The sequence below is a fragment of the Camelus bactrianus genome, chromosome 36, assembly GCF_048773025.1.
Source record: "Camelus bactrianus isolate YW-2024 breed Bactrian camel chromosome 36, ASM4877302v1, whole genome shotgun sequence".
NCBI classification, from domain to species: Eukaryota; Metazoa; Chordata; class Mammalia; order Artiodactyla; family Camelidae; genus Camelus; species Camelus bactrianus.
In genome coordinates, this window is record NC_133574.1 from 8,722,695 (window position 1) to 8,794,783 (window position 72,089).

At 34.5% G+C, this 72,089-nt stretch overlaps 2 protein-coding genes and 6 pseudogenes across 2 annotated transcripts; 3 read left to right on the top strand and 5 right to left on the bottom strand.

The window, feature by feature from the left end:
- Nucleotides 1–2,207: 2,207 nt before the first annotated feature.
- Nucleotides 2,208–3,134, bottom strand: LOC141576082 (olfactory receptor 4A47-like; annotated as a pseudogene).
- Nucleotides 3,135–9,217: 6,083 nt separating this feature from the next.
- Nucleotides 9,218–10,145, bottom strand: LOC105061716 (olfactory receptor 4A47-like; annotated as a pseudogene).
- A 9,042-nt stretch (nt 10,146–19,187) lies between these two features.
- LOC141576083 (olfactory receptor 4A15-like) lies at nt 19,188–20,161 on the bottom strand (annotated as a pseudogene).
- A 3,125-nt stretch (nt 20,162–23,286) lies between these two features.
- Nucleotides 23,287–24,191, bottom strand: LOC141576153 (olfactory receptor 4C11-like; annotated as a pseudogene).
- Nucleotides 24,192–35,764: 11,573 nt separating this feature from the next.
- LOC141576178 (olfactory receptor 5J3-like) lies at nt 35,765–36,699 on the top strand (annotated as a pseudogene).
- An 11,946-nt stretch (nt 36,700–48,645) lies between these two features.
- On the top strand, nt 48,646–50,874 carry LOC141576084 (olfactory receptor 8I2-like). The gene is given in 3 exon segments (XM_074358572.1): nt 48,646–48,660; nt 49,937–50,507; nt 50,510–50,874. Coding segments are annotated over 3 exon segments (951 nt in total).
- Nucleotides 50,875–58,314: 7,440 nt separating this feature from the next.
- Nucleotides 58,315–59,262, top strand: LOC141576176 (olfactory receptor 8H1-like). The gene has a single exon (XM_074358651.1). It carries the CDS (start codon nt 58,315–58,317, stop codon nt 59,260–59,262), a length of 948 nt encoding a protein of 315 aa, XP_074214752.1.
- Nucleotides 59,263–64,847: 5,585 nt separating this feature from the next.
- LOC141576085 (olfactory receptor 5T2-like) lies at nt 64,848–65,779 on the bottom strand (annotated as a pseudogene).
- Nucleotides 65,780–72,089: the final 6,310 nt, after the last annotated feature.

The following is a 72,089-nucleotide window of genomic DNA, read 5'->3' on the forward strand; positions in this document are numbered from 1 at the left end:
CTGGTAATTCTATTTTACTTCTAGTGCTTGTTCTGTTCAAATTATCTATATCTTCTTATTTTACTTCATTTTTTAATTGAAGTACCATCAGTTAAAATGTGTCAATTTCTATGAAAGCTCAAATAAAGACATATATCCACAAATTTGGGGACTGTGAATAATTCATGGCAGCAAAAGACGCTAAAACTTTTCTGACCAACTCACTAAAAATGTTAATCAAACCTACATCAGAGAGTCCTCTGTTTAGAAGAAAAAAAGACAAATTTTACTTAAACTCTATGGAAATGATTACAAATTTTTGAGACATTTCATAATCAGTTTTTCACAATTTATGTCTTAATTCAGAATGGGAAAACGATATTAAAACATGCCTTTTCCTCAAAACAAGTAAGTAGAGTTATGATATTATAAATATATGTTATGGGAAGTTTTCAAACTTTGAAAAACATGATATGATAAAATGCAAATATTTAGGGATGAAAAGATCGTTCTGAAGAAGTATTTAGAGGAGTAATTGGGGGAATCTATCCTTAGTAGGTATAAATGCATATTAAAAATCCTTGACAACTGAAGTACGTTAGTGGTAATATTTTGAAATGGAGCCTTTGGGAATTGATTAGATAATGGGAGCAGAACCCTAGTGAGTGAAACTAATATCCTTATAAAAAAGCAATGTTGATAAAGATTTAGAAACTTTGGACCCTTGTACACTCTTGGTTGGAATATAAATTAATGCAACCAATATGGAAAATAGTATAGGCATTGAACTAGGGAAATTCTTTCTAAGCAAGACAATATCCAAAGAAAATATGGACAGATTTAAAATTTAATTTAATTATGTAAATGCGATATTACTTCTACTTGTTCAAAAACATTCTGCACAGTATAAATATATCAAAAACAAATCGCAAGCTGGAAAAACAATAACTCCACATATATGGTAAGTGGGATAAATTCCTTAGTGTTTAATTAAATCATAAAATCAGTATGGGAAATATTAGCAATCTAATAAAACAAATGAAATTCATTAATAAGTAATTGATGAAAAAGAAATACATATCACCTTAAACACATCAATATATGTCCAAATTCTAATTATATTTATTTATTTATAATTAAAGTATACAAGTGAAATACAGTTTCTTTAATGAGATTGTAAAATACCACAAAGTTTACCAAGCACTAGTTCTTGAGAATGTTATCAAACGTGTATTTTCCAGAATGAAAGAAACAGTGAGTTTAGTACAAACTTGTGGATGGCATTTCGACAAGAACGGTGAACAACATTATAAATACATAAACCAGTTGACTCAAAAATTTCCCTTCCAGGACTCATACTTCAAAAATTTCAAAAACACTGCATAGCAGAATTATTTACCCTAGAAAAAGACAGGAAAAACCTGAAGAGGACTGGACATTTAAATTTGAGTGTATCTTTATAAGGAAATTTAAGAGTATCAGTTGTATCTGTATAGACTGGTACATAAAGATCTTCAGGAGCCTCAGTAGTAAAATGCAACATTTGTACACAGAGACATAAACACATTCATGTATGAAAAAAGTATGCTTGTATTTGCAAGGATTACTACTTGAAGAATCTCAGGAACAGAATAGTGACAGCAACAGGGAGAAATGGGAGACAATACTATGGGATGGAGATGAGTTCTGTTCCACAGTATTTCATTGTTCTTGGGTTCTATTTCTAACATTTATTATTATCCATCATAGTTTCAGGTTTTATTTTAAAAATTAAAATATTATACAAAAATGTTCATATATAAAGCAACCGAAATTGAAAGCTCTATATAGCATTAAATAACTTAACTAGTACAATAAAAAAAAGAAGAAGAAATGTAGAAATCTGATGTAAAATAAAACTAAAGATCAAGAAGTTATAAATGTAAATGTAGGAATTAATTTAAAATTAGTATAACTATAAAAATTCCATTAGTTGATTAATTACATATTATTATTTATAGATTCCTTACTGTAAATGCATCCCACCTTTCTAGGTACAGTGAGACATTAAGCAGTTTATATTGTAAAAGGAAAATTGTCATTGATAGCATGAAAATATAGTTCATTTTTAATATAATTATTGCAACTTTTTTAGAGAAAAATAAATTTGTATCAGATTTATGAAGACTTTTACATTCAGGAAGATTGGTCCTAAGGTTAAAAGAGTTTTCTCATGAATGATAATGAGCTTATTTCATACATAATCTGCTTTTTTTTCTCCAGAGTTTCTTCATAGCATTAGTCATCTCAGAATTTCTTGGACTGTAGGTTAATGGGTTCAGCATAGGGGTGATGACTGTATAAAAAACAGTCAAAGATTTGTCAAGGGGGAAGGTCTTAGCAGGTCTTGCATACATGAAAATGCAGGGGACAAAGAAGCAGACAACCACAGTGATGTGGGAAACACAGGTCTGGAGGGCTTTCTGTCTCCCTTCCTGACTCAGGTTCTTTAGAGAGTGCAAGATGACTCCATAGGAGATGAGTAAGAGCAGAAACACAGTAGTGCAGATCAGTCCTCCATTGGCCACCACTAAGATGCCAATGACATAGGTGTCACTGCTGACCAGTTTCAATAAGGGGTACATATCACACATAAAGTGATCAATGACATTGGGGCCACAGAATGGGAGCCCATAAATAGTGCCAAGTTGAATGACCGAGTGCAGAAATCCTCCAACCCAGGACACCAGCAGCAGCACAACACACACCCTTTGCCTCATGATAACCAAATAATGCAGGGGCTTACAGATGGCCACATAGCGATCATAGGCCATCACCAAGAGATGGAAGACCTCTGATCCACCAAAAATATGCTCTATAAACAGATAAGTCATGCAAGATTCAAAGGATATGGTATTTTCCTCAAAGAACAAGTCTGAAAGCAGTCGGGGAAATAGAAGAGAAATAGCCATGTCTATAAATGATAAGCTAGCAAGAAAAAAGTACATCGGTGTGTTCAGGGTTTTGCTTACTGTTATTGTCACAAAAATGAGCAGGTTTCCCAACAATGTCAAAATGTAGAAGAGCAAGAATATAACAAAAAGGACCTACTGCTCCTTTGGATTCTGTGTGAGTCCCAAGAGGATGAAATAAGTTAAATTGTTCCTTGGTTCCATCTAGTCTGTACAGGTGCTGAGGTCACATTATTAGAAACAATTTACCTACAAAACAAGTGGAAAATATTTAAATGCATTGTAAGTTTAATCTCTTTTACCCATTCAATTAAAAGAATGTGTATAGAATATCTATTCATGTCCAATGTGTCATAGACATTGTAATTACCAAGTTCAATAAGGCATCATTCCCTACCCTCATAGATATAATATATGACAGGTGTTATGATGAATGAAATATGACAGATCTATCTAATAAGTGCCACTATAAAGGTATTCACACACAGCTGAGTCACAGAGTAGGAATGTATCAGTGAAACTAAAATCAGAGAAGGCTTCCCAGAGGAAGCAATATTTTAGCTGAGTTTTAAGGGAAAAGTAAATGAATGAGATGGGAAGAGGATTTCATAAACAGGTCCATAATTTATAAAGTCACAAAAGTATAATATTGAGACTGCTTAAACTAATTTACATACACAATGTGAGGAAGTCAGAGTATAAACAGAAGTTCACTGTCCTAGGTTGTCTCAGAACTCACTGAGACTTCTTCCATGTGGCCTTTAGTTGGATATTTCTCCTTTTCCTGAACAATAAATGCTGAAGCAGTTAAATTTGAGTCTCCAGCCTTTACTTCTACACTTGTTTTCCAATTTTTGTATGCAGTGTCTCCAATTTTGGACATCCACAATTGGATATCAATTTAGTAAATATAACACAAAATTTTAAATTTTCACAATATGAAATGTATTCTCCATTTCATGAAATGGTACCAGCTTCAATCTAATTGCTCAGACAGAAAATCTCAGTGATATTTTTCCCTTATTGCTCTCATATGACTTATTGATCCTTTTTTTTAATGTTGTTGTCTTTACTTGAAAAGTATATAACAAATTTGATTATTCCCTTTCCCCCATTTCCTTCTTGGCTCACTGCAATAGCCTCCTGCCAAGTCACTCCAGTTTTATCTGGACTTTGATAATTTGTTCTCCTGAAGAAGCCCAAATGATTTTCTTTAAATCTTGTTCTGATTATATCACTCAAGTGCTCAAAACTCCCACAGTGGATTGCAAATCATTCACTCACATTTTAATATATCATATTTAATGTTTACATTAACAAGAACAGTAATTCCCATTTTTATTTGAAGAATTAAGGAAGGCTCAGAACATCTCATTAATTTCCCCAAGGTCACACATTGTTCAGTGATTAAACTAGAATTGGAATCTAAGTTTGATTTATTTCAAAAAGATTTAATTTTTATATGATAAAGAAGTGATATAATAGTCTTTCCTTGTGGAGTCTTGTTCAGTCTGGAGGATGACTTAAGTACTCACAAAAAGCTGGAATTCCTCTTTCATTCAATATGGCCTTAGAGGGGAGATAATTAGAGAGCTGTATTATTAGGATATATTTTCCTTCATTCAGCTGTCTGTTCATTTCCTATATAGTCTCCTCTGGTTATTCAGAAACTACTTTTATTTGCACTATAGATAATTTTAAAGAAATTCCACAGCATGCACAAAGAAACAAATATTCACCATGTTGGGATAATTTATTAAAAAAAGAGTAAATTCATGTTCACATAGGAAGATAGCAACTAGCCATTTCCCAGGGAAATGTATCTCAAGTAACTTCTTTCTCTACTAAATTCAAAACAGAATTATACCATTCAGTTGTTTAGTCCTCATTTGATCATTTCAGTGTGGCCAGAATAGTCAGCTTGAGATTTTTAGACATTGTGGGGCTGTTTTTATTTTATTTTATTTTATGCACTGCTTTAAGTATAACCAAGGTCATCCTGAATAATATATATTGGTTCTTAAAAGGATGTCACCTCTTTTCCTCAGTGGGGTCAGATCATTGGACATTTTCTCCCTTGTAGCCACATTTATCATTGTCTTAGAACTGGAATGTGTCCAAGACTGATTCTTGCTTAATTAAATTCACTGGGATTTCCCACTACATTTTAAAAGTACATCTATGTGTAAAGATACTACTAAACCACATCACACAATTAGGATAAAAAAGATGGAAAATGGAGAAAATAATCAGCTTGAGAATCATGTTGACACTGTTGGTAATAAAAACATAATATCAGCACAAACAGTTTGATTCAATGAAGATTAATTTATTATATATTTTGCCACTTGCCATAGCAAGTTTTTCTTTCTTTTTATTTAGTACTCAATCTATTCTGCCTTGATGTTTGCTCAAATATATAAAAATTCTATCACCAAATCAAATATAATTACTAATTATTTATACAATTATGAATTGTTTTTTATATAAAATTTAGGGTACTCATTTTTAATATACAAACTGTGCTATGGGTGGAATTAATAAGCAATGTATAGCACAGGGAAATATAGCCATATGAAAGTTCCTATCTGCATGGATTTTATATTATTATAATACAGTCAGGCAATAAAGAGAAAATTTAGTAAAACAGTTGTAGTCCACTGCCATTCTTTTAAGACAGCAAATTAAACATTGTTATAGAGAAGAGAGGAAGGAACTTACTGTGGAAAATGTAATCAGAAAATGCCTTTCTTAAAAAGTGATGTTTAAGCTGAGCACAAAAGGACAGGACGTGACTACCAGTGGAAGCACTCTTACAGATAGTAATATTAAATAAAGATTAAGCAAAATTATCTCATTTCAGAGATATCCTGGTCTACATATAGAAAACAAAAAAAATTAAAAGGAATTTTTATTACAGTACTATGTTGCAAAGGAGTGATGAGAGTCTAGTTTTGCTCCTGATTTTAATGTAAAAGCATTTGAACTTTAATGTTTAGTATGATGTGTGGATGTGTGTTGTGGTTCTCTCATGTGTGACACTAATTACATGAGGTACTTTCTTTCTATACCCAATTTAATGAAGTTTTTCATCAAGAAAGGATGTTGAATTTTTATACTATCAAAGAACAACACAAAGAGGAAATTAAGAAAACAATTCCATTTGCAAAAGCATCAAGAATAAAATACTTGAGTAAATGTAAGCAATGTGATGAAAGTCTTGAACACTGAAAGCTGCAGATGTTACTGAAAGTCATTAGAGAAGACACATGTAAATGGAAAGACATTTATGAGCTACATTTTTAATATAGTTAAGATGGCAATGATACCTCAATTGATTTACAGATTCAGTGCAACCTTTTTCAAAACACCCAAAAATTTCTTTGCAGAAAAAGAAAAATCCATCCTAAATTCATTTTTTTTCCTAGTCTGGTTGCTATAGCTAGGGTATCTAATACTATGCTGAATAGAAGTGGTGAGAGTGGGCATCCTTGTCTTGTTCCAGATTTTAGTGGGAAGGATTTCAACTTTTCACTATTGAGTATTATGCTGGTGGTGGGCTTGTCATAAATAGTTTTTATTATGTTAAGATGTGTTCTCTCTCTACCACTTTAGTAGGAGTTTGTATCATAAATGGGTATTGAATTTATCAAGTGCATTTTTCTGCATCTATTGAGATAATCATGTAATTTTTGTCCATTCATCTGTTAATGTGGTGAATCACACTGATTGATTTGCATATGTTGAGCCATCTTTGTCTCTGGGATGAATCTAACTTGATCATAGTGTACAGTCTTTTTTATGTGTTGTTGGATTCTGTTTGCTAATATTTTGGTGAGAATTTTTGCATCTAAATTTATCAAAGATAGTGGCCTATAATTTTCTTTTTTGGCAGTGTCTTTGTCTGGCTTTGATATCAGAGTGATGATGGCTTCATAGATTGACTTTGGGATTGTCCCTCCCTTTCAAGCCTTTTGGAAGAGTTTGGAAAGGTTCAGTATAAGTTCTTCTTCCTATGCTTGGTAGATTTCCTCAGTGAAGCCATCTGGTCCTGGACTTTTATTTGCAGGGAACTTTTTTATTTTTAATTCTATATCACTTCTACTGGTTGGTCTGTTCACATTATCTATTTTTACATTTGTTTATTTTATTTTTTATTTGAAGTACCATTAGTTACAATGTGTCAGTTTCTATGAGTGTTCAAATAAAGACATATTATCTGTGACTTTTGGGACTATACTATAACTCAGAATGTCAGCAAAAGACACTAAACTTTTCTTGAAATCACTAAAAATGTTAACCAAATCTACATCAGAGGGTCCTCTGTTTAAATTAAAAAAAGGCAAATTTTACTTACACTCTATGGAAATGATTACAAATTTTTTGAGACATCAATCAATTCTTCACAATATATGTCTGAATGCAGAATGAAAATGAGATATTAAAATATCATTTTCCTCTAAACAAAAATATAGAGTTATGACATTCTAAATATATTTTATGGGAAGTTTTTAAACTTTGAAAAATAACCGAAAAATTTATCATAAAATGCAAAAATTTAGAAATGGTAAGAACCTTCTGAAGAAGTATTTAGGGGAGTAATATCCTTAATAGGTATAAATGCACATTAAAATTCCTTGACCGCTGAAGTATGTTAGTGGTGATATTTCAAATGGAGCCTTTGGGAAATGATTAGATAATGGGAGCAGAACCCTAGTGAGTGAAAGTAATATCCTTATAAAAAAGCAATGTTGATAAAGATTTAGAAACTTTGGACCCTTGTACACTCTTGGTTGGAATATAAATTAATGCAACAACTATGGAAAATAGTATAGTCATTGAAATAGGAAAATTCTTTCTAAGCAAGACAAAATCCAAAGAAAATATTGAAAGATTTAATTATGTAAATGCAAAATTATTTCTACTTGTTCAAAAACATTCTGCACAGTATAAATATATCAAAAACTAATCACAAGCTGGAAAAACAATAACTCCACATATATAGTAAATGGGATAAATTCCTTAGTGTTTAATTAAATCATAAAATCAGTATGGGAAATATTAGCAATCTAATAAAACAAATGAAATTCATTAAGAAGTAATTGATGAAAAAGAAATACATATCACCTTAAACACATCAATGTATGTCCAAATTCTAATTATATTTATTTATTTATAATTAAAGTATACAAGTGAAATACAGTTTCTTTAATGAGATTGTCAAATACCACAAAGTTTACCAAGCACTGGTTTCTGAGAATCTCATCAAATGTGGAATTTCCAGAATGAAAGGAATTGTGAGTTTAGCACAGGATTGTGGATGGTATTTTGACAATAACTATGAACACCAACAATATAAATATATAAACCAGTTGACTCAAAAATTTCCCTTCCAGGACTCATACTTCAAAAATTTCAAAAACACTGCATTGTACAATTATTTATCCTAGAAAAAGATGGGAAAAACCTGAAGAGGACTGGGTATTTAAATTTGAGTGTATCTTTATAAGGAAGTTAAATAGTATGACGGAAGTTAAATAGTATGAGTTAGATCTATATAAGACCGGTCACAAAGATCTTCAGGAGCAGTAGTAGTAAAATGCAAAATTTATACACAAGGACATAAACACACTCATGTAAGAAAGTATGCTTATATTTGCAAGATTACTACTTGAAAACTCTCTAGAACAGAGTAGTGACTGCAACTGGGAGAACTAGGAGACAACGCCACGGGATGGAGAAGAGTTCTGTTCTGCAGTATTTCAGTTGCATGGGTTCTACTTCTAATATTTATTATTATCCATCATACTTCCAAGTTTATTTGAAAAATTAAAATACTATACTAAAAATTTCAAATGTAAAGCAAATGAAATTGAACAAATAGTCTATATAGCATGAAGTATTTTAAATAGAACAATAAAAAATGAAGATAAAAGGTAAGACTCTGATGTAAAATAAAACTGAAAAAGTTACAAATTAAATAAGGAATTAATTTAAAATTAGTGTAACTATAAACATTCCATTAATTAATTAATTACATATTGATTATAGATTCCCTATTGTAAATGCACCCCACCTTTCTAGGTTTTGTGATAAACCAGACATTATACAGTTTATATTCTAGCAGGAAAATTGTCATTGATCGCATGAACACACAGTTCATGTTTTAATATAATTTTTGCAATTCCTTTAGAGAAAAGGAAATTTCCACCAGATTTATGAAGACTTTTACATTCAGGAAGATTGGTCCTAAGGTTAAATGAGTTTCATCATGATTGACAAAGAACTTACTTAATACTATATCTGCTTTTTTTTCTCCAGAGTTTCTTCATAGCATTAGTCATCTCAGAATTTCTTAGACTGTAGATTAATGGATTCAGCATGGGGGTTATGATTGTATAAAACAGTCAATGATTTGTCAAGGGGGAAGGTCTTAGCAGGTCTTACATATATGAAAATACAGGGAACAAAGTAAAAGACAATTACAGTGATGTGGGAACCACAGGTCTAGAGGGCTTTCCTTCTCCCTTCCTGACTCAGGTTCTTTAGAGAGTGCAAGATGACTCCATAGAAGATGAGTAAGAGCAGAAACACAGTAGTGCAGATCAGTCCTCCATTGGCCACCACTAAGATGCCAATGACATAGGTGTCACTGCTGACCAGTTTCAATAAGGGGTACATATCACATGAAAAATGATCAATGACATTGGGGCCACAGAATGGGATCCCATAAATAGTGCCAAGTTGAATGACCGAGTGCAGAAATCCTCCAACCCAGGACACCAGCAGCAGCACAACACACATCCTTTGCCTCATGATAACCAAATAATGCAGGGGCTTACAGATGACCACATAGTGGACATAGGCCATCACCAAGAGATGGAAGACCTGTGATCCACCAAAAATATGCTCTATAAACAGAAAAGCCATGCAAGATTCAAAGGATATGGTATTTTCCTCAAAGAACAAGTCTGAAAGCAATCTTGGGGAAACAGAAGAGGAATAAGCCATGTCCATAAATGATAAGCTAGCAAGAAAAAATTACATTGGTGAGTTCAAGGTCTTATTGATAGTTATAGCCACAACAGTTAGAAGGTTGCCCCCCATGGTCAAAATGTAGAAAAGCAAAAACATAACAAAAAGGACTTTCTGCTCCTTTGGATCCTGTATGAGGCCCAAGAGGATGAAATAAGTTACATTGCTCCTAGGTTGCATCTAGTCTGTACAGGAGCTGAGTTCACATATTAGAAGCAGTTTACCTATAAAACAAGGGGGAAATTTATTAAATGCTTTTTAAACTTTGTCTTTTATTTATCCATTCAATTAAAAGTATGTGTGTAGAGAATGTATTTGGGTCCAATGCATCAATCACATTATGATTACCAAGTTGAATAGTAGTAGGTCCCTACACTCAGTGGTATGACAAATAATGAGAGATCAGAAAATTCCAGACCCATGTAGTAAGTGTCACTATAAGGATACTCACACACAGCTAAGGGTCACAGTGTAGGACTATATCAGTCAAACTGGAATCAAAGAAGTCTTCCTAGAGGAAGTAATACTTCAATTGAGTTTTAAAGGAAAAGTAAAAGAATGACAAAAGATGGGAAAGTAATTGCATGAAACAGTACAACATTTATAATTGTAAAGATATGGGGTTGGGTATAACTGAAGTGGTAGAGCACATGATTTAGAATGCATAAGGTCCTGGGTTTAATACCCAGTTCCACCTTTAAAAATAAATTAAAAAAAATAAATAGACCTAATTACCACCCCCAATAACAACAAAGAATAATCACAAAGATATAATATTGAGACCCATTTAAACTAATTTATATATTCAATGTGAGTAGATCAAAGTATCAGTAGAAGGTCACTGTCCTGGATTCTCTCAGAACTCACTGAGACTTCTTTCTTGGGGTCTTTGGTTGGATATTTCTCCCTTTCTTGAACAAAAAAAATGTTAAAGCAGTCAAATTTGTGTCTCTAGTCCCTCTCTCTACCCAAGTTTTAACATTTCTATAAGAAACACCTCTATTTTGACATTTAAAGTTGGATATCAACTTACTAAATACAACATAAATTTTAAATTTTCCACAATTAAAAAGTTGTTTCACATTTCATTAAATGACACCACCTTCAATGTATTTGCTCAGACAAAAATCTTAAAGGATTCTTCACTCTCTTTTTGCTCTCATATTATTCATTGATAACTTTATCAAATTATGTGATCTCTATTTTCAAACTATATCATAAATTTGTCCATTCCTTACCCCTCATTTCCTTCTTGGTCCACTGCAGTAGCCTCCTGTCATGTCTGTCCACTTCAATTCTGTCCTCCAACAGTTTTTTCTCCTGAATCAGCTCAAATTATACTCTTCAAATCTTGTTCTGATTATATCAATCAACTGCTCAAAACTCTCACAGTTGATCCCAATCACGCTCTCACAATTTAATACATCACAATTAGTATTTACAGGAACAAGTACTGTAATCACCATTTTACAGTTGATATAATGAGGGTCATACTATCTCATTAATTTTTCCAAATGCACACATTTTTAAGTGATAAAACTAGAATTAGTACCTACATTTGATTTATTGCAAAATGATTTATGTCTTACATAATAAAGAAAGTCACACAATTGTGACTCCTGTTTCCCACTATTTACTGTTAGTCTTACTTGTGGAAGCTTGTTTACAATCTGAAGGAAGACTTTTTAAATCACCCATAAATCCTGGAATTCTTCTTTCATCCAATATGACAAAGGAGGTGTGAAAGGCTGTACTATTACTTGAGGATAGGTTTGATTTCATTCAGCTGTCTGTTCATTTCCTCCATGGATTCTTCTGGTTATTCATAAGAATGTTTTTAATTGCACTATAGAGTGTTTTAAAAAAAATTCCACAGAGCACACAAAGACAACAGTTTACCACGTTAGAATAATTTATCAAATAGACAAGTGAATCCTGTGTTTATATATAAAGATAGCAAGTGCCATTTTCCAGGGAAAGTTGTCTTCAGTTACCTCTTTTCCCATTAACTCCAAGATAGAAAAATAACATTCAATTGTTTAGCCCTTCTCACTCTCCCATGTTGGTACAGCCAGACTACTTGACTGGAGATTTTGAGAGACTTCCTTGTGTTGCTATTGTTGTTGCCTTTTAATGCATTGTTTTAAGTCTAACAAAGAACCTCCTAAAATTTTTATATCAGTTCTTAAAAGGATATAATCTATCTTCCCAAAAGAGGTAAAGAATAATGGACATTTTATCTCTGTTAGTTATATCCATCATTAAGTCTTAGATCAGAATGTGTCCAAGATTGATTCTTGCTTAATTAAATTCACTGGGACTTTCTATTAAACTTTAAAATTACATCTGTTATATAAAGATCCTAGTAAACCACATCGCAGAATTAAGGTAAAAAAGATGTAACCTGGAGGGAAAAAAACCAGCTTTATAGTCATTTTCTGACTATTGCTAGACAAGAATAAATATCAGTCCAATCATTTTGCTTCAGTGAATATTAATTTATCATGTATATTCCCACTTGCCACAACAAGCTTTTCTTTCTTTTTTATTTAGTACTCAATTTATTCTGCCTTGACATTTGGCAGAATAAAAATTTATCAATTCAAGTACAATAACTAATTATTTATCCAATTATTAATTGTATCTTTTTTTAATATTTAGGGTACCAATGTCAGTACAAAACTGTGCCGTGAGTGAGGACAAAACAATGAATGAAATGGAAAAAGTTTCATATAAAAGATTCTTCCCTCATGGATCTTATATTCTTGTAATAGAGTTAGCCAATAAAGAAGGAGGCAATTTAATAAAGCAGTTGTAGTCTTATGCACTACTTCTAAGGCAAGAAATAAGGTACTGTAGCTGAAATAAGGGGGGGAATTCTACTACGGATAATGTAATCATAGAAGTCCCTTCCTGAAAGGTGATGTTTAAGCTGAGATTCAAAAGATAGGAAATGGCTACCACTGTTACAGACAGTAAAAATAAATTAAGTAATATTGCCTCCCATCAACAGGGTCCATGTCTAGAATAATGTAAAAATTTAACAGGAAGGATGGATGGCAAAGCAATCTGGAGGGGTGGTATGTGGATGGATCACTAGGAACTGACCAAATGCAAAAAGGTCTGTTCATCATATAAAGTTTCTATCAGAGAAAATCTCAGAAATCTGGTTGACAATATGACCTGTCTTGTGGACATCAGTCAGCCTCTTCAGCCACTTTGGTGGTCACCATAACAGAGATGAGTGATCTACACAGGCTGAGTGAGCAACAGGATCTACATGTCACCAGTCATGGTCTGGCTACTGTCACGGCTGAACGTCCAAAATTCCATTAATAAATTGCATCACTGACTCCCCCATAGGGCAAAATACTCTAGGGCAATCAGTCAAAAACCTTACTCCATTAAAACTCCTCAACCTGGAAGAGACAGATTCTTATCATCATATATTTTGAATGTGTATATGTGTGTGTGTGTGTGTGTGTGTGTGTGTGTGTGTGTGTGTGTGTGTTGTGTGTGTGTGTGTGTGTGTGTGTATCCCTTCTATCTCCAGTACTTCAGCTTGCTTTATTATTCATGGAGCATAATCTGTGATTCATTGCCCTGGTACTCCACTGATTATTATCTCTAACCAGGACACACATTTTGTACTAAATAAAGTAAAACAAATCACTCACCAACATAGAATTCACAGCTGTGACCATATTACTCATCACCTGGAAGCATTAACTGAATGGAATATTGGCATGGATTACTGAAGGCTGAGATTTGGTGCCACCTGGGAGACTGTGCCCCAAAACTTTAGAATACACTCCTAGATGTTTAACATAAAGTATGTGCTTAGTAAACTTTAGTCATCTTATACTTCAGGCCATCAACCAACTCTGAAGCTTCCATAATTTTGAAGTTTGCAGTTATGCTAGTCAATCAATAAATATCCTTAAATCTCAAAACAATTTCGATTGATTTTTCTATTATTTAGAACCAAAAGTATCCTAATAGAAATATCCTTATTTTAAATGTATGTGTGAAACCAGGTTATTTTATAAGTTCTTTTAATCATTTATATTGTAGCTATTTTTGAATCAGTACCACATTATTTTAATTGTAACATTACAATCTGTGTTAACATCTAGAATTGCTCATAATCCTTTCAAAACTTAATTGCAAATTGCATGTCTTTATGTTGCCATACGAAATTTACTATCAAAAGAAGGTCAGGCATAGTTTACTTTTATGTGGAAAGGAGTGAAATATACAATTATCATTTTTTCCTCAAAGATATACTTATTCAAGTATTTTAACTCATTACTGTATCTACTTGCTTTAGACTGGTCGTCATATAAGTTCAAACACTTTCTAAAAAAAAATCCACATTTTCTTACTCACATCCCCCATATTTTATGATTTTGATGTGCTGTTTTACATCTTTGTGTTTATTCATTTGCATTGTAGCTATCATTGCATTTCCATTTGTGTTTTCTGTAGATTTTTGCTTTTTTTTATTTAGAGAGCTTTCAATATGTATTTTAGGATAGGTTTAGTATTGCTGTATTCTTTTAGTTTCTACTTGTCTGAGAAATTCTTTATTTCTCCATCTATTCTAAATGATAATCTTGCTGGGTAAAATATCCTAGGTTGCAGTTTTTCAGTGTGGAGATTCCTCAAAAGACTAGGAATAGACTTAACATATGATCCAGGAATCCCGCTCCTGGGCTTATATCCAGAAGGAACCCTACTTCAGGATGACACCTACACCCCAATGTTCATAGCAGCACTATTTACCATAGCCAAGACATGGAAACAGCCTAAATGCCCATCAACAGATGACTGGGTAAAGAAGATGTGGTATATTTATACAATGGAATACTACTCAGCCATAAAAACCGACAACATAACGCCATTTGCAGCAACATGGATGCTCCTGGAGAATGTTATTCTAAGTGAAGTAAGCCAGAAATAGAAAGAAAAATATCATATGAGATAGCTCGTATGTGGAATCTAAAAAACAAAAACAAAACAAAACAAAAAAGCATAAATACAAAACAGAAAAAGACTCATAGACATAGAATCCCTTTCAGGTTTTTGAGTATATCTTGTTTCCTTCTGGTCTGCAACTTTTTCATAAAGAAATCTGCCAATAGTCTTACTGGAGTTCCCTTGTAACCAACTCTTTGTTTTTCTCTTGCTGCCTTTAGAATCTTCTCTTTATCTTTAATTTTTATTTTAACTATAATACATTTTGATGTAGGTCTGTTTGGATTCGTCTTATTTGGAACCCTCTATGTTCCCTGTACTTGGATATCTGTTTCCTTCTGTAGGTTTGGGAAGTTTTCAGTCATAATTTCTCTAAATACATTTTGACCACCTTTTCTCTTACTTCTCCTTCTAGGACCCCTATGATGCATAGATTGGCAAGCTTTATATTATCCCATAGATCTCTTATATTGCTTTCATTAGTTTTCATTTGATTTTCTCTCTGCTGTTCTGATTGGGTGATTTCCATTATCCTGTCTTCTAAATCACTTATTCATCCTTCTGCATTATTTAGTCTGCTACTGATTGCCTTTAACTTGGCTTTTATTCCAGCAATTGAGTTTTCTGTATTTAATTGGCTCCTCCTTATAGTTCCTATTTCCTTTTTGCAATATTCTGCATTTCTGTTCATAGGCTCTCTCATTTCCTTTGGTGCTTTTATCAACTCTTTTTTGAATTCAGTATCTAGTAGACTGTCAAGGTCTATTATATTGTTTGTTCTTTCAGGGACTTCTCTTGTTCTTTTAATTTGGAGCAGTTCCTCTGTTTCTTCATTTTACTTACATTTCTCTGACTCTGTGAATTTAGGAGTAAGAGTTATCTACTGTGATCTTGAAGGGCTATTTTTATGTGGGAGCATCCCCGTGTTGCATGTGTACACCTAATATTTTTATTGCAAGGGCTGTTTTTAGTATGGATGCCTGCTACATCTTTTCTTTGTGTGTGCTATTATCCCCATGATAGGGAGTGTAGTTGGTGTCATGGTGACCAGAGTCTGCACTAGATGTTAAGCAGGCTTCCTCTTTGCTCTGTGGTTGTCACAGACCTGTTGGGGGGCCACATCTGTTCCCCAATTTTGGGGGTAGAAGCCCCCAGATGCTTTTCTGAGGTATGGTGTAAAGCAGGTGGGGCTAGAGTGCTTCTTCTAGGGGAGGAGCTGTTGAGTTTTCCTCCACAGGAGCTGTCTACCAGGAAGTGCACTCTGGTGTCACCTGTTGTGTGGGTGTACATATGCAAATCCATTCACATCAGTAGTCAAGCACTGATCCATACTTTGTCAGATGCAGACCCATGAGGTTGGATACAGATCTAAATGCATGGTGAAATACATACTTATGTATTGTTGGATACAGGCCTATGAATATTTGGGTAAGACATACACCCTGTGGCTTTGGGAATTGTACTGTGTTTCATGCCAGCAAGATAGTAAGCCCTTTAGGACAAGTTCACTGAAAATGTGAATCAAATGTAAATAAGAATGTTTAAAAGAAAACCAAAAAGCAGGATTTATGTATACTCCAGAGAGATTATTTTTATTGAGACATCAATCAATCCTTCATAATACATGTCTTTTTCTGGATGGGAAAACAAGATATTAAACATGGCATTTTCCTCAAAATAAATATTTAGATTAATGACATTCTAAATATATATTTTATGGGAAATTTTCAAACTTGGCAAAATTATCTTAAAGTTTATCAGGAAAAACAAATATTTAGGAATTGTAAGAAGCTTTAGAAAAAATGAGTATGGGAACAAACACCTACTAGGTATAAATACACATTAAAATTCCATAATCACTGTAATATGTTACTGGTGGAGGAATATAACAAAGAAGAAAGCAGAGAAGAAAAGAAAGGAGGGGCATGAGGAGGAGAAACAGCCAGAAACTGGATCCTCTAGATGGTGTAAAACCTGACATATTAAATTAAAATTTCCATAGTATTACTAAAATTAATAATTGTATTTGCAGATTATTTTACTTGTTTAGGGAAAAGAGGCTTAGCTATTTTTTCACATCAAAAAAAATCTAAAATGTGTTAAAAATTGCATTTAAAATGTTTTTTTAAAAAGATTAAAATTTATAAAATCACTGGAAGGAAATGGAATTTTCCAAAACTGATGTGATAGACAAAATTGAAAAGTAAAAAATATTAAAATATAACATCTTTATATAAAAACACTCATAATTATAACATAAAAACATAACAATATAAATATAAATTTGTAGCAAATATATGTATAGTTAATCAAAATTTATCAGTAAAAATTCTCATCCCAATAATTCAAGAACTCAAGGACACATATAATTGACAAAGTTGAGGGGTGAATTCTATGTCTCATACATTGTGCAAGGAACAGAGAACACAAATACAATTAAGTAATTTTCCTGACTTCAGAGATCTTATACACCAATGAACAAAGAAAATTAACAAAGATTCTTATCTCATCACTTGAAATAACTATGCAAATTTAAAAATTAACTACATTTCTGTCTTGGCCATTTGGGCTCCTATTACAGAACACCATGGACATGGTGGCTTGTTTAGTAAACAATAATCTTTCACAATTCTAGAGCCTCAGAAGTCAGACATTAAGATGCCAGCAGATTCCACTTATGGTGAGGATCCACTTCCTAGTACTCAGACACCATCTGCTGTGCCCTCATACGGCAGATGTGTCAAGAGATGCTGGGATATCTTTTATAAGGGCATGAATCCCACTCATGTGGGATCCATCTTCCTAAATTAATCATAGCTCAAAGGGACCACCTCCAAATACCACCACATTATAAAGGATTTAACTTAGGAATTTGAAGGGTGATGCAAACTTTCAGTTTACAGCAACAACCAGAAGTAGAGGAATGAATTATATAAATTCTGATCAACTCAAATATTTGATATTATTTGGTCAATATTGCTATTTTTTATAAGAATTTGGTATATTAAATCTTCATGTAATATAAAAAGCAGGACATAAAGTTTCTCATACAGTGTGATTCACCAGTGAAAAGAAATGATTGCTCCAAAGCCTTAGCTCTTGATGAATCCAGGCTAAGTAAGGGAGGCAGAATAGTAAGTTCTTTGACCACATACTTCTGGTATTTGATAATGATAATATTTTGTTTCAAGTCTGATTCAGAAAGAGAGAGAATGTTATGAATGATGTCTTTTATGTAAAACAATATATTCTGAACTCTTTACTACCAAGTAAACTACCTTTCATTAACAAGAGAGATAAGAATGGCATATATTGTCAGCATCTTTCTTAACAATGATGATCAAGATATCATGTGTCAAGTTTTTTAGTTTATGGATTATGGATTATGCTACATTCATACATGAAAGGCAGAGCCTGTGTATTTACAGAAGGCTATGAAACACTTTAAACAAAAAAGCAATAGGACTATTGAAAAAGAGCAAAGGTGTAAACAGACATCCTAAAGTATCTGGGAAGATTAATGGATCATCTTTATGAAATATAACTCCATACAAATCTGCTTCACTTGAGAAGATAATGTGATTGCCCAATTGGAAAAATAAGTATGATTTGGTTATTTTTCTGTATATATATTTTGTTCATTCAGATAGTTTTTATATACCTAGTTTCCTTATGATTAATATTACAACTCTGAAACATCATTATCCTTCAACTTTAACATAAACATTAAGAATAAAATAATCTATGTAAAGTATCTTGCAGCTACAAAAATTAAGATACATACTTCAAATATTAATATGGGCTATCTACAGGAAGAATAAACCAAGTTTTTATGTCTTATTTTTATTTAATTTTTCTGAAATCTGTATCAAGTCCCATAATTCTGAAAGATTATATTATTTAGAAAAGAAACATGAGAATATCTTCCACTAACTAAAATAAATTTACAGTCTTAAAGTAGCTCAATTCATCATATAGAACATAAACCTATAATCTCAATAATCATTATATACCCCAAAGCTAAATATATTTTCCTAAGAAATTGTGAAAATCTAAAACTAAATACATTTTCCTAAGGACTGTGAAAATCCTAAAAATATATTTAAAAACAAAATGCATACTTTGAACTAGCAAATTATGAAAATCTTAAAAGTATATTTTGATCATTGGAAGTATTCACATAATAAATGGTTTCATCATGCCCAAGTTATCAAATCTGAGGAGAAATTTACTGCAATTAAAGAATCACACATGGCTTACCTGGAAAGAGCAATTCTTCATTGAAAATAGGTGATCTATTTTGCCTTCTTTTCTTTTTCTGGTCCAGAGCTCTTTCATTGCATTTTGCATCTCTCCATTTCTCAGAGTATAGATTAGAGGGTTCAACATAGGAGTGATTATGGTGCAAAAAAAATTCAAGGATTTATCAATGGGTAAGGTAGAAGGAGGTCTCACATACATAAAAATACAGGGGACAAAGTGGACCACCACAGTAATGTGGGAGCCACAGGTAGATAAGGCTTTGCACCTCCCTTCCAGACTCAGAGTCTTCAGGGAGTGCAGGATGACCCCATAGGAGATGAGTAAGAGCATAAAGATGACCATACACATTGCCCCATCACTGGCAACCACAGTGAGGCCAATAATGTAGGTCCAGTGCAGGCAAGTTTTAAAAAAAGGCACATGTCACAGAGGAAGTGATCAATGACATTGGGGCCACAGAAGGGAAGGTTGTATACAAAGAGAAGTTGACCTACAGCATGTAAAAACCCACCAACCCAGGTCAACAGCAGCAGCAGAGCACACACTTGCTTATTCATGATTGTTAAATAATGCAAAGGTTTGCAGATGGCCAAGTAGCGGTCATAAGCCATGATCACCAGAAGCAAAATCTCAGCACCACCAAATAAGTGCCCTATAAAAAACTGAGTCATGCAGCCTTGGAATGAAATGGTTTTCTTCTCACTGAGTAAGTCTATAATCATATTTGGGGTGACTGTAGTAGAATAAACAGCATCCATAAATGATAAATAGCCAAGAAAGAAGTACCTAGGGGAATTCAGGATTGGACTGACCACCACAGTTATAGCAATGAGTAGGTTGCCCACCATTGTCACCATGTAGATGAACAAGAGCACAACAAATAATATTTTCTGACCCTGGAGGCTCTGAGTGAGTCCCAAGTGGACAAACTCAGTTACATTGTTCCTTGATTTCATCTAGTCTGTACAGGAGCTGACTTCACATATTTGAAGTGATTTACCTACAAAACAATAGGGAAAACACTCAAATGCATTACAAATTTAACCTTTAATTTATCCATTCAATTAAAATAAATTGTATGGAGTATATATTTGAGTCCAATGTGTCAAAGATATTGTGAATACCAAACTGAATAAGGCATAGTTTCCTGACTTCAGGGATATATTAAAGACTAGGTATCAGAACAGCCCAGACTCATGTAATAATTAGCATTATAACTATATTCACACAAGCTAAGGTTCATGGCGTAGGAATGTGTCAGTCAAACTGGAATCAGAGAAGACTTCCTGGAAAAAGCAATGCTTAGCTCAGTTCTAAAGAAAAAGAAAAGAACAAGAAAAGATGGGATGGGAATTCCAAGAAAAGGTACACCATTTATAAAGTCACAAAGGTGTAATATCGAGTCCCATTTAAGCTAATTTATGTACTTAGTGTGAGTAGATCAAACTGTGAATAGAAGGTCACTGCCCTGAACAGTCTCAGAACTGAGACATCTTTCTGAGGGTCTTTCCTCCAGTTTTGTATCTCCAGCCCCTATCTCTACCTCAATTTTAGCACTTCTCTGAGGAACATCTCAATTTTGGACTTCTCCAGTTGGATGTCAGTTTAGTATTTATAAAATAATATTTTAAATTTCCACAATAAATAAGGTTTTTCCCATCTCATTAAATGGTACCACGCCCATTATAATTGCTCAGTCAATAAATTTCATAGTGTTATTCACCTTGTTATTGGTCATATTACTCATTCATTCTTTTTACAGATCTGGTTGTCTCTAGTTTCAAAATATGCCACAAATTTGATCATTTGCTATCTCCCATCTTCTTCCTGGCCCACAGCTAAAGCCTCCTGTCAAGTCTGCAATTTTATTCTGGCTTCCAACAATTTGTTCTCCTGAAACAGCTCAAATGATTCTCTTTAAATCTTATTCTGATTATATCACTCAATTGCTCACATCTCCTACAATGGTTTCCAATCATGCACTCACAATTTAATGTATCACATCTAACATTTACATTAACAAGAACAGTAATCTTCATTTCATATTTGAAGACAACAAGGCTCAGAACATCTCATGAATTTCCCCAAGGTCACCCATTTTTAAGTCAAACTAGAAATGGGATCTAAGTTTGATTTATTTCAAAATGATTTACTTTCTTACATAATAAATTTACACAATTGTGTAGACTGGTTTCTACTATTTACTTTTAGTCTTACCTTGTGGAACCTTGTTCACTACCTGAAGGGAGACTTTTTAATTCATTCATAGATATCTGGGATTCTTCTTTCATCTAATATCACAGCAGAGGGTGAAAGGCTGCATTATTTCTTGAGGAGATGTTTGATTTTATTTAGCTCTCTGTCCATTTTCTCCTTGGAGTTTTCTGATGATTCAGAAGACATTTTTTACTTGCAATGTGAATTGTTTAAAAGAAATTCCAAGTAGCACACACAGACAACCCTCCCCCCAATTACCTTGTTAGGATAATGTTACAAAAAGGAAAGCAAATCTATGTTTACATAGGAAGATAGCAACTAGCCATTTCCCAGGGAAATTTATTTCAAGTCAGGTCTTTTCCTACAAGCTTCAAATTAGAAAAATACCATTCAATTGTTTAGCCCTTATTTTACTATGTCAGTATGGCCAGACCAGTTGACTGAGATTCTGTGAGACATTCTTACACTGGTTTTTTGTCTGCTTTTTTTCCCCTTTTTTTATGCATTGCTTTAAGTCTAGCAAATGACCTCCTAAAATTTTTGTATCCATTCTTAAAAGGATGTCATCTTTTCACCCTGATAGGAAAAAAAATTAACTTCATTACCTCTTTGAATAGCTGTTTTGTGTCAGTCTCAGTCTATGGAGAATAATGCTGTTAACTAGGAATCCCTGGCCACACTTATCTGAGCTTACCACTTGTGGGGAGCCCCCATAGAGGTTTTCCCAACCAGAACCAATGTTGTCACTGGATGGAATCTTGTGCTTTTTATGACAAGTGACACCCAGCAGGGAACTTTGGAAAAACAAGGTTTATTCCTCAGTGGTCATGAAGAGTACACTGCATGCCTGAAGTCACACAGGGATGCCACAGGTTCAGAGAGAGAGAGAGAAGAGAACCTGGGGTTCTGCCCTCACTGAGGTCAAGGGTGGAATGCCTACATCTTCTTGGGGTCTCTCTCTATTAGTTAATTTAAAACATAAGAGAAGGACTAAATCATAGGAAGGGGAAAGCAAGGTCACTCAAATGGTCAATTATAGGTCACCCAGGGCTTTGTAAAAGGGGAACTTCATGGACAAAATGCCTGGATCAGTATCTAATTATGCCAATGTATTTATTAAGATGAGTATCTTTGAAATGAATGGCTGGACAATCAAAAGCTTAATGTCAGGTGCTTACATTACACTCCAGAAAGCTGCCAGGTTCTTACACCACAAGACCCTATCTCTAAATAAAGGTCACATTTGGAGGTACTGTGAATTGACTCCAACACATTTCTTTTTTCTTAAGGGAAACAATTCAACTCATAACAACATCAAATTTCAAGTCATGGGTGAATGTCTCCTGTTAAAAACCTTTTCTTTCTCCAAATGTGTTATATATATATAGTGTAAAAGTTTCCTCTTTAAATTTTATGTAACATGAGGCAACAGTAACTGATTTGCCAACAAAGTGGATGGCAGAAATTAGTAATAAATTGTTAAATTTGGATAATAAACATGAAAAAGAAAAATACAAACCAGAACAATATATAAATAAATAAGGTAAACTAGAGAAACAATAAGATCTGGCTCACAAGCCTCAAAAGAGCAGAAATATCAATGCAGACAGCAGACATGAGGAACAGGCTTGGGCTTCCACAAATATGACTGTACTTAATGGTCTGTCACTCTATGAGACATTGGTTTAAAACAATATAGATCTTTGCTCTGTGCTCAGTCTGCCTATTCCATACAAGGTCCCATTGGAAGAGGATAATATTGTCCACACTGAGATGAGAACATTTTGCCTTTTCTATCAATCCAGTTTTATTTAAACTGTGACAGAATTAGCAATTGGTGTCTTCTGCTCTTTACCACCTCAAGTCAGAGTTTGTTGCACCATAACTTTCTCATGGCAGTTTTGACTTCTGCATTCCTCAGAGTATAAATCAGAGGGTTGAGCAAAGGTGTCCCAATCGTGTGAATCACAGCCACCATCTTGTCCACTGGAAATACAGTTAGAGGGTGAATGTATGTGAATATACATGGTACAAAGAATACAATGATAACAATAATGTGGGAGGTGCAGGCGGAGAGGGCTTTCCTTCTTCCTTCTGCACTCTGAGTACTCAGAGAATGTAAGAAGAAAACATAGGAGATATGCAGCATTATGAAACTCACCATGCATATGGACCCACTGTTAAACACAATGAGTAGATTGATGACATAAATATCCATGCAGGCAAGTTCCAGTAAAGGCTGCATATCACAGAAATAGTGATTGGTAACATTGGGACCTCAGAAGGATAATTTCAGAGCCAAGAGGATCTGTGTTGAAGAATGGATGCAAGACCCCACCCAGGTCAGATTCACCAATGCACCACAGACACGCTGGATCATGATGGTTGTGTATCTCAGGGGCTTAATAATGGCCACATAATGATCAAAGGACATGAGAATTAGCACCAAGATCTCCATGCACCCAAAGAAGTGACCTGCAAAGATCTGGGTCAGGCATTCATTGTAGATGACTTTCTTCTCACATACAGAATCTACAATCAACCTAGGAGCAGTGGTTGTTGACAAACAGGCATCAGCAAAGGATAAACAGGAAAGGAAGAAGTACATGGGCTCCCACGTGTCTGACTACATCTTATGTTCATCACAATAAGGAAGTTTGCCAACAGAGTTGCAAGGTATAGAAGCAAGAAGATCACAGGTACTACTTTCTCCTTTAGAACATCCTGTGTTAACCCACACAGAATGAACTCATTAATGCTCCTATTCATAATGCTGCTTTTATGGTGAATGTAGGACAGACACAGCTGAGAAATGGTTCATCTGCAAAGAAAATTGGGGAAATGGTGACTTGGCAATACCAGTGTATTTGGACTCAAAATCACAACTTTCAGGTTTCTAATTCCATCAACACCTAGAACTCAGTGTTTCTCAAAGTTGCCCATACATTATACTCACTTGGGAAGCTTTTTTTATTTTTTAATGCTGATGTTTATGCTTTAAGCATGGACATTGATTCAAGGTCTTTCTAGGGGGACTAAGTTTCTTTCTTTTTTTTTTTTTTTTTGGTGGGGGAAAGCCCTTAAGTGATTATTCTCTCTGCCAAGTTCTGAGCACCAGTGACTTTGCTTTATGATCTCGATCAGGTCACTTTAATGTCTTGAAGCTCTTTCTTCATATGACAGAGATTCTAAAGATATTTTATTAACCATATGCATATGTTAGCTTATGTGCATGCATATAATGTGTATGCATCTCAATTACTGAAAAACAATACTCATATATAATTTAGAAATAATGCTTCTGGAGATTCTCTCTTGACCAAGACTATTTTTTGATTTGGACACCAGTTTGCATAATTATTCCTGACCTCTTCAGTATCTTTCTTGGGTTATGCTTTAAGAAAAAATTATTTCTCCAATTTTAGACTTGCAGTGGCCATAGTTTGACTGTCATTGCCAGTTAGGATACATGAGAGTTATATCTCACAAAGGTTAGAGTTCCAGTGAATAATTAGGAAACTCTGGCCAGATTAATCCCACTAATAAAATCCAAATTTGAAGCTATATATGATTTTGTTAGGATCAGAATACTTTAAGAATGTAAGTCAGATTTAATTTTGTGAGAAAAGGAATGAAGCATAAAGAATGAGAAAAAATAGGCAGAGAACAATGGGTTTATTTTCTATTCAATTATCTATATTGATATAATTATAAAAAGTTTTAACATCAAAAATCAGGTTTAAAACCCACAACACTATATCTTCCATCATCTAAACTGTTCAGAAAAAGAAGATGGGGTTTAATGATAATTTTATTCTACCCAGTAGAATTAATTTTCATAGGTGGAACTAACAAACTACAAAATTTCAGCTACACTAAACCATCCACAGATAGCCGAATTATTGGTACAGCCCTCCCTAACCTCTGTACTCACTCTGATATCAATTTTAACTGCATGTATTCTTATACAAGATGCCATGTTCTGTTCACATTTTTCCTAGATGATTTCATGGTCTTTCCTTTCTTGACAGCCATGTTCTTTAAATGCTGGGGCTCTAACAGAGGTTGCTCAGGGCCCCTCAAACCACAGGCCCTGGGCCATGTCTTGGGGCTATAACCTTGGAAACTTTGCCTCCCCACTATTCCCATTGCCCACTGCTTCCTTCCCATTCATTTTGACAATGATACTATTCTAGTATCATTATGAAAATAATGCAAATTCCTGTTTCAATTTTGAAGTATATATAAGATTCAAAACTCTTAAAATTAGTAGTAGAATTGCCATTATAATGTTTTGTAATTTTATGACAATATTAAATTAAGATATTATCCCATTCTAATTAACCATCCTGTTAAGCTCCTTAAATCTACTGCATTTTTAGTCCAGGGTTAGTATTTACTTCAGCACTGATTTATTCTTTATCTGTCTATTCAAGCATATTCTTTTCCGTTAATCTAAGAAATATGTTCTCTTCATATATCAGATCCTTTTCTCTCCCTTCAATATTGCTCAGCCAATTTCCCTAAATGTCTCAACTTTTATACTCTTTCTATTTCTGGAATTTTGAAAAAAATAACTTTTCAATGTTCCCAGCTGAGTCCTTCCTGATGGATGCCTGGGCCTTATTTCCATCTGCTGTCTTAGTGATTTAGCTCATTTTAAGAGAGAGACAAATCCACGATCAATGGCCCTAAAGCACTTCAGAACTTCACCCAAGTAAATACTCTTGAACAATCCTGGCAGAAATATAGTTCTATTTATGACATTGTTGACTGAAATAAAATCCCACAATGTGAGAATTGTGGGTTCTTTTATTTGGGGCAAAATGAGGATTCTAGCCCAGGAGACAGCATCCCAGAAAGCTCTGAGAAACTGCTTCAAAGAGTCAGGGGGATACTCAGTACCATATTTTTCAGTGAAGGGGGCACGTGCTGCCAAGCACACACTTAGGCAGAGGCTTGCTGTTCGTCATGAGGAACAAATGTCACTGGTAATGACTTTAGTGCTTTTCTAGATATGAGAAAAGGCAAGAAGTTGGACATATAAAATCTTCTTCTGAAAATATCTAACTATCTGAAGGCCCATTCAGCCAGTTTTCCTTGAACACAGAATGCCTCATTCCTGACCTCCATCCTGAACTCCTTTCAGGGTGTGTTGGAGGTTCATTGGCTGCAGTGGCTCGTGATTTAATCAAAACAAAATTAGATGACAAGTGCCAATGTAATCCAATACTCGTAAAGGCAGATGGCAAGTGCCAATTTTTATTTAGCAACATTAAATGCACTTAGAGAAAATTAAGTAGATGAATTTAAAATAAGAAGGCTATACTCTGCGATTTGAGTAAAACATCCTTACCCTTCATGCCCTAGGCCATTCCTTAGTGTTTCGTTGCAGGAACATTAAATGCTACGTTACGTATTAATAGAGCTGTGAGTGGTAAACAGCACTTGCATTACTGTGCTCCTACATCAGTATTATTTACGTAGCCTCAGAATAATCCCACTTTTTAATCTAAATCACCAGGAAGAGGGACAATGTTAGAGGATGAATGATAAATGTATGCTATGAAAGAATAAATAAAACTATTGACTAGCTCTGACAAAAATATTCACTTGTTGCATTTCACAATTATTTGGATTGAAGTTGGAGAAGATAAGCTGAAGGTAGGTCTAACTCCATTAGACTTGCAGTAACAAGGAGCCCTGGCCTCCAAAGTAAGTTTGCATTCAAATGGCTGTTATTTATTGAGCATTTAAAATGTGTCAAATGCTGTCCAATCAAAGCCACATTATTATTTTGTTTCTAAATCATTTGAGGTTATTAGTATATAATTCCCATTAAGAATGAAGATTCTGAGGCCAAAAAATGGTTATATAACTAGCCCAGTGTACACAGTTTCATGATAGACCCTAGCTTGCCTTAAACTTGGCAGCCTGCATCAAGACACCCATACTTCTAGTACTACATCCCAATTTAAAACCCTCTTGGAATATGCACAAATGCAAATGATAAATCTCACCATGTCTCCATTCCTTGAAAATTCTGATAATGACAATCTTCTATTCTCTATGGAGGAAAGCCCATCTGCTAGAACTATGGTTCCAAGTCTCATGTCTACTTCTAAGAATGAGGACAGGCAGCTCTGGCTGATGAGATAAAGAATTTTCCCCACTGCTTCTCAAGCACTGTCTTCAACATGGTCTCAAGCTAAACATAAATAAAGAAGCAGAAGTTTCCTCATTGACTTCCAAATGGTCGTGTTCAGATTTCCCTGAAAGGTCATAATCCTGCAGAACCACCTCTCAGTTCCCCTCAGGGTTTATAAATTTCCCATCATTACAATTTTCCAAGACACAGTTATCTGTGGTCTGACCTATTCAAGTGTTTGCAAAATGTTTATGTCCCCAACCAATTAGATATTTTTTTCTTTCTTTCTTTCTTTCTTTCTTTCTTTCTTTCTTTCTTTCTTTCTTTCTTTCTTTCTTTCTTTCTTTCTTTCTTTCTTTCTTTCTTTCTTTCTTTCTTTCTTTCTTTCTTTCTTTCTTTCTTTCTTCCTTTCTTCCTTTTTTTAATCTTCTCCTGGGCTTCTATTTGAAGATGCTTTTATTTCCCATCATGTTCAGAAATAGAAAACTGTGTAAACTGGGTCAGAATATAGTGTCTCTGCAGAATTGGGGTGAAATGCTCTTATACTTATAAAATGCAAAAGATGAGTTCTGGGATGAGATACACCATCAATCCACACAAATATATGCTGTTTGGTGACTAGAGGAGAAATTCATTCTTATTCCAGAATAACAAAATTTATACATACATGTACAAAAATGCTTACATTAATCCAAGTTGTTCTTTTCTTCTTTCAGTACCTGATCTTAATATGCTATCACTTTTAAAAATAAAAGCACAATTTCTAGAGATTAAACAAACTTAACCCTCTCCATTTTTTTTTTTTAAAGAATGACAGGCCTGTTTTCTCTGATGGAATGTAGCACTGGGATTGAAGATTGATGGAAAACCTGGACTTAGTCTATGAGGCCTTTCAGAGAGAGTCTATGCCAAGGAGTTTGCTGCTCTATACATTCTTGAATCCTACCTATTTTTATGTGTATTCACACCCCACAGAAAAAAACCAGTATTGAACTGATTCATTAGAAAAGTAAAAGTCCATGAGTGCCTAGAATTCACTAGACTATTGTATTCAGGGACAAATGTTATTTTATTTTAATTAAAATTTTAGGTGTTTTTCCTGACATGGAAGAACCATCTGACATGGACTGCACTCCTGGAGGGGATGATAGTTTGCTGTTTTACATCATAACTAATGATGCTGCATAATTTATGGGACTGCCCATGAATACTGCCTTCCAGTTACTTTCTCAGTAATATTTCTTTATTAATGAGCACAAGTACAAACCTGAGGACCACAGTCTGAAGGAAAATATGAACAATAATTCATTTCCCAGTCATGTTAAATTAATGACTTGGAATTTTAGGAGTATATAGAATTATCCTCCAGCCATGACTTCCCTTGAACTCTTAATACCACAATGGCTGCATTTCTGGAAAGTGATAGATTTCACCACTGACCACAGCCCTGTCATCCACACACCACCACCAGCAGGCAGAGCAAATGAAAAACCTGAATGCAGGCAAAGAAAATTGCTCCCATTCATGCTAATGATACTCCTCATCACACATGGTTTAGAAACAACACAAGAGAGCACAATTCCACCACATCTGTGGAGGCGAGAGAGGAACAATCCTCATTGAGAACAAATGCTTTCAAAGCCTTGCAAGATTTAAGTACAGCCACATCTGAAGACCTGACTGACACATGGCACAGAGCTTGTAGAAGGGCTGGGGTGACCTACTTGGGTATCTGCAGGAGAGATGCACAGGATGTAAGATGTCTGCATCTACTACTGTAGGTGGTGACAATGCAGTCAGACCTCAGATAAGTGACAGCTAAGAAGGGCCCAGACATCTGGCCCAAGCCAAAGGTCAATAGAGGACCATTTATAACCCAGATCATTGAATGTGCCCTGTGTCACCCAAAAGCAGCATGTAAACACCAATCTAGTAATCAGCTTAGTACAATATTATGAAAGAAATAATGAACCAGCTCATAGAAGACATTTACTTCCTAGACGGCCCTCCTGGAACTAAGGTTCTGGCCACAGGGCCAGAGATAACCTCACAGAGGCAGATCCAGTAACCAGGGGTATCTGGTGGACCCCAGGTGAGGGATAGAACACCAAAGAGCACCTGGAGGGGAAAGCAGGGATGAGGCCCAGGCAGTCTAATCCTGGCTGGAGTGCCCCACTAGAAGGCACTTCCCAGTCCCTGACACTGAAAGAGAACTTAGAAAATTTCTCAGAAGACACTTCAAGATGTAGAGATAAGAAGAGTGTCTCTGCTTGTCCAGGTCCAAGGTCAGAACTAACTAACATATTAGTTATTTCCATTTACCACTATGAAGTGAGTTAGTCATACAGATGTCTGGGAGAAAATGTGCTGTGTAGGGAGAACAGCCTACATAAAGGCACAACAGCAACAACACACCTCACCAGTAAGAGGCACAGAATGGTGCCAGAGCCGTCAGTAAGGGGTCACTCAAAAGAGTGGAATAAAAGAGAAACAATTTTTATTAATTGTAGGGGTTTTGACTTTTACCCTGAGTTACATGGAGACTGTTTGCTGAGTACTGAATAGAGGTGTGATGTGATCCGACTTATGAGTTTAAAAGATAATTGTGAGTGTTCTATTGAGGATAGAGTATTATTTGGCAGAGGATGCTAAAATAGAGCAAAGAGAGTAGGTTTGAGGCAATTGCAAGGATTCAGGGAAAGAAGATAGTAATTTGGTGCAGGTCTAAAAGTGATTAGAAGTGATTGAATTTGGGATATATATTGAAGGATGAGCAAAAAGATTTCCTAATATACTGGATGTGGGATGAAGAGGAGAGACCAAATGTACCATCAGCTAAGACAGAGAATGTTGTGAGTGGAGTAGGTTTGGGGATGAGGGAAGAACCAAGACACAGACTTAGTTAAGAAATCTATTAGTCATTCAGGAGGAAATAACATGGAGGAAGATAGATTTCCAGGTCTCAACCTCAAGAAAAAATTCTGAGCTGGAGGTAATAATTGGGGAATCATGTCATCTGAAGAAAGTGTGTCAAGGAAGATTGGGTGAAATGTTGCTGATGGATTCTTTACCATGAGAAGTGAACAATAACAAGTATATTTAGTGATGCAGAGGTCATTGGTGACATTGAAAAGAGCATTTTCAGTGTTAGTAATTGAAGTGTGACTGAATAGGGTTAAAGAGAGTGGAAGGAAAGAAATGGGAGACAAACATGATAGAACCTCCTGATTTTTGTTACAAAGAAGAGAGGGTGAAATGAAGTCATAGAAGATAAAGGGAATGGAACCAGGAAAGATTTTATTTTAAGAATGAGTGAGGTAACAGATTGCTTTTTGCTGATGTAAAATGATTCAGAGAAATGGAAAATATAGATGAAATAAGAGACATAGAAGAGATTTTTGACCAATACCTTCATGAGGGTTCTGACCAGCAGAAGACCCACTGAGACAGAATGAATTACCCGAGACTCTGTGGAAAGTCATGAGAGCAAGAGGGAGTCAGGGACCAACTCCACAAACCTCTCAAATGCTCCCACATTTATTGTGTACAATCAAAGGAAAAATCACTAACAGTTGTGTGATGGAATGCAGGAATTTAGGGAAAGACAGGATGAGATGGAGTTTGTAGAAATCACAATGAGTACAAAGGTTTAGTTTATCTTTAGGGAAGTCACAGGGAGAGGGGAACAAGGTATATTCTTTAGATATGTTAATTAAAAAGCAGACCACCAGGCCAGCCAGTTCCTTGTCTTGGGCATAACAGACTATCTAAACATCAGGCACACCTAACATTTATAGTTTGAGGGCCTGGGTCATTGCTTTGCAATGAGCACAGTGCTATCTAACACCTCAACTATGCAAGCAAGGGATTGCCCCTGCTTTTTATGACAAGGAGACAGGAGTGCGATGCACAGACACCTGCTAACAAAGCAGTTACTAAAGCACATTTGTTCTTCCTAAAGGTGACAAGTGGCTGGGCTCTGTTGCAATTTGTTAACCAAGTCATGGGCTCCCACATATTCATGTAAAATATAAGGAGATGAGGTCCAGTGTATATGAGGTTGGTTGCCTTTGGATTGGAGTACAGAAAATGCATGTATAAGACTCAGGAGGGAGGTAGCATATAACTGAATGGGTGCTGCCAAATTGGTAAATAAAAATTCTCTCTTCTGTTAGCTAGTCCTCAGTGATATAGGAAGCAAGTTCATCCAATGTTTTCCAGTAAGTTTGAAGTTTGTAACTGATTTTTAGACCTGTCTCTCCCTCAAATTAAAAGATATATTCCTTTATACATTACACATGCATTCTCATATTGTGATGTCTTTGTATCATGAATAGTATTGGCTAATTAATTAATTAAATTGAATAAGTTCAATTCTGATATAGAGATCATATAAATTACAATCTAATATTAGCAAAAGCAAGTTCCTATAAAAAAGAGGTAAGATCAAGATTTATTTTAAATGTCGGAGTGTTAGGGAAATGACAAGCCAGCCAAGAAACAAGCACCACTCGGAGGGTTGGAGTACAGATGTATTACACTGGCAGACTCAGAGGGGCTTCTGCTCTGAAACTCTGAGCACCTCCAAGACGTGCACATGAGGTTTTATAGGGTAAAGTACAAGCTTGGGGTATTCGGCCAATAGGCATGGAACAGCTTTAGCAGCATCATTATCACAAAAGTGGAGGCAGGGAGGCAGCAAACCAACATTCCAAAGCCAGATACATCTCTTTGAAAATCCAGATGGCTAGCAAAAAAAAAAAAAAAAACATGAACAGCAAACCAACACTAATTAACTTAGATTTATGAGTTAGTCCAGCAGAACTCAGATCAGTATTCCGATACTTAGATGTGTGAGTTATCCTGCCATCCCAGCCCAGCTTTTCCTTCACATTCCTAGACTTGTGAGTTATCTTGTTAGCCCAGCCTGGCTTTTCCTTCACACTTTCATATGTGGACTGGAAATGAATTTTATATTTAAAAATTAAAACAGAGACTGCATCAGGTACTTAAAAAATGTTCTAGGCCTTCTAAAATAATGGCTTATCTTCTGGCTTAATTCAGCCACAGAATCTCACCTAACCCCCCTCCTACTGTAAGAGGGAAGAACAAATCTGACTCCTTGCTAGACCTGTTTCTTTGGCTCTAACCCTGTGCTCTGTTTCCCGTGCTGAGTCATGCTGATTGTGCACCTTTTGTAAAAGAATGTTGCCTACAGCCTGAAATATAAAGGTGAGCCCATTCTCAAGGCACTGACTTTTAAGGGTATAATGCTTTCCCATTTATATAAATAAAAAGTTGCAGAGTTGAAAATAACATTGGTCTTGTTGGAGGTCTTCAGGGACACCATGACCTGACCTATGTGGGCAGCTGCATGAACGAAGGATTCTGACACCAAGAAGTTTGCAACAATCAACCATACTCTCTCCCCTTTTTAGTATAAAAGAAGCCTGAATTCTGACTTGGGTAAGATGGTTCTCCAGGACATTAGTCGGCCTTCTTCTCTGTCTGCTGGCTTTCCAAATAAGTTGTAATTCCTTGCCCTAACACTTTGTCTCCCAACTTATTGGCCTGTTGAGCAGTGAGCAGAATGATTTTGGGACCTAGTAACACTACCACCTGCCCCATCAGCTTTTACTTTAGGGATTTAGGAAATTTGCATTTAGGAAGAAAAATGTAATTATTTTTAGAATAAGCAATAAAGGATGATTCTTATTTAGATGTCTATGTAATGGAAGAGTGTGAAATACTGCTACCAGAATCCATCATAATTCATTTTAAAGCCACCCCCCCTCAAATTTTCTATCCACAGACACATAACTAGACTGGAAGAATCAAATTCAAGAGATAGGTGGTTGGATTCACTACAAGGTAGCCTTTTAAGAAGCAGTAGTTTTAATTTTCTTGTATGACTTTTTTGCAATCCAAAGAAGTAAAGGATTAAAATTGTTTTCTATCTAGTCTTGCTCTACTACATTAAAGCCCACTGACATCCCACTTTGCTTGTGTGTGTGTGTGTGTGTGTGTGTGTGTGTGTGTGTGTGTGTGTGTTTGACAATTAGTTCCAAATAATAGGTTCTTTTGAAAAGCGTCCCTTGCTGAGGTGTGGAGCAGGCATCACTACCAATTCTATTGCAGTTTTTTTTTTTTTTATTTTCAGAGATTGTAGATTTCTGTTCTTTCTCTATACTTGCCCATTTTTCCTTCTATTCTTTTTAACAATCAGGAAATCAAATGCCTTAAGGGAGCCATTAAGTTATTGAGAGTTTCTTAAATCCCTCAAGAAGCACAGAGGAACTTTTAATAATATATTTAATATATCTTTGGATCACAAGATTAACTCCAGGGACTGTATTTCAATTTGAACGAAGGGAGATATATAACTGAACTTTTTAACAAAATCTATCTTCTAACATGATTGTTTTTGATCATCTTTCTCTTGCTTTCACAGCTTGGAGTCTGTGGCTTTGGTTCTCACATTTAAATAAGTTTGAATTTCAATCTTGCTACTCAGTAACTACTAATATTTACCCAATATATGTATCACTGAAAATATCAGTCAATTCACTATTCTTGTGTGATTTGGGTTTGTTTGTTTTGGTTGGGAAATAGAGAAAAATAAGCTATGAGGATCAGTGTTGATGAGGTTCATAAATGAACTAAGGTGTTGACTATTTTTTTCTTCCACTGGTAAGTAAAATTCACTTATTTAAATATCCAGTCTACATACATTCTGCTAATCAGTTAAAAATATCCAAAAAAAAAAAAAAACGAAGAAAAAAAGGTTCAAATTTTAATGTGATGAAGACTTCAAGTTATAGGGGAGGGAGAAATTTGTAACTTGACTGTTATTCCCACCTTTTGTCTTACACTTCAGTCTCTTTTTCTATATTAGCATCAAAATTGTTATGCAACTTCTATAGGAGTAATGAAAAATCAGTGTTTAAATTCAATCTGGAATATTTCCTAAAGGATGAATTGCAATCTAAATCATGACTCTGTATTCCCATGGGGATGTTTCATCTGTCACTCTAGATACTCTAGATGTAGCATAGATGTTTCCTTATTTCACATTAATCCAGTAATCTTGCAATGTTATTCTTATTCTAAGTTTTATCTCTGTACACAAGGAATAGCATCTGTTAAGTGAAAAGGATGATTAAGACACCAAAAATATATATATATATCATCCTATATTCTGCAGAGGTAAAGTCACTAGTATCCTAAATTGTTTAAAATATTTATTTTGAAAATAAATATTAAAAAATAGTTCAATTTTACAGGCAAAATGAGGTCACAATCAATAAATATGCTTGGCTTAAGTGGAAAAGGTATTGTATATTCTAAGAAAGGAGTTGCAATGTCAAGGAAAACAAAGTATTACAAAGCAGTAGCTGAATGGTTTGTAGGCTTGTTTTACTTTATAAGCTTGCTTTACTTTTTGTCAGAAAAAGCTAAAGACTCTTTTTCCTGAGTCTCCTGAGTAAGGTATTTCTATTGGATATCAAAGGCCAATTATAAGTTACTGTTCACCATTTTCATATTCCAGCTCAGAGCTCCCTCTCCCCACATGCCTAATGAGCACTCTTTTCAGGAGCTATTGCCTCTGGCTATTTTTGGAGAATGACTCCAGAATTTATTCATATTGGGGACTTGCCTTTCTTCATAACCCAGTTTAAAAAAAAATGTGGAGTGTGAACTTAACATGAAGTCATTAAGTGGGAAAACTCAAGTTTAAATGTCACAATACCATTTATTCTTATATATTGATATAGTTGACATTGGCTACTATGAGATCCCAAGGAAGATGTTTCAAAGAGAGCTTCAATGGTACCACAGATTAAATTTTCAACTTCAGTCATTTATGCTTTATAAACTAGATTTTACATATTTTAGAATTTAAATTCACTTAAGGTTTTGAATGTCTTCTGAATTCATCCCTAACTGAGACCTTAATGTTTTCTTTCTTCATGCATGGAGTTTCCCGATGGAGCAGGAAAATAAACAGTGCTTAAAGAGACTAGAAAATTTTAGTTAAAATTTTATAATTTTATTCTTAAAATAAGTAGAACAGAGAAGTCAACAACTCAAGTCACTAGTTAGGGATTCCAGATAGTCTTGATAATGCCACATGGTTACTTCTCAATTTATTCCAATCTCCTTATTGTTAACAAGTCCCAAGAAAAGTAAGCACATGGCTGATGTTAATTTCACACTGGTGACCAGATTTATCCTCTTGGGACTGACAGATCGTGCTGACATGAAAGTGGTCCTCTTCCTGTTGTTCCTGCTCACCTACACCATCTCCTTGGTGGGGAACCTAGGCATGTTCTTCCTCATCCAGATAACTCCCAAACTCCAGACACCCATGTATCATTTCCTTAGCTGCCTATCACTTGTTGATGCCTGCTATTCATCAGTCTTTGCACCCAAAATGTTGATGAACTTCTTCGTTGAACGGGAGACGATTTCATTCTCTGTGTTCATTGTGCAATATTTTCTATTCATGTCACTCCTGACCACGGAGGGCTTCTGCTGGCAGCTATGGCTTATGACCACTACATGGCCATTGTGAACCCTTTATTTTATACGGTGGCTATGACAAAAATGGTCTATGTCGCTCTAGTCATTGGATCGTGTGTAGGTTTAATCAACTCATTGACACACATGCTTGGTTTGCTGAAACTGTCTTTCTGTGGGCCCAATGTCATCAGGCACTTCTTCTGTGACCTTCCCCCACAGTTGAAGCTGTCATGTTCTGACACATCCATGAATGAGCTGTTGCTTCTAATCTTCTCTGGAGTTATTGCCATGACCACTTTCCTGACTGTGATGATCTCCTATGTCTTCATCGTCGCTGACATCCTGAGAATCCACTCAGCAGCAGGAAGACACAAAGCCTTCTGCACATGTGCTTCACATCTTACAACTGTGACCTTGTTTTATGGCTCTATAAGTTTCCGTTACATTCAGCCAAGCTCCCAATACTCCTTAGAACAAGAAAATGTGGTATCTGTGTTTTATACTCTGGTGATTCCTATGTTAAACCCATTGATTTATACCCTGAGAAATAAAGAAGTGAACCATGCTGTGAAAAGAGTTAAAGAAATGAAATATATTCCTTGTTAATTTCATACCATACGTGCTCTAAAATAATAGACAGACAAGTGACTTGGATAATGAAATTTATATGAATTTACTAAAACTATGAATCCAAAGGGCTCTTAGAGTTTATTTAATTGGAAACTTCTGCTTTACAATGGAAGAAAAAAGCCTGGAATAATGTCATAGTTGGCTGGTTACTGTGTAAACTAACCTAATAAACCATCCTAAATCTAGGTTAGTTATTTCTGGACAGTTGCTAACATTTTCATTCCTGTATGTGGGTAGAAATGAGTATATACACACAGATATATAGACACACAAACACACACAGAGATACAAACATAATATTCATAAATAGCGAAATATCTCTTAACTGGTTTTCTCTCTTGAGCATAGAAAAAAGCAAAATACTTTAAAAGCAGAAAGTACTAGTTTTTGAATTATCGAGTAAAACTGGTAGATACATGCTCCTAGAATTAGCCTTGATTATTTATATTCAGGTATTCTACAAAATAAAAGACGTGCTCAAAAATAGAGGGAGGACTTGGTTTTGACACCTTTCCACTCACAGAGGTTATCCTAAACCATTTCCTCTTTCCTGCCCTTGGTGTCCTTTACTACACATGAAACTGAGCAAGATGGAATGCCACAGCTTTATTACCATTTCCCATGGAAGAGCCACTAATTCTCAGAGAAAACTTACGCTGAAGAACTTTTCTTCATATTTAGGAAGGACGCCTCCAAGTTAATCAGAGAATATTCACTAATCAGACTCAATTCTCCTTTTCCTTTAAGTCTCTTCCAACATCTTCTTTAGACATTAAATGAAAAACTTCCCTGAAGGTCATCTAGGTAGGAGACAACCGCTGCTCTGTATTCTAAGCAGGGAAATCATGTGAGGTCAATTGTTTTCCCAGTGATTCAAATTATATGTACAGGGACATAATGATAAAATTAGAACCCTAAATACTGATTGCTTCATAATGATCTCTTTTCCCCAAATTGCTGCAAAGTATCCTGTCTGGAAAATAAAAACAGTATTCTAAAGAATACTTGTATTTACAAATAAAATTATATTTAATTTTTGGAGTCTATTCTAAATACTGACATAAATAGTGGCAGTTTGGCTAAGCAGTGCAGAGACAGCTGGATGCTCTATATTATTAACTCATGTTTTTACAAGGCAGTGAGCCTGGATTAATCTGTATTTTTTCTTCTCAGTGACAGCCAAAATCACATAAATGAATGGTTCCACTGTCTGTGAAGTTAGGAAATTGAAATGCTTATTGTATTAGACATTCATGAAAAGAAATTCATATGAAAGTTTACTTTCCAGAATAAAACAATCATACCACCACCACCACCAAGGACAGCATATAACATTTATATATACAGTCCTTCACAATTTTCCAAAATCATTTAATATATTATTTAAAATTGGGTGCTACAAGTCTGCATTTATGTATGAGGCATTGATGTAAATGTATTTGTATGTAAGTCTTAATTTTCAGAATAAGATAAAAATAAAATAATAACGATAATTTTACATAATTCATCACAGCTTTTCGGGAGCATTAAGTGTCTTATATCTGAGAGTATGAAACACAAGAAATATTATAGGGGCAAAAGAATTGAAACTCAGAAAAATAAATTGAGCTGTTTACAATTTTTAATAAATTCTATTACAATATACACCCTATAGGAGAAGGGAGTGGTCTCCCAGCATGCAGATAAAAGAAGAGAGTTTACTAAGTGTGAGTGTGTGTGTGTATGGGGTGTTATAATATGGAAAAGAAAGATTTTTGTTTCTTTCTAGTACTGACCTTCAACTAACCCTAACAAACAGCTACTATGCTATAAAACAGGGACTTGATGCTTAAATGAGAAAAAACATTCCAGTCCTAGAATTCTGAGGCAAATGGAGGGTGCATGTGCAGACGTGTAGAATGTAGATTGGAAAATGAGTAATGTACCATTAATATGAAATGTATAAATATTAAAATTTATAAATCTTAACTTTAATACACCATTAAAGTGAAATATTCTGAAAGGAAGTGAAATTGAGTTTAGCAGGTTCCAAATGTCCTTAAATGGCAGATATAATTAGTCAATAGCAAATGAACAGTTGACAAGGAAAAAGAAATACTCTTGCTAATAAAACTCCTTCTAACATCCCCTGTGTGTTGGTCTGTTTTCAGTATTCCTTCATTTTAAAATTACTGCAGATTTTCCCCACCTTTTCTCATGCTGTGTGTATTGGTTTGGTGCACTTGACTCATCTTAGGGACTTAGTCTTACAAGAGACTATCCCGTCCCCCTCTTTTACATTTAGCCTACCATTTCACTCTACAGTTACCTCCTTTTTATTTCCCAGTCTATCTCCCAAATATCAACTTATTCAGTATTTCTAAAATTTATTTTTATGTTCAGGCACTATTGTAACAAAAGTGTTGAACCTGATATTTATTTTAGTGTCTTAATTGACTGAATTACCCCAATATTAAAAGGCAATCCAGTGTATAAAAACACACACAGACCTGAGTTCTGCTTAGTCATTGCTCCCCCTTCTTTTGAGCTCTCTCAGATGTAAATGTGTGTGTTTTCCATGTTCATATCAGCAACAACGTATTTATAGAAGAACATGGCCCCCAACACCTGGAGCTTTGTGCTCTTTAAAACCAGTATTATAAACATATATAAAGCCTATGTATATATTATTAAGTTCTGTAAATCATAACTATAGACACCAGTGGAGTTCATTTTTTAATAATTCATTTTTTTCCTTGTAGAGACTCATCTAAGTGAGATAAGATATATGTGACAATTTTCTCTAAAACAGAGAAAAGGCCAAATACGTGAATTGCTATCATTTGACAAGATCATGCTGGGACTTTACTCTCCCAGGACTCCCTTTAGCTGTTTGCTGAGACCAGGTGCTCACAGGACCCCTGTGGATGGCATCCCCCAAAGGCCCTGAGCCAAATATAAGCACAAGTCAGGAAACCAATAGGAGTGACCAGGCTTCCTCTCAACACCAGGTAGGGGTCGTGTTCGTGTGCTCTAACAAAGGAGTTATAAATGCCTTTTCCTGTATTCAAACAGAGCAACTCTCAATAGACACTGTGAATGAAATGTGAAGATAATCGTCTCCTCGAATCCATCCCAGTTACTGAGATGATTGAAACCCAGTGACCATGACCAGGCCAACCGGCTCACTTGAGGTCATTAGAGGGCTTATTCCGTATTTCCTCAGGTAGTTGGTTTATAGTGTCACATACTTGTGCCAGTTACAGGAGGGAATCTACTTACAGAAATTCATTGAGATTGACTATTGCAAACTGTTGAATTGTGTTAAATCTGAGGAAAAGAGCAGCTACTTATTTGGTCCTGTTAGCAGAGCTAAATTTTAGACTCAAAGATTAATTTATTCTTCATAACTGACTTTACAGTGAAAGGAAGTCCAGATGAAATGTACCAGTTATGAAGTGAAAATTAAAGAGAAATACAAAATTAGTGAAATAAGAAGAAATTCATCATCAAAGTAACAAATTGGTATGTTTAGAAACAAAGTCAAGGCAAAGCTAACTCATCAAAACTAAACCAAAAAAGCAAAAATCCAAATAATCACTTTAGTCAAAGGCATCTGTCCAGTAGGTCAGCAGAGTCCAGTCTGTTTTCCTTATTTGTTTTACTTTGAACAGCCAACAAACATTTGAGAGTACCCATGGTGAGCCACCCTGTTTACACATATTTTCTTATTTAAGTCTCACAACTACTGCTTGAGAAAGGTTTAGACATGAATTTAATAGTTAGGCTAGGAAACCAAGAGTTAGATGTGCAATCACAGCTCAATGTGGTATAAAGTGACTAGCCATTCTTTTTATATCTTGTATGTACAATGTGAGAAAAATTAGACTCGGGATGGTCTCCTAGCCAATGGACATAAAGTTATCTGACACCATGGTATGCAGAATTGTTATCAAATAACTTTCTTTGTATAACACTGATAATAAAAGTTAGAAATCCAAGCCCACTCACTCTGCATTCAATATCAGGGAAATAGTATTCCCAAAGCACGGATTATGGAACATCATCTTCATTAATATTTAGTGAAGATAGATCTGATTGTCAAATTAATATGAAATGTGTTCTGTATTTATTTATCTTATTGGAACTTGCAAAGCACAGTCAAATATTATGCATTTCTATAAGTCCTGCAGTAAAGAAAGCTTCCCTTAAAAGTTATTTAGCCAAGTGTTTCCCAAATATATTAGATATAAGAATGTTGCTTCTCACATAGTTTGGGTGATAAGATAAAAGCTAAAATAAAATTGATTTAATGATTTAACTTTTCCTGGATAAAACCCCAGATTCATATGTGAGCTAATGTGCCAAAATCACATGCATTGTCCTTGAAATTAAAGTTTAGACTTAAAATCTTTTTTTCTTTGTGTGTGTGTGGGGGGCAGTAATTTGGTTTATTTATTTATTTACATCGATAGAGGTTTTGGGAATTGACCCCAGGCCTTCATGCATGCTAAGCACTCATTCTACCACTGAGGTACATCCACCCCATCTAGAGTTGAGATTTCTTGACTGTAGGGGTTCAAACACGTGTTTGACTCAATCTTAAGGTAGAAAAATCTGCTGTGGTCTAATTTAAGCCATTTGGTAATAAATGCTATAAGAAATCCAACCGTGGAATGATAAATATCTTTTGGCATAACAAAGAATGACTTCCTGGAATAACTGAGTTTTAACGAATAAGTGACATCATGTTGAGAGAAAATGTTTTAAGTTGTTTCATTCAGTCTGGACACACCTAATTCTCATTTTCCATTTCTATGGATAATGATCAATTGTATTAGATGACATTATATACACATATATGTATATTCTGCCCGCTTGTTATTTATATTGTTTAACATGTCATGTGTATTTTAGTCTAAGTTAAAAAGATGTCATAGAGAATAATTTTGCCAGATGCCCCAAGAATTTACCTGTTAAACGTTGAGTATTTTGTTCTTTGTTAAGGGATCTTCTTCCTTAAAACATGAGGTCCTTGTCTTGTGTTCTGGAATCTGAGATGCACTGTTATCCAACATCCACCTCTGAACTGTATCTGTTGAACTAAGATCACTATTACAGCTTTTCACGTGGAGTTTACTTTCTCCAGGGGTTCTTATGTGGAACCTACTACCAGTTCACAGCCCCTGGTGAGACTTTGATCCAAATACGGTTCTGAATCAGGCTAACTTTCATACTTGCAAGAAATGAATTGACTATGCATTATTATTATTAACCAAAACCATGCAGTTTTCTAAAGATGCTGGTAGAACAAATTCATGTTCAATCTGCACCTTTTACTTATTTTCTGTTTCCTCTCATTTTCTGTAGACCCATCAGAAAGGAGCCACATAAATGGCTAACAGAAATGTCAGTGAGATAACTGAGTTCATCCACCTGGGGCTGACCAATGACCCTGAACTGAATATGTCCTATTTGTGCTGTTTCTCTTGATTTATCTCATCACTGTGTTGGGCAACGTTTGGCTGATTGCAGTCATCCTGGCTAGTGCCCAGCTCCATTCTCCCAAGTAATTTTTCCTCAGCCAGTTGGCTTTCTTGGATTTCTGCTATTCCTTGGTCTTTATCCCTAAGATGCTGATGAACTACATAGCAGGACAGAGAGCCATCTCCTATTGCAGTTGCCCCCTTCAGTATTCCTTTGTCAGCATGCTCTTGACCACAGAATACTTCTTTCTGGCTGCAATGGCATTTGCCGCCCCCTTCATTACAAAGGTCTCATGATCCCTACACTCTGCATCCAACTGGTGACTGCATCCTACCTAGTAGGTTGCACCTACTCACTCACCCATTTGAGTGGCTTGCTCAGTCTGTCCTTCTGTGGTCCCAATGTCATCAACCATTATTTTTGTGATATCCCACTGCTATTCCAACTTTCCTGTTCTGATACCCAGTACAATGAGGCTTTGTTTACAGTCCTTTCTGGGACCGTGTCAGTGGCTACCTTTCTGATGATGGTTAGTTCCTATCTGAGCATCCTTCTCACTGTCCTGAAGATAGTCTTTGAGGGGCAGATACAAAGCCTTCTCCACGTGTGCCTCCCACCTAATGGTAGTGACTCTCTTCTACGGAAAAGTGATGTTTACTTATCTGGGGACCAGCTCTAGCTACCCACAGGATAGAGCCAAAATCCTGTCTGTGTTCTATACCCTTTTGCCACCAATATTAAATCTCCTGATATACAGTATAAGAAACACAGAGGACAAAGAAGCAATAAAAAGAATTATTATGCAAAAAAATTTGCTCAATGACTATAAAATTTCAAGAAAAAATTTAAGAAATATTGATTGATGCTACATGTTTTTAGGTTTACTAATTAAGGGCCTGTGAATTAAACTGATAGCTCAGTGGTAGAGCACATGCTTAGCATGCATGAGGTTCTGGGTTCAATCCCCAGTACAGCCATTAAAAATAAATAAATAAATATATTTAATTAAAAAAGATAAACTGACAAAAGGCAGCTTGACAGGAGAATAGACAAAGTGCATTCATATGTATATGAGTGCACCAAAAAAAGTGGCTAGCTCAAAAATTAGAGATGAAGTTTATCTCCCAACAATATAGGAAAGAGAGAAGGAGACATGGCTTCTATGGGAAAAACAAATGGGTTTCTAAGGGAGCAAATGAGAGACAGGAAATTCTGTGACATCATTTGTTTATGCAGGAGCAAGTGGTCTTTTCTGACTTCCTCTTCAAGACAAAGCAGTCCAGGGAGAGAGGATTTATGGCAGCTTCATTCTCAGAAGTTCTGCCTTTAGTCAGATAAAGGAGGCTCAGAGAAAACATCTCTCTGCATCGACTGAATCCCAAGTGGCTCCAGTTTAAAATAATTTTGTGCCATTGCATAATTTAGATTCTTTCGATTCCTCAATTATTACTTTGAATCTCTACTAACTTCTTAGGTAATAAATTGACACCATCTTCTATAGTTTGGTTAGTTACAGAATATGATTTTCAGTTTTAATTGGATATAGAAGAACCAGTAGGTGACAATCACCCAAACACACATACAGAAACACACACGTACACACACACACATGCGCATACAGATACTTCAAAAAGAATCAGTTACAGAGAGTGAAATCAGTCTTCCCTCTTTACAGCTCTAGAAGAGCTGACCCATTTTACAGATGAGGAAACAAGTGATCAAGGGAGTTAAAAGCTTACCCGAGATCAGACAGCATCCAACATTTGAGAAGTAGCGTTCAAACACACATATATTTGTGTACTTGTCCACAGACCTTCTCCCATTTTACACAAGGAAACACAATTTTCTGCATGCATTTTGTTTGCCATATTTACCTGGAACTTTTAAAATTTGAATATTTTACTTTAAAAATAATGCCACAGGCACAGAAGTGTTTATTTTTATGACAATTCTATTTCTCCCTGTTGTTTAACAGAAATACCAAAATAGCAATGCAGAGGTTTTCTGTTATATCAGTGTATATTGGAATTCACACACACACACAAAAAATCAGCCTTTAGGAAATTTCCATTAAATAGTACAGCCACTTGAAAATGCTGAAAGTTTTTTTTTAAACAAAATGACTCTTAGATTCCCACATTGCTATGTTCATATTATAGTCCCACTTACTCAGACATGCATCAGAAACTCGGTCCTGCACCACTGTCATCACTACAGTTGTTAAGAGAGAGAACACAGTCTTTGCTGGTGACACCTTTGCAATGCTTAGTGAACAACAGTTTCAAATTTGTGGAAAGAATGCTGATATTTATCAAATGGAATAACCCATAGTGCCTAGCAATAAACCTTATCTGTCAAACTCTGTAAGTCTGTGGGCTTTTCTTTTTTTTTTTTCTTATTACTTGACAATTAAACTTATGTCAATATGTATCAAAGTATTTTAAAGCAAATTGTATTTCATTGTTTCTATGTGGCCTATATTTTCTTCCATAATAATCCCATTGTTAAATATTCTGATTGCATATCACCACAACTGCCATGCATTTTCAAAAAAATAAGTAATCACTGTTAATGTTAAACCAAGATTTCAAAAGCAAAACTATTACTTAATGAGAGATTCGTTAGGATGTGGAAAGTGCTGAATGATGTCTCATAATCACAAACTAAAGTTCTAATGTACACTGGGCCAGCCAAAATATCCACCTCCTGGGTTGTACACTTCAGGTTTTAATGTCTTACAAAGTAATTTATAGCAAAATGATAAAGTCTGTGTGTAAAACTTATTCATTTTTCTACTTGTTTTCATCCTGATAGTTGTCTAATAATTGAATTCTTTGATGAAATGCATATTTTTTATCTTGACACTTTACTAAATTACTTTCCAAAATATTTATATAAAACTTAATGACTTCATCAATGTCATTATCTTTATTTAAAAATTTATAATATAATAATAACAGGGATCCTTTGAGAAGTGGCACTTTCTAGAGCATAGTCCAGGAAAATATATCATAAACCTAGAGCACACTGCACTGTCAGGATGTAAGAAGTGGAGATGAATCAAACAAACAAAGAGCAGAGCACGTGGGAGTTAATTCAATGACGGTTCCATTAGCAAAGCTAGAATGAATTGAGCAGCAATGGAAGTGTTGGGGGTATTGGATAATAACCCCCCAAAACAAACTAATTATCAAAGAGTATATACTGCTATAAACAAATAAATAAGAAATGATGACTCTTCCTTACAGACTCATTTCAATTAAAATATGTTGAAAGACTAAGGGAAATGGAAATTTACTATGAAAACACCACCATAATTGTTAGAGGCAATATGTTGATAGATGCCAACAAGTATAAACAAAATATTTACATAATCTAAATTGTCTTCCATATTTATATAATTTATGTAAATTACATAGGAAAGAAAATTAAGTAAAATTTATTAATATTCTGTATACATGTTAGTTTATATAAATCATGTAGTAAAGAATCATAACTTCAGGGTGGGAAGGGATAGACTGGGAGTTCAAAATTTGTAGATACTGACAGGCATATGCAGAATAGACAAACAAGATTATACTGTATAGCACAGGGATGTATATACAAGATCTTGTGGTAGCTCATGGCAAAAAAAATGTGACAATGAATATATGTATGTTCATGTATAACTGAAAAATTGTGCTCTACACTAGAATTTGACATGACATTGTAAAATGACTAACTCAATAAAAAAGTTTAAAAAAAAGAATCATAACTTTACAGTAAAGAAGTCTGGCAGGCACTATTTTATAATTCTTTTCTGTCAGGTGGGAGGTAATCAAATTTGTTTATTTATTTTCACAGGAGGCACTGGAGGTTGAACCCAGGGCCTCATGCATGCTAGGCAGGTGCTCTACCACTCAAGCTATAGCCTCCAGTTTGCACTTGCAGACAGTACTTTAAGTGATCAAGTTTAACATTACTAGTAATACTACTTAACATCCTGTATCCTCTAATTATATGAAAAGGACATGCATATCACCTCACTGGTACCTTTTTCTCATAATGATTAACTTCAAGTTAATCATAAGAAAACATCAGGCAAACTTAAATCGAGAGACATCGGTAAAACACTTGACCAGTTATCTTGAAAAGTGTCAGTCATGAAAGAACAGGAAAGAAAATGGGAAAGTCACAGATAGAAACACTTAAAGAGACATGACACTAATTGCAGTGTGATATTCTGGATTGGATCCTGGAAGAGAAAAAAGGACGCTGGGGGAAAGCTGGTGAAATTGAATAAAATGTGTAGTTTTGTTAACATTATTGTATCAGTGTGAACTTCTTTGTGTTAATGACTATGTAAGATGTTAACATTCATGAAACTGAGTAAAGAGCATGTTGAAACTCTGGAAGTTGAAAAAAATTAACTAAAAAGTTAAATATAGCTGGTTAACAACTAGAACTTAAAATGGGTTTATAAGAAATATGAAATGAATTAAGTAAGCATTTACTACATGCCCATTAATCCTATAGAGCAGTCAACTCTAGCCCTAATATCAGGTATACACTGGTAGGTATGAACCTATTAACTCAACAAATATCAGATTATTAAAGAACTGAGACAAATTTTGAATCTTGAATCTTGAAAGAAGCAATCAACCTTAAGTAGCCTGAAAGTAGAGACAATATTCTCATCTTTGCAGTCCCACACAAATCATAGTATCTGTCATTTAATAGTGCTTAAAGTATATGGAAAGAATAAGTAAGAAATGGATGGAAATTTGAGATTACAGGTATATTATTCAGTATTTTCAAAGTTTTCTTTTCTCAAGACACATACTAGAGGGTAAAAAGAGTACTAATCATTTCTTTTGTCCTAATATCTAAATATGTTGATCACCAGTAAGTGATATGGCCCATTTATAATAGATTTTATTCTTTTTCTTTAAATCTCTAGTGTGTCAAGTAGGATTAGAGATGCATGGTTTTCCTCCCCAATGAAGAGTCTGTCTTGTCTCAACATATGATTTATCATAGTAAATATCTTCTAAAAAAGAAGTAAAATAAGAGAATATAATGATAACAGTAGAACAGTCACTTAATTAGGCAAGTCTGTGAGATCCTTTTAAGCTAGTGTCTGAAAATAGTCCATGGACCTGAGGCATTCTGAAAAAGTTACTTTTTTGGATCAATCTCAGACCTACCAATTCAGTCATTATAGGGGTGTGGCTTAGGAAATTGCTTAAAAACAACAACAACAACAACAACAACAACAACAACAACAACAACAACAACAACAACAAATGAAATAATAATGTAATTAAATTTTTTCAAAGTACTGACCTATCAGCTGAACATGAAACTGAGAGCATGACCTTTAATTTTACTTTAGGTTTTTTTTTTGCTTATTTTCCTAGATGACATACATATTCTCAGCCTATTTTTTGTGTATGCACCATTAAGCACAGTCAGTTAAAAATCACAGAATGCCTGTTTTAAAAATAAATACATACATGACAGATTGACATAGGTGGTAACATAATCTCAACGTATACTAACACTATTAAATCAGTAGCTGGAAATGCTCACTGCTTTACCTGAGAGACCAGCAAAACCCCAGGCAGGAGCAATGGTTATCTGATATTCTCTAATGTCATGTATTTCACATATATTTCGTAATGCTTTAAAAAAGATGTTTGAGATATATATATATACACACACATACATAAATCAAAACAAAGATAATTTTTAAAACTACATTAATTACATTACTCAGTATGTCTATAGTCATTTAAACTAAATACACACAGCTGAGGAACATTTACTTCCGAACTTTTCCACTGGAGATGCATTCTAGGAAAATTAAAAACAAACCTTGGGGCACAATTAAAATACAACCCTCAAGAGATCAACAATGCTAATTGACCAATTTCTTTATCATATAACTTTGCAAGTTTAAAAAGAGATGCTGGTATACTAAATTTCAGAAGACAATCCTTTTTTTAAATGGGACTGCTTTAGAAATACACTAAGAACAAAATTAATCCTGAATACAAATCTAAGTTTGACCTAAAAAAAATAGATTTTAATTCTCAAGAAGACACACAAAAATAAATAATTATTTTGTTAATTCTGTTATTTTTATCCTATCAATGGAAGATAATACATGCATTATCCAGAACTGTCATCAAAACTATCCACATTTTTCCATAAAATTCCTAATACCAATAGGGGTGCATTATATAGGAAACAGAGCCCTGTGCTAACAGCAGCAGCAACAGCAAACACAACAGACACAAGCCATTATACTGAGAATTCATGGGATTCAGATTTATAGAGGAGAGAGATCTAGCCATATGCCAAAAACTAATGGTGGATTTTGCAAAGGTTGCAAAATGTTTTCTCTTCTTATTGTCTGAACATAAACCTGAAAATAGATGGAAGAGAGCTGAGAGAGAAGGGGTTTTCTGTTTGATGACTCAATACCAGGTAAGTCTAATTTTATCATTCTTTTCTTTGTTGTGTGTGTGCATGTGTGTGTGTGTGTGTGTTTCTTACACTGAGAAACATTTTCTTTTTACATGCCTGCATCTCCAGTAAGCTTTAAGAATAATGCCAGGCAAGACAAAATGTCTTCATGGACTAAATGCTACTTAAAGGAATGAATGGATAAACAAATAGGAGCGTTGTGAACGTGGGAGACCCTAAATGATTAAGTATACTTAACCAAGCAGAGTGCTAAATGTCTCAAATGAACTTGCAGTAATATCATGCTAGTTTCAGTTTTATTTATCACATACTTGTGTCAATTGAGTTGGGCAAATAAGTTCTCTAATTTCTAGTGAAATCACCTTATGTTTTAATTGTTTTAAATATAACAAATCATATTCCTTTTACCATTTGTAGGCTTTTTATTTTTGAAAATTGCTATTTGGCAATGAATTAGATATTACCTGAAGTTGTAGATAACCAGGTGCTTCATGCTGGAAACAAACATGGTCACTAACCACACACATCAAACAATCTGGCTATGTGACAGGGTAATTTCCTCATTTGGTAGTAGCGAACCAACAGAAAGAAAGGACATATGGTAGAAAAAAGTATACCGAAGTTTAGCATTAACGTATAAAAAAGCAAAAAATTGCTTTCCTGTTTTATCTGTGTGTAAGCTTTATATGCTTTATGTATTTATAAAATATATTTTATAAATCATATAAAAAATTTGTATATGTATTTTATAAAATTTAAGAAAGCTTTATTGATTCCAAGGAAATATTTGTTGTGCCCATCTAAGATATTATTAAGCTCTTATAATAACCCTGAAAAGTGTCATTAAGAAGACTGACACACAAAGATAACATTGAATTCACAAATCACAGAGCCTCCTTTCCTAAACAACTTTATATTTTCTGAGAATACCTTACAACTAATCCAGTAGGTAAATTCCCAAGTATACGGTTTGGGGCCCAGAGATACAGTAGGGTTGAAGATGGTATATTTCAGGAGGAATCCTTCAAATGTCACGCTCCATAAATATCTTTGAGTGCAATGAGTTCCACAGGATTGTGAACTTGGAATTTTTTTTTTTTAATCAGCATGTCAATTCTCTTAAAAAAAAAGAAAATTATATATAAATTTTCAATTAAATTAAAGTCATTAAATATTTGCTCCCCACCTGTCACTCTTTCATTATGGGAGTCTAAGTCAATGCTGGTTATCTTTAGGGTTGAATCCTTCTCTAACTTCTATCACTGTTACTCAGCAGGTAAGTCAAAGGCCTAGGCTGATAAAAGTGGCTGGGAACAATTTCACGGAGGTGACTTTCTTCATTCTCTCTGAATTTGCAAATCACCCTGAACTGCAAGTCAGCCTTTTCTGGATATTTCTCTTTATATACCTATTCACTGTATGGGGGAACCTTGGGCTAATTATGTTAATCGGAATTGACTCTCAGCTTCACACTCCTATGTACTTTTTCCTTAGCAATTTAGCACACATAGGCATATTTTATTCCTCTACTGTAATCCCCAAGGCACTGGTGAATTTCCAGTCAAAACAGAAAACCATCTCCTTCATTGGCTGCTTTGTTCAAATGAACTTTTTTGTGGGTTTGTTGTGTAGCGAGTGTTTTCTTCTGGGGTCAATGGCCTATGACCGCTATGTGGCAATCTGCAATCCCTTACTGTATTCAGTGGTTATGTCCCAGAAAGTGTGCAGCTGGTTGGGAGTCATGCCATATACAATAGGCTTCACAAATTCTCTGATATCCATCTGCATGATAAGCAATTTGGCATTCTGTAATGCCAGCATCAACCATTTTTTCTGTGACACCACAGCTCTTTGGCCCTGTAGTGTGGAGATGCTTTCAGCACAGAAATGGTGATCTTTGTTTTAGCTGGTTTCACCCTTCTCAGTTCCCTCTTCATTATCACCATCACTTACACACCCATCATCTCAGCCATCCTCAAGATCCAGTCTGCGGTAGGCAGACAGAAAGCCTTTTCCACCTGTGCGTCCCACCTCCTGGGTGTGGCCGTCTTCTATGGGTCCCTGATTTTCACATATCTGCAGCCCAATAACACATCATCCTTGACCCAGGCACAGGTGGTCATCCCAATGCTGAATCCGCTCATCTATAGTCTGAGGAACAAAGACGTAAAAAAGGCTCTCCTGAGAGTCATACATAGAAAACTTTTTAAATGACAAATTTCTGCTTGTTGCAATTAAAGAAAAGTTGGATGGTTTCAGGCATTCAATTGCTACAACAATTAGGAAAAGACTAGAGTAAGTCCAAAGGCATAACACAAACTGAATAATAACTTAGAATCATGACATAAAGGAGGTGAATTATCATTTTATTTGTTTATATGGAATACTGAATCTCTGTCTTAGGAGTTCATTTCAATACATAAATTATTCAGACATAGACATGCACAAACAAGTAAGGAAAGCAGGGACTGAGTCCCTCCCTGCACATTCTTGCGTGAGCATGCCATCACACCACACACGTTAAACAGCAATTATACTGACTGTCCATATGGTTTGACGTTCTGTTTTCTCAGCCATCATCAAGCTGAGTGTAGAAAATGAGTAGTAGATTGAGACGATGACTCTTAAATATCGTTAACAAGAAATGATGGCTGATGGCCTAAGAGCAAAGGAAAGGGTACAGAGTTAACAAAAGCAAATGTAATTCCAGGGTTGGAGGGGGTAGTGGTTGAAGTCATTTCAGTGAGGTGTAAATACTAGTGATGACAAGCGACACTGGGTAGTACAGAGAAATCTCCAGGTAATGTGGGTTCCTCTTGTCCTAACAGTTAAAATTTTGATCATTTATCTTGATCATGATCCTTGATTACATAGAAAATTATGGGTCTATGAAGCGGAGTATGGTCTTCATCAAAAACAGCAGAGTTCTACTTCATAGCAACAATAATGTACCTTCCTAAGTTCAAAGACTTGACAAACTTAAATGTGTGTGTGTGTGTGTGTGTGTCTGTGTGTGTGTGTCTGTGTCTGTGTGTGTGTATAAATGAAGCACTAACTGTAACAAAATTCCTGAAGCGTTTTGGAGGTATCGATGGAGACTCTCATTTCTTCAAATCAGGCAGAAAAAGCTTCATTAAGTCTATAGTATTAGAAGGAGGAATGGGATTTTGTTTTATTTTTCTTTGAAAAGAGACTTCAACATAAATCCCATTTAATGGATTTATGGAAAAGATGTAACCCTCAGGACTGCTTTCCTGTGCATGAATCATTGAGTCATAACCAGAGGAGCTGGGCAATCACATTTTAAAATGTATGTTGGAAGTGTCAGATAGTTAGACAAGTGGGGGCACCAGGCAGATGGGTGGGGGAGAGGGAGGACGGTCTGGAAAATGACATTATGCCCACATGCAGCTTAAAGGGGGTTTATTTTTTCTAAATGAGTGCCAGCAAGAAACCGGGTAGGACTCGACAGCCCCGACTGCGTAGTAGCGGAAAAGACTTGACCAGACATGATCCAATGTTCACTGTATTCTAATTAACACTGCTGTTTGCCACCTCCTATGGGGTGTGTGCACCATGGGTAAGGATGTGCACAAAGGGGCCAGACAGGACTAAGCACTCCAGGGGTAAAAGCTGTCAATCAATCAAAAGGCCACCTCTGAGCGAGGGCATAAGGGAAAGTGCTGACAAAAACGAGCACTTTTCCTCCCTTGGGGCAGCCCACCTACCATCCTTGGGGGTGCACTTTTCCTTTTCTAAATAAATCTTTTAAAATCTCTTGCTACACAATGCACCATCTCCCAACTGTAAACTTATGTTTTGAGTATGATGAGAACTGGGGTCTGTACTTTTTGTGGTAACATAAGGAACTGAAGATTAATTTGATGAGCTGCTTTTAAAAGAAAATGTGTGTGCTTATAATAGTTCTTTTTTTTTCCAAGATTGAGAGAACTGTCCTTCACTCTTTGAGAGAAGTTTGTTTATTCGACTTGTGCTCCACAACAAAATGTGTAGCAAATGTACCACATATGAAATATGTAAGTAAATATTTTCTTTCCTTTTGGAGCATGGTGACAGATCCATGAAGGTCAGGAATTCCATCTGACTCAGTTTAGTCAGTCTAGTAAGCGTGCAGTGCCTTTGTAATGTTCCTGTCAACCATCTGTGTTCCTTAAGATTGTGTTCCATTTCATCACCTTTCACCACCTTTTTCTATGAAAATAAAGAAAAAAGTAAAATTGTTTCTTAACTTGTTTTATTTTTAAGAACCTTTGCAGAAATTCCTGAAGAAACAAATTCCTCCATGAAAATAAAACAAGACTGGCTTTTTGATAGCAGGTAGAGTCAGACTTACTCTTGTGCCATTACACAAAAATTAGAGGTCCATTCAGAAATGAATTTCAGATTATTATCTGAGAATTGGAGAAAGCAGTGTAAAATAACTTAGGGCTTTGCACAGGATATTTGCCTTTTCAAAATATGGGGGAAGGGGATGGTAGAAAAACTATCTAAAAATAGCTAAAGAAAGTAAATAAGAAAGAAAAAATACATCTCAGAAAAAGAAAGTATAGAAATATCGGTATTATAAAATATAAATATATTAGAGAAAAAATAAATAATTTTATATTTATAAAATATAAATATATATTTTTATAATTAATTAATATATAATATATACATTATATATCTATAAAAATAAAATATATTTATAAAGTGTAACAAATTCCTCTAAAAAAACAAAGATTATCAGAGTGAATCAACATATAAACTCCAGGATATTATAGTTTTTACACAAATTTTACCATAATAAAGTGATGGAAAACATTAGGATAAAGTATTTCCATCAAACATTTTTTATTACACTTGTTGGTTTACCACTTCTTCCAGATACCTGTATAATTTTCTACTTCACTTCTTTCAGTGTGACCTGATCACTGAAGATTTCTTTGAAGAAATGTATTTTTAGAAGGAAAAATCCAACTGTCTCGGTGCATCCTCTCCACTTGTTTTTCTCCACAGCACTTACCACCACTGACATACAAATACTGCTCCTGTCACCCCCCTCTCATCATAGAATAACACCCTTACTAGATAGTCCTTTCTGTCCCTCAAATTCTATGGACTGTTCCCTGCACAGGGCCTTGGCATGGATGATCCCCTATCCGAACCTCTTTCCTACAATGAACCTGCATGACCAACTCTTCCCTCCTTCAAATCTTTGCTTAAATTCCAACTTTTTAAATTTCAGCCTATCTTGATTATATTACTTCTGATTGTTTCCTCATGCCCTTATTCCAGAACCCCCATCCTCTAAGCTGTTTTACATTGTATTTATTTTTATTGTACTTTTTACCCTCTAACATATCACAAAATTTTGTATTTTGTTTGTTTGTTTGTTTGTTTATTTGTTTCAACCTAGCTTAGAATTTGTAATCTATAACACTATAATGGATAAGGCCAGACTTCATATCAACATTTGACTTTTTTCCCCAGCATCTATGAATCATTTATACCAATGGTTTCAATTAATCCATCAATTTCAACAAATTTACAAAATTTAACTGAAAGGACTTACATTTTCTGACTGCAATGCAATACAATTTAAAATTGTTATTTAAAGGTTAAAAATATAGATTTTTCAGCTTGAAAATTAAGAACAAATTTTTTTAAGTCTTGAATTGTCTTAGTCAAGTAGGAAAATTTAAAATTTATCTTAAATTACCTATATACTATATGACAATGATAATAATTAATATCTCTACATATAAATTAAAATTAAAGTAACACTCAGATGAATAATGCAGATATTAAATTCCTGTATTACTAAACAGGTATCAAAAGAAAATGAAACAAGTAAGTATTAACAGGTGCTAGAGAAAAAACATAATTCAGTATGAAGGGGAGCAGAATTTTCTGTGCCAAACTATGCCTCTTTGCCATAAAGGTTGTCTTGAGCTGGTTATTTTCAAGAAGCAATAGACACAGGAGAAGCTCTGAAAATTAAATAGAAATTATGTTTTTGTAAGAGACATTTACATTTAAAAAAGATATCTCCATTTGTAAGGATGTCTCTGTACCAGGAAGAGAAAGATGCTTAAATCTCTAGAAACTCTTATCAATGAAGAAGGCAGGAAATTGAATATGCATTAACAAACACACTCTTGTTTCCAATGCTTTTCCTGGTTCCTATTCTTCCTGCCAATATCTTCTTGTGTCTTTAAGTGAAGATGGTACTTAAGGTGGTGGGCTGGACCATTTGGGGAGGATGTTCCTCAGTTGTCCTGGGTGTGTCCCATGTTTACAAATGGTATACATGTTATTAAATTTCTGTTTGTTTTTCTCCTCTTATTTGGTTTTTTATTACAGAAAGTGGGTCTCAGCTAAAAACCTAGAAGGGTAGAAGGAAAATTATTTGTTGCCCCCCACAAATCTAATAAAGTAAGGGAAAAAGTGATAAAACAGGTAACCATTAGTTAATTAGAAAGCAAAATGGTAATTTAATAACACTTAACCAAAAAAGTAAGAAGAATCATTCTTTCATGTGTCAAAGGAAAAAGAAAATGAAAATAACTAGAATAACCCAGGAAAGAAAGAAAGAAAAAAACATATATATATATATATATATATATATATATATATATATATATATATATATATATATGCATAGTTAAAGCTGTAATGAGCTAAGGCATTAAACTATATCATCATTAAATTAAAAAGGATTTAAAATCTCTGATCAGACTTTCATTTCTGTAATGACACAATAAATGGTATAAGAATAGCCTGAAATCATCAACAAGACTAAACATGGACAAAATTACTTCAAAATTGGGAAAATATTAAGCAAGAAAAACTTGCTCCTGGTAATTTTGCAATTACCATGGTTATTGAGGTGGCATTTGCATTGGAAATTACCATTAGTCTCTCTTTTGGCTTGACTTCCAAAGTTACCTAGTGTCAAATAGGTTTATGCTGGCCTCTTAATCTCCAAGTAAGCCTGTGTTGATGAAAAATTAATCAGTCAATCTAATAAATAGTTGGAAAATTTTATTCAAGACAAATTGAGGATTATAACTTGGGAACAACCTCTCAGAAACTTCCAAGAACTGTTCCACCCAATAGAAGTCAAAGGACAGTAATAGAAATTTTTGAAACAGAGGACTGTACATTAAATAACATATTATTGACAGTTTATACAACCCAGATGTCAGCATACAAACCGAGTAGTGGGGCATGGGTCACCATGGCCCCTAATAAGAGCAAGGAGGAATGTTATGTTTTAAGGAGTTTTCTTATTGACACTAGGAGATTATTGCTCTTTATGGTTGAGCAGGTATTTCTGCTGTTGGGGGAAGTTTGGCTGAAGCACTTTGCAGACACACAATGCACAGTGAGGGGAGAGAGGAGGCCAAAGGCAGAGAACATTTTTTGTGTTTAAATTTGTCTTGCCTTCTCATAAAATATGAATATTATTTGACACATGTTTGAGCAGCACTAACTTTTGATGAGTAAAATTGCCCTTCCAAAGTTCATCAAAGATACAATATATGCAAAATTACCTCCTTTATCCATACCAACTAATTATCTCCTGAAATTCAGGAGTTTGAGCAGACTTTCCTGTAAGAGTCATCTTTAAATCTACATGAAACTTGATTTTATTATCATGAATTAATGAAAGATTCAAAAGGCTATTTTAATCTGATTCTCAGTCTAACCCTTTTTAGAGCCTTCTTTTGTTTCCTCATCTTGGATAAGTAATGTTCAATAAAACCATTGACATCTGATGAACATTTATAGAGGGAAATTAGTCATAGGATATCAATCAATGCATAATACATGAAATTATGGGTCTAATGAATGACTAATATAACATTGGTCATAGTATATTATGAAATTTTAGTTATAAAATTAGGATGGGTACTGATTATACAGGCTCATAATATTTATGCAAATCTAGAGGTATACAAATAAACATTCTATAAATGAAAAAAGTAATTGGGAGAAATTTATCAAAATGTTACATCAGTTTTGAATGTTTTCTTACCATTCTTTGAATTTTGTTATATTCTAATTTTGTTTTTATGAATATATTTACTCATTTAATAGCATCACACATTAAAATATAAAATTTCCTTATGAAAAATGTATCTTTCCATCCCTGATGGCTTCAGTCATAGGATAATTATTTCTCTAGAAATAGTTTCTCTACTGCCCCAGACATAAATTTAGAGCATCACAAAGGAAGCCCAAACCATTGGGCTCTTCATTGTGTGGCTTCTAAGGGAAAAGAATACTAGCTTCTCAAAACCCAGCAGAACTGCAGGTAATCCTCAAACTTTTGTCTTTGGAATCCTGCCAAGCAGTCTTCCTTGAAAATTGGCCCACAGGGAAGACCAAATGTTGCATTATCATCAGTCCCCAATATATGAGGTACCCTGGCATCATCAGGGTGAGAGGCCAGCCATACTCTGCTCTGCTCACATGCACAGTGGATCGCTGATATTCTTTTGAGACATAACTTCCTGGCAAATTTTACATTTGATCAGGACCTGAACAAAATTTCTAGGTGGATTTCTTTTTTACCCCAGAATAAAACAAAATGAATGCACTAAAATTTAAAAAGAACTTATCCAAACAAACAAATACTATATTACAGAAATTTTCAACTTAAATGGTTTTCACATTTTATTTGTGAGAAAAATTTGAGGTTGACATGTTTCTAGACAGATAATATTGGAAGACGATACTTTTTCACCAACATTGGCTCACAGTGAGTATTGTTCTCGAAATTAGAAGGTTTTAGTCAGGATAAAATAAAATGGGGACATAACCAGAAGAGCATGTGTACGTACAGAATATAGATCTTACCTTGCAATAACCCCAGGATTCATGGAATCAGAGATATAGAATTGATGGAATCATGGTTTACAAGTAATGTGCATATTTTCAGAAAAAAAATTGTTTTGAAGGGTCAAGCTTTGAAAATATTATATGTTTTGAAAATTAATACTAATATGGGATCCAAAATTTTAATGCACCTTACTAGAGTCTTCTAGGGTTGAAATTTGTCATCTTGTGTTAAATAAAATTGGAAACAAAAGGACAATACATGATGCATTAAAACTATTTTTCTATCTTTGTTTATTATGTACCTAGAATTTATCCATCAGGTTTTCTGAAATTAATTGTAAATAGGAACATAGTATTATGAGCATGCTCTCTGGAGTTAATCGATCTTGTTAGAATTCCAGAGTCAATATTGAATAACTGACTCGGAATAAGTTACCTATATTCTCTTTGCCTTTTTCTCACCTAAAAAATGTGGCTACATGTACTACTTATGATATAATAATTTTATGGAGATTAAATGCATTAATAACAGGAAGCATATAGAATAGTATCAGGGTTATTGTAATTAACCACTATATTAACTTTTATTATATTTTATCCAAATTTCAGTTTATACCTATTCCTATATTTCTCAATCAAATTAAGGATTTTCTCTCCATACTCTGTACACTATATTATTATCACTTTCTATTAACACTGAACTAATACAAATGTCATGGCATTCATATAAACCCAAATCTTTTTGAAGTACTTCCTGTTAAGTATTAGCTTTGATTTCTCAACAGTTTATAGCATTTGAACACTATGGGTCAAAGGAATAACACGCAAGTGTCCAGCTTCATCCTTCGGGGGCTGACAGATTCTGCAGGGATCCGGCTGGCCCTCTTCACGCTGTTTCTCCTGATATACCTGATCACCATGGTGGGGAATGCGGGGATGATACTGATAATCCGCCTGGATCTCCAGCTTCACACCCCCATGTATTTTTTCCTCAGTCACCTCTCATTCCTTGACCTCAGTTACTCAACTGTCATCACCCCTAAAACCTTAGAGAACTTACTGACCTCCACCAAGTCTATTTCACGGATGAACTGCTTCACCCAGTTGTACTTCTTTGTCTTCCTGGGTGCCACTGAATGTTTCCTTCTCTCCTCAATGGCCTATGATCGCTATGTAGCCATCTGCAACCCTCTGCATTACCCCATAGTTATGTCCCTGAGACGCTGCTGCTTCCTCATCCTTGGGTCCTATTTGATTGGCTTTCTGGACTCCTTTGTCAATGTCCTTTGCATAAGCAGATTGCATTTCTGTGAATCCAATATAATCCAGCACTTCTTCTGTGACACATCCCCAATCTTAGCCCTGTCCTGCACTGACACACATGACATCGAAATCATGATATTCATTGTCGCTGGCACCACCCTAATGGTGTCTCTTATCACAATATCTGTGTCCTATGTGTTCATCCTGTCTACTGTCCTGAAAACTAATTCCACCTCCGGAAAGCAAAAAGCCTTTTCTACCTGTGGCTCACATCTCCTGGGAGTCACCATCTTTTATGGCACTATGATTTTCACTTATTTGAAACCAAGTAAATCTTACTCCTTGGGAAAGGATCAGGTGGCTTCTGTTTTTTATACCATTGTGATCCCCATGCTGAATCCATTCATTTATAGTCTTAGGAACAAAGAAGTAAAACATGCTTTCTGTAGAGTCACTCAGAAGAGAGAGGGATCCAGGCAATTAAAATAACAGTGATGCTAAACTTTTAAATTCATCTATTTTTTCTTGCTTATGGTGTATTTCCTTGCTCTCTTTCCAGAGACAGTAGAATCCTTTTTTTTTCTTTTTCCTTCTGTTGTGCTATCTTTCATTTGACCATTTATGATCTGGGAATTACCAGGAATATGCCTTTAGAAATTCACATAGTAATTGGAAACTATGAAATGTTAAATCTCTGGTTTAAATACTTGTTTTTAAGGGCAACTGACTTGCAAAATGAAACAAAATACAGTTGTCATCTTTTAACCTGTATCATACAAATTCCCATGCATACTCCAACTTCAGAGAATTTCACTTTGGAAATAAGCTCCATTGGAGGAACAATGATAACACTTTTATCGATTATTTCATATTTTATGGAGAAGCAATATAGCAGAGTGATTATGAGCATTTGCTTTGGAAGCAAACACTCCAGAATTCAGACTCTGTATCTGCTGTCCTTTTAGCTGCATAACCCTTTAATAAATCACTGAATCTTTTCAGTCTCAAGTGTCTTCGAACACATGACATAAGTAACAATTCCACATCCATATAGTTAATATAAATATTATATCAGATAATGGATATAAAACATTTAAGGCGGTACTAATAAATGCTGGCCATCATAATCGGAACACTCACTTTCCTGAGTATTTTTAATGCACATGAGCTTTTTTGTAAAGAACACTTCTTTCTGTTTTATAAATTAGTTTCGATTGATTTGAAGAACAAAAATACAAAAGGCAAAGGAAAAACTGAGCGCTTCACAATTTTGAACTTAGAATGGTATATGTTACCATTGGAGAAAATTTGAAAAATATTGAAAAATTTAAAATACTGGAAATGTCCTAACAGTTATTAACAGCTTTGTATATGTTCTTCTAGATGGATAGTTACATATGTACATGTATATATTAAAAACTTAAGCAATATTTCTGATATTTCCTATGTAGGTTTTTGAAGCTTTCTGTGTACAGTTACGAGTTTAACCATTGATTATTCCTTTGTCATTGAGACCTAAGATGAATGTGTTCTTTGCACATGAGAAAAATTCAGACTGTTACTTTGCAATGCTTTGGACATGACATGTTTGAAATTCATCACGTTAAAAATCTGCATGCAGTGGTGGCTACCTGAAAGCATTTAATTGTGTGATTTATGTGCAAGCTTTGTGTGATTCATCTGCAAGCTTCAGTAAACTGCTTCTTTGTTGAAAATCTGTGTATGTTTTTCAAAAAAATCATTACCTTTCTCCTGATTTCTGTAGGTTTGTTATAATCATTAAAGTAAATATTGAATTAAATGTTTGACTCATTTCTTTTAAATCTTTTAACAAAGATAAATTGTAAAGCTATGAATTTACTATGAATTCAAGTTTTGTGGCAACTCAAAAACTTTAGTCAGATAATCTTCTAAAATTTCCATTATTTTTAAATTTTTCTTCTACATAATCTAGAATTGGAAATTTCATGTTTTTTGCTATTTAAAGGCTATTTAAGAACATATTTTTCTGTTTTCCAAGTATTAGATTTTTTGAGTGTGAATTTTGGTAACTATATAGATTGCTTTTACTAAAAAATGATTGTAAAAATTTTATTTTTTGAAATTTATATTGTTTATAAAATTATAGTTGATGATTTTTCTTAAATATTTGTTAAATATTAAAAATAAGATGTAAAAGTGCAAATTTTTAGGAGTTAATTTTTAAAAAATTTTTACAAATTCAAAACTGTCAACTAATTTATTCAAGTCTTTTAAATATAAATTATTTTCCTTTACTTAATTTATTTTAAATATTTCTTCATCTAATATGAATGCCATTTAAAACTATTACGACTTATTTTTGCTCTGATATCCATGCTGTCTAGCCTCTATATTTACAGCTAACACTATTTGTTTTGTCTTGCAATTGTCTAAATTATGCTTCTTTGGCTCCTCTCTCATCTTCTGTAAGCATTATGTTGTTTCATACGTTTACAGACCCTTTTCATTTTCCTAGTCTTTTTTATAAACTATGCTTTTACTTTGCTTTCAATTATTTCTATGATTAGGAAATGTATCCCGTTGTTTTGTGTTGGCAAATATGGTCTACAGATTCTATGATTTTGTGGACTACACTTAAGTAGAGAAAATTACAATTAAATTCAACTAAATTCTAATTAAATTAAGACTACCCTATCCTCTTTACAATTCAGTTTAGAAACCATGGTTACTATACCATTACAAAGGTGTAATACAATCTATGGGCAATAAGAAAGATTTGGACTATTTGCATTTGCCCTGAACATTCCTTGTTACATTAGTGCATATCATAGTTTATGTAAAATGTAGCCTGAAGCAACGTACAACATAATACTCTTTTTCATGGTGCCATGCCAAAATGCTATTTAATAAAAATATGATCAAGAAAATAAGACAAGAATAGAGCATGTCAGAAACATAAATATCTGTATTTGCCTCAAAAAAAAAATGGATAGATATAATGGTGATAACATACTTTGCTAGGCTCTTCCTATGTGCCAGACAACGTTCAAAGGGCTTTAGAGATAAAATTAACATGGTTTATCTTCACAAGATAGCTTGCAGGTAGGTACCAGCAATATCTAAATGTTAGTCATATGTAAAGGGAAGCCACCTTTGTACTCATTTAGGCAAAGACACACAAATAATCCTGAAATTGTCTCACATATCTCACATCCAATCTATCAGTGTATAATGTTGATTCAAAATACAGAATATATTTGCACATAACATATCTCTAAAATAAGACTTTCCAGATAGTTTTTTTAAAGGCAAATATATTAAAAATTGTTTCAGAAAGTTAAAAATAAATGTATGGGCAAATGTGCATTTAGGTAATACAAATGAAAACAAAACATTGGTTGTCATTTTAATGTCAAAAATGCAGATTGCAGGAAAGATTAAAATAAATAGAAAAGGATACTTTGTATTGAAGGACTTCAATTCATAATGAAAACTTAGAGGTAATTGTCATCTTTGCAAATAGTCATGTAGCAACAAATATTCTAAAACAGGAAACTTCTCACAGAGGAAATGAAAAGACAAAAATACATGGAATCATACCAATATTAGGAAAGCCTAATACACAGCAGTTAAAATTTTTTAATCAAGAAAACATTGAAGAGGACTTAAAAACTTAAAGCACTCATTAAATGTGATTATTTTATTGAAATTAATAGATAGATATTAAGCATTGACCATAAATAAGAAGGATTTCAGTTTCTTTTCCAGTGTACTTGCAGTATGTATAAAAACTGCCATAATTAGTGAAAACAATATTCTGAATTCAGAATATTTAAAAATTTTATTCTGTCTAGAAATGAATGACAAATAAAAACATTTTCAGTCACAAATAAGTATTTCAGTTAGGCATTAAAAGATAAGTTACTAAACCACTCCCAAATGAAAGACAAATAAGAAAAATACCAGATAGATTTATAGCAAAAATATGACATATTTAAAAAATGAGGGACGTCACTGACATAGTGTTCCTTGGAAACTCCATATCCAATACAGAAGACTAGAAAAGAAGAGCAAAATAGACTAATGAAAAGAAGAGGAAAATATTTTAAGGAAATAATAAACCAGAAAATCTAAACAATAACTAACATTGACACAAAAAATGCTGTCTCTATTTTACAAGTTTCCCTGAGTTGAATTAAGAAAAAAATGGTTTCACATTTTTTAACCTGTAATATTCATTCATTAAGGGAATATTTATGAGGAACAGTATGTATTAGACATTGTTCTAGACTCTGGAAAATAGATTAGACAACAAATCAAATAGAAATTAAACTGCATATTATGCAAAATAATTAAAAATGCAATGATGCATTTAATAAACAAGGAATGTGAGGAGATATAAAGCAGATAAACTGTCATATAAGATCTTCACTAAGAAGAGAGATTTAAAGGAAAGGATCATGTGAATAGCAGTGGGGAGAGCTTTCCAAATAGGAAAAAGAAATGCAGAAAAATTGGGGAGGATTTGTTTCATTAAGAAATGCTCTGTTTATACTGTCAAGTTGTTCTTAAACTTAGTAATCCCAGTTTAGGGAAATATATGTAAGTTGTATTCTATGTTCTAAGACTGGAATCAAAAGGATTTTCACAAAACACAAATAATAATAATGGAGAAATGAAAAAGAAAGAAACAAAAAAGAAAGAAAGGAAGGGAAGGAGGAAGAAATTAAGGAAAAAATGATCATTGAAGGGCACATATCCTTGCAATAAAAATGAGGCCTGCTGGGAGCAGAAGTAAAAGTGAGCGTAGTAGGGATGCTTTCTGTACGTTGGTCCTTAAGCCTGGGCGATGAGGAGTGGTGGCATCTGCAAAGACATCACAGAGGGGTAAGGGTGAAAGGGAAAGAGAGCAAAACTGAGTCTGGACCACACCTCTAGGGAAACCCAGAAAGATGTAGAGGAGCTTAGTTCAGAAAGAGCCAAATCCAAGGGCCAGATGTACCTTACCCTGTAAATTGTGCTTGGTTTGTCATTCTTGAGTTTAAGTATAATCTTGATAAATCCTAATGCCTAGCCTCTGTATTCTGTAAAAAATTATACAATGAGTTTAATGTACATGCTCTGGATGAACATATAAAAACAAGAGAAAGTTACCCTCACAAACATCGGGTAGTGAAACTAGGAACTGGAACACATATCCGTGATCCCTGACTCCCTGGCTGGGATTAGACTGATGTCCATGCGTGGATCTAAGGATGGAGAAAAGTGCTTTAAACTGGAGTCCAAATCAGTGATTCCACGGAAAGTGGTACAGGGGTATGCCAGCTGTAGGTTTGCTATCAATTGGGTGGTATTTGCTCAAGCTTGTCAGATATAATCATAAAGTTACTTGCAATTGCAACTTGGAATCCTATCCAACTTAACTTGCATTGAGATGAAAGTTAATACTATACATTTTAAAGAAAAGAGAACATTCTTATGTGACTGTGTGTGTGTAGATAAACAGAGGATATATGCCAGCATTCATGTGTTCAAATTCTAATCCTCGTACCACAGAATGTGACTGTGTTTGGAGATAAGTTCTTTGTGATGGTAATTAAGTGAAAATGAAACCTTTAGGGTGGACTCTAATGCAATAGACTCACAGAGAGAAAAGAATACGTGAAGACACAGGGCGAGGGAGACTGCAATTGATGATACAAAGGCCAAGACTGCAGAAGGCAAATCTGGCTTCACCCTGAACTCAGACTTGTGGACTCTAGACTAGTGAGAAATAAATTTCAGTTGTTTAAGCCACTAGCCTGCCATGCTTTGCTGTGTCAGCACTCATACTATTGTGCTGATGCAGTCAGTATCTACCTATCTGTACCCGTCTGTCTATGTGTCTGTGTATCTGAGTGAATCAAGTAAGAAGCAAATGGAAGACTCACTTTTCCTGCCTGTGTGGAAAGTGTACAGGTGGAGGTTTGACTATGATCTTTATTTAAAGATGTCTAAAAAGAATGGGGAGATTACTACACTAAAATAATTTTATCATAACTTCTTGATATGGAGACAAAGAACATCATTCTTCATTTGTTTCAATTTACTGGTTAATTTGAAAAATATGCTTTATTAATTATCCAATGTTTCCCAAACACTCTCTTCATGGCCTCTTTGACATCTTTGTTCCTTGAACTATAAATGATTGGATTCAGCATGGGAATCACGATGCTATAAAATACAGACACTATCAAGTCATGGTCCAAGGCATAGCTAGAACTCGGTCTCACGTACATGAAGAGGATGGTTCCATGGTAAATAGACACTGCAGTTAGGTGACAGCCGCACATAGAGAAGGCTTTCCTTCTCCCTTCGACAGAATGCATCCTCAGAATGGCCAGCAGAATGAAGCCATAGGAGATCAGGACAATCAGGATAGTGACTATCTCAATAGAGCCCACGAAGTAGAAGAGTAGAAGCTGGTTTGTGTGTGTCAGAGCAAGAAAGAGGGATGTCACAAAAGACGTGTTTAATTTCATTGGACACACAGAAGGACAGGCTAACTGTGTCCGCTGTGTGCACAGAAGCATTCACAATGCCACCAACATAGGAAGCAGTGATGAGTGGCACATAGACTCTGGGCACCATGCTCATTGAATAAAGGAGGGGCTTGTAGATTGCTACGTAGTGATCATATGCCATTGTGGCCAAGAGGAAGCATTCTGTGGTCCCTAAAGTAACAATGAGAAACAACTGGGCTGCACATTCAAAGAATGTAATGGCTTTATTTTTTGACATAAAATCTACTAACATATTTGGGGTAATTACTGAGGAAAGGCTGGCATCCACATATGATAACAGACTCAGAAAATAGTACATGGGGTTGTGCAGCCAGGAAGCCTTGGTGATCAACACAACTAGTCCTAATTTTCCCATCAGATTAAACAGGTAGATCACTAAAACCGGGAAAATAGGAAGATCTGCAGGTCAGGCTTGTCTGTGAAGCCCTTCAGTACAGAGTCACTTCAGTGACATTCTGCATGGTGACCCCTCATGAAACAAACTTGAAGGTATTCATAAAATTATAATTCATAGTGCTATGACAAGAGTGAGCAATATTGTGACTTAAGAAATGTGAACCGTATTCTCATATTTATTTCTTGGAAATGCATAACTTCCCAGCAGCAGTTCTAGAGACAGTGATAAGACAGTGGGCCGAAGGTTGACACCATTCACTGTGGAATCAGATGGAAGACTTGGGATTTAACTAACTGGTTCAATTCCTGTCATTTCTAAAAACTATCAAGTCAAATGATTAATTTTCTACTGAATTCTATTAGCTTTTTTCCTATGAAGTCACACTGAAACACAAAGTTTACAGCTAAAGAAAGATTTCTTATATAATTATTACATTAATATTTATCTCAAAAGCAGAATACATATAAATGTGCAAAGTGTATTAATAAACTTAAATATTTAAAATGAGTTTACATGTAGAACGGGCTGAATAAGATTTGTTTGGTAGACTAATTGCCAACTGAATTGTAGTATTTTATGAGTTAATCTCTGTAAAAACATTTACAGCTCGATTAGATTTTTCTGAAAAGAACTAATTAATTTTTTTCTGAGAATTGAATTGATTGCTATGATTGAATAATTTGGTCTTTTGTTTTGGGGAATCTAAATTCTCAATAATAGATACTTTTTCTTCTCTCAAATTCTGTGGTGAAATAGGAGAATTATAATAAAAATAAGAAACATTTTTTTCTCTCATAGCATAACATTTGATTATATATCACTGATTTTTTTATACAGGGAAATGACAGGTAGGTAACTATTATTTAAAAGTAACAAATAAACTTATAGATATTAGTCATTTAAAAATATAACTACAACAAAAACAATCTTTGCACCTAGACATAAAACTTAATATTTAAGAGTTTAAAAAAAACTTAGCAGGAAATGAAAGTTAGAAAAAGTCTTCCCTGTGTTGTCCCATGGTTGATCAAATGAGGACTCTCAGTGTTACCTGAACACGAATTCAGAGTTCTGTTATTCACCTGTAATTATAACACTAGTTGGAGGATAGATTTTATTTAAGTCATTTATTTTTTATAAATCTACCCTTCAAAAAATCTGAGTCAGCCTTCAGGGTACCTAGTGTACTGCAAATAATCTGCACATTATTTAAATTCATCCAGTTGCAATTCATTCAGATGCATCCCATTAGTGAGAGAAAGAGCCATCTTGATTAGAAAAAGTGGTAGAAGGAGACGAATGTGCATACCAATAACCTTCTGGAAGACAAAGCCAAGATCACCCAGAAAGAATGTCAACATATGACTTTAATGCAAGGTGGAATAGTCCAAATGCCTTGGGCTCAGTATTGAAACACTAAGTTCAAAAAGGAGGAGAGAAATTATAACTGCTAGTTATTGAACTGTAGGAAGGGGGCTTTGCACACGTTGCTCTAGTTCACCTTTGCAGAAACCCTGCCAACTGAGAAGTGCTGGCCAAGGTTGAGTCCCGATCTCCCCCAGGGTATATGTGCTTTTCACCACTTCTTCCCACCTCTTACTACATCCTGGCTTCATTCTGGATCTGATCTTCCCCCTCTCATCCCCTCACCCCCACTGAAATAAAATAAAACATGATCTTTGATGCATTCGGATATTTTCAAACCCTTAAGACAAGAGAAGCACTATGACACAAGTAGTAGTGGCTTCTGCATTACGTAACTAACAAAACAAGCATAAAAAAATTACTGATTATTTTTCTCACGTCAAAACATAAGCCCCCAGATAGGTGAGTAGGTCAAATGTTTTCTTGGCTTCTGTTGATAAATTTCCCATTTTACTTTGACTTGGACTGTCTTCTTCCAGATGGAAAATAAAAACTTAAACTCACTACTTCTACAAAAGTGAAACAGTATTGTCCATTTTGCTTTTGTTTTGTTCCAAGAAGTATTGTTTTTCAATTTTTAGACCGACACTGCGTGAATTACATTGTGATGAATGCGTTCTATTCACCAGTAGAAACGGCAACAACAGAAAGCCTTGGTACTAGGGATTTTATAACGTAATTAATTTTGATAATTTAGATCCCAACTCCTGAAATATTCTGCAGATGATCTGAAAATTTCTCTTACCTATGGAACAGAAAATGCAATCATCAGTACATTGTGAATATGGTTCCTTCAGATTCTTATATTCAGTTACTTAACTGTTGGTAAACCCACAGGAGATGCCCCAAGGGGAATATCCTTCAATTATCTTCTGGTTCAAAACAGCAACACGATGATTTACTCAATAATAAAAAAAGTAAGTGGTTCTAAAATAATGTACTACATGTTGATATGAATAAAATGAATAACGTTTTCAATGTCTGGTTTAAAATGATGCCTTCAAAAAATATATACATTGTCTAACCCTATATAGGAAACCTTAAGATGTGAGACATATTCTTATACCATAGCCCTGACACTGGGTTAGCACTAATTTCTCTGAGAACCAATGCTTTCATCCTGGCAATGTAAGCCATTTTACATTGCAACAAGTAAGTAAATATGGTAAACTATAGTAATGTAAAACCACAATACTTATTTTGCAGAATCTAGCAGATGGATTTATAGTCAATAAAATTCATTACACATTTACTCTGTTCAAATTACAAAGTGCTTGGTTAAAAACAGTAAAGTATAAATTTTGAGCTTATTATAAGTTTATTATTCAAGGTAATAAGAAAAGTAAAAAGAAAAATAAGCCATGGAAATGTGGAGGAGACCTCAAAAGTTTAAAGCTCTGTAGGATTTTGTAAGCCACGTAATCCATGAATCTTAAATATTAACCTATTTGGAAACTATTACATAGATTATCTATAGATTGTTCAGATTAAATAAATCTATGCAGAATAAATTTTAAAGTATCTAATATACACATACAATAAAACACACACAATCATACATACCCACACAAACACGCACCTAGGACCAAAATAGAGAAAATTAACATTGGTTAACAAGGGAGATCCAGTAGAACTTATATTTTTCTTCAGTTTGCCACATGATCTCAACCATTCACAGTCACAAAGGGACTGTGAGAGACTGATACAGTTATTATTGTATTATTTAATTATATTTTTTGGTGGTAGTGGGGAGACAATTAGATTTATTTACTTTTAGAGGAGATACTGGGGATAGAACCCAGGACCTCATAAATGCTAGGCATGTGCTCCACCACTTGAGCTATACCCTCCCCCTGTTCCTGTTCATTGCTGAATAGTATTCCACTGTAAAGATGTACCATGTTTCACTTATCCATTCAATAGTTGATGGGCATTTGGGTTATTTCAAGGTTTAGAATATAGTGAATACGGATGCTAGAAATATTGGCATACAGGTCTTGGTGTAGACACGTTTTCTTTTATCCTGGGTAAATCAGACTGAGTGAGATTGCTGGGTGAGCTGCACCATTTTGCTTTCCTCCTAGCAGTGGATGGATGAGAGCTCCAGATGCGCTCCATCACTGTGAGAACTTTGTATGCTTACCTACTATTATATTTTAAAAATTCTAGTCATTCTGATAGATACTAAGGGATCACATTGTGGTTTTAAAATTGTATTTCTCTAATCACAAATGTTGTTGAACATTATTTTTTATAGACTTAGTTGCTACCAGTGTCTAGTGAAGTGTATATTCAAATGTATGCCCATATTTTAATTGTTTATCTTTCCTTTTGTTTTCATATTATTGAATTTTTAAAGTACTTTGTATATTATGTACAATAAATTCATATTCTTATTCAATATTCATATTCTTTATTGAATAGCTATTCAGTCTGTGGTTTGTTAATTTTCTCAACAAGGTCTTTCACAAAACAAACTTTAAATGTAATAAAGTATAATTTATCATTTTTCTCCTAGGGTTCATGAATTTTGTGTTTTATACAAAAGTTTGTGACTAACCCACAATCACAAAAATGTTGTCCTAATTTTTTTCTTAAAAATGATATTGTATTAGGGTTTTACATTAAGGTCTAAGATTTATTTTGAGACAACTTTTATATATGATGCAAAGAATGAGTCATGTCTGTTTTTTTGTGACATAAGGCTATTCTATACATTCATATCATTAGAAAAATACTGTTCTTCCTCTGTATATTTTCCTTAGCAAATGCATCAAGAATCAATTGACTGCACAGTGTGAATCTATTGCTGAAGATTATTCCATTGATCTACATACTCCTTGATGTATTAGTTTTGTGGCAAATCTTGAAATTAGATTATATAAATCTTACTTTACTCTTCTTTTTAAAAATTGCTCTGACTACTTTACTTTCTTTGCTTTTTAAAATAAATTGTAGAATTACCTTGTCAATTTGTTTAAAAAAATAGCTTGTTTAATTTTAATTAGAGTTGCATTGAACATATGGATCATTTGGGAATGCATCTAATAAACAGATCTTTTTTTGATAATTGTATGTATATCAGTATCATCTTTCATATTTCCTTTATTTCCTTCTTTTCTTCTTTCCTTCTTTCTTTCTTTTAAAAATCAGATTCCATTCCCTATCTATTAATTTAGTATCTCTGAGTGTAAGGCTTAAGCATTTATGTATTTTTCACAATTTTTTGAAGAATTTCTTTAAGTACATAGCCTAGCACTAGTTTATAAATTAGTATAAAGGGTTCCCAAGATGACACAAGATGCTACACAACTCAAATTTGACCTTCATCTTTGTTAGATCCCTAAGATTCTAATGTTCTATTATGTAGAATTTTACAGTTATTCACACACTGTCCTATTTTTGTTGTCAATGTTTCATATTGCTTTATTTATATCTTACCCTCTCTATTAATTACCCAATGAGTTTTAGAATATCTTTCATACTACTTACAAGTGTACCATTCTCCTTTTTACCATTTGAAAAACCAAAATCCTTCTGCTCCTTTTTGGTCCCAGAAGGGAATTAGTGTGTTTTCACCTTGGGGCATCCCTGTAGACTTCAAGAAGAGCTTGAGAACCTGATATAAGAGTTCAGATGTTCAGAAGGCATAGTGTGGCTTCATGAAATGAGTAGCTCCATTTCTACAGGTAAGAAGAAAGCTTTTCCATAATTTACAAAATACACCAGAAATTATAATCTTGTATCTCAAACTACATGATATGCTTTAGTATTTAAATTTGAGATAGAAATGTTTAGTTAACTCAGAGTGGAATAAAAGTTGAGTGAAAGAAGGCCAGGGGACATAACTAGGAAAGACTCCTTACGTATTTAGGTCAATAGATTTGTAAGTTAGAAATTTTATTTAATTTCTTTGATGGAAGATAACTTAAGGTAAATAGAGGGAGTGAGAATAAGAGGCTTTATTTCAAAAGTAGGAAAATTAGTGAATGGAGAGAAAATTTTCTGTCAGTCAACCACTGGGTATATGACATTTGGGAATCATTTTTGTCTCTCATGGAGGGATATACAAATTTTTAATTTATTTTATTTATTTCACTGAGAGTAGCAAGAAGGAAGTCAGTTACAGAGAGAAACCATGGTATCACAGGAGGCAGGGAAGGATGGTGAAAAGTACATGCATCGTGAGGAAGACCTTGGGCTGAAACTTGATTCTGGGATGTTTTAGCTGTGACAATTGCTATAAAAGGGAAATGAAGGAATGTATGCAAAAGTCCATTCCTGTGGCCTGTGCTCAGCACATGGCTGTTATTACTTTTCCTCTTTTGCAAACTTAGTGTTTCAATGTTGATTCTAAGATATTTGGATTTTTCTGTCTTCCATTAAATTATATTTTTGAAGAAGCCTTATATTAATTTTAAAAGTTGATCATAGATTATTGAATTCTTCAAGAGTTATTGTCACTTCCTTTTCATAATTCTAAATCCTTTCAATATATTCTAATATTGACTTAGTTGTACCCAGTATAACTTTCATTTTTGCCTGTAGCAGAAATGCCTCTTTAAAGAGGAATTTAGCTGAAGTATTTAACTTGGTAGTCTTTCACTCTCTTTTTGAGCCAAGTCAATTTAAGCTCACTGTAATGTAGAAAATACAATTGTGGTGAGCTGTGTGTGTATTTTTTAGTATCAACAGAATACACAATCATAACACTTCTTTATTTTCTAAGGAATAATCCAGAGACATAAAGAGTGAATAGAGTAAAAAAAAATGATCAAAATGTGATTCATTGGATTTATCCTGAGAGAATAATGTTTTGGTGTGTATTAATAATCACAAATCACATATGTTACATGAAGGTAAAGAATGAAATATCTGATTTGAAAATGAATATATGTATGTTCCTATATGACTGAAGTATTATGGTATACACCAGAAACTGACACAAC

Excerpts from the sequence above, each read along its gene's own strand:
- LOC141576176 (XM_074358651.1), top strand. The coding sequence starts at position 58,315 with ATGGGTCAAAGGAATAACACGCAAGTGTCCAGCTTCATCCTTCGGGGG.